The sequence below is a fragment of the Triticum aestivum genome, chromosome 1B, assembly GCF_018294505.1.
Source record: "Triticum aestivum cultivar Chinese Spring chromosome 1B, IWGSC CS RefSeq v2.1, whole genome shotgun sequence".
Lineage (NCBI taxonomy): Eukaryota > Viridiplantae > Streptophyta > Magnoliopsida > Poales > Poaceae > Triticum > Triticum aestivum.
In genome coordinates, this window is record NC_057795.1 from 307,038,827 (window position 1) to 307,110,915 (window position 72,089).

The 72,089-nt window shown below is 46.6% G+C and overlaps 1 protein-coding gene across 1 annotated transcript; it reads left to right on the forward strand.

Moving 5' to 3' along the window:
- The first annotated feature begins 46,986 nt into the window (after positions 1 to 46,986).
- Positions 46,987 to 50,273, forward strand: LOC123121063 (3-ketoacyl-CoA synthase 12). The gene is made up of 2 exons (XM_044540999.1): positions 46,987 to 47,819; positions 49,110 to 50,273. Exons 1-2 carry the CDS (start codon positions 47,248 to 47,250, stop codon positions 49,927 to 49,929), a joined length of 1,392 nt encoding a protein of 463 aa, XP_044396934.1. The 5' UTR covers positions 46,987 to 47,247; the 3' UTR covers positions 49,930 to 50,273.
- The last annotated feature ends 21,816 nt before the right edge of the window (positions 50,274 to 72,089 follow it).

The window sequence follows — 72,089 nt, forward strand, 5'->3', positions numbered from 1 at the left end:
TAGTTTGAGCTTCTGTTTGTGTTTCATCCATAGTCGGATGTTGATCTTATGTATGATGTGATGTTGTATTCGTGTGGCTTTGTATGTCTTTTGTATGTATCCCTATCTATTATGTAATCTTGATGTAATGATATCCACCTTGCAAAAGCGTTCCAATATGCGGGTCTATCCTTGGTGGGACCTTTGAGTTCCTTTTGGATAGGGTCGCATATTGGGCGTGACAGTACCATAATGAACTCATTATTTATATATATTGGTGTTAATCCTACTGTATTCCAAGTTCTCTATGGTTCATACCCTTACATACTAGCCATAGATGCATCAAAATAAGCAAACAACACACGAAAGGCAGAATCTGTCAAAAACAGAACAGTCTGTAGCAATCTGTAACTATCGAATACTTATCGAACTCTAAAAATCCTACCAAAATAGGAAGTCGGGGGAAATTTGTCTATTGATCTACAGAAAAAAGAATCAACGTAAAATCACATTTCTGTGAATTAAAAAAACTAATTTCGTGCGCACAAAGTTTCTGTTTTTCAGCAGAATCAAATTAACTATCACCATAGGTTATCCTATAGGTTCTACTTGGCACAAACACTAATTAAAACATAAAAACACATCTAAATAGAAGGTAGAAGCAAAATTTACTACTAAACATAAGCAAAAACAAAGAACACAAATAAAATTGGGTTGCCTCCCAACTAGCGCTATCGTTTAACACCCCTAACTAGGCATAAAAGCGAGGATAGATCTAAGTCGTGCCATCTTGGGCACTTGGAAAGGAAAAGAGGATTTCCTTTCTATGACATTCATTCTTCTATTTAGGGAAATCACATTGCCATTAATGGATGAAGTAAGATTAAGCACGTTACGGAAATTTGCATCTAAGCTAGCCTTCATCTCTTTGATAATTTCATTTTGATAAAAGCATTAGAGAGTGGTAGATTCAACCTTATCATTCATAGGGTGCCCAAATATAGTTTACATTTTTCCATAGGTATCTATAGCATCCCCCTTAAGAAAACCTTCTTCAAAAATAGAATCTAGAACTTGCTTGAAAGAAGCGGGTAAGCTAACATAGAAACTTTTTAGGTAAACTTCAATTTGATATCGTGGCAAATAGCTAGCCCGAATCCTTGATAGCCTATCCCAAGCATCTTTTAAAGACTCATCAAGCAAATAGCGAAAAATTCCGGGGTCATCTTCATCAAAATTATTTAAGCTCTCATTGCTGACCCTGGTGGGTCTTTCCATAGCATCATTATTTATGAGCTTAGAGAGGATAGAGGGGCTATCCACGATACTAGAACCCTGGAAAGGACCCTTAGTTCTTTTTGATTCGGCCATTGCAACGGGAAGGCAAATGGAAAAGAGAGAGGAGATTAGGAAAGAGAGGGCGAATAAAACGGCAATGGTGAAGTGGGGAGAGGAAAACGAGAGGCAAATGGAAAATAATGTAAGTGCGAGGGAGATGAGTTTGTGATGGGTACTTGGTATCTCTTGACTTGAGCGAAGACCTCCCCGGCAACGGCACCAGAAATCCTTCTTGCTATGTCTTGAGCTTGTGTTGGTTTTCCTTGAAGAGGAAAGGGTGATGCAACAATAGTAGCATAAGTATTTCCCTCAGTTTTTGAGAACCAAGGTATCAATCCAGTAGGAGGCTCCTCAAAAGTCCCACGCACCTACACAAACAAACAAGAACTCGCAACCAACACAATAAAGGGATTGTCAATCCCTTCAAGGCCACTTGCGAAAGTGAGATCTGATAGAGATAATATGATAAGATAAATATATTTTTGGTATTTTATGATATAGATAGGAAAAGCAAAGATGCAAAAAAAGTAGATTGAAAGCTTATATGATAAAAGATAGACCCGGGGGCCATAGGTTTCACTAGTGGCTTCTCTCAAGATAGCATAAGTATTACAGTGGGTGAACAAATTACTGTCCAGCAAATGATAGAAAAGCGAATAATTATGAGATTATCTAGGCATGATCATGTATATAGGCATCACGTCCGTGACAAGTAGACCGACTCCTGCCTGCATCTACTACTATAACTCCACACATCGACCGCTATCCAGCATGCATCTAGAGTATTAAGTTCATAAAGAACAAAGTAACGCATTAAGAAAGATGACATGATGTAGAGGGATAAACTCATGCAATATGATATAAACCCAATCTTTTTATCCTCGATGGCAACAATACAATATGTGCCTTGCTACCCCTGCTGTCACTAGGAAAGGACACCGCAAGATTGAACCCAAAGCTAAGCACTTCTCCCATTGCAAGAAAGATCAATCTAGTAGGCCAAACCAAACTAATAATTCAAAGAGACTTGCAAAGATAACTTAATCACAGATAAAAGAATTCAGAGGAGATTCAAATATTTCTCATAGATAAACTTGATCATAAACCCACAATTCATCGGATCTTGACTAACACACCACAAAAAGAGTTACATCGAATAGATCTCCAAGAAGATCGAGGAGAACATGGTATTGAGATTCAAAGAGAAAGAATAAGCCATCTAGCTAATAACTATGGACCCGAAGGTCTGTGGGCACTCATCGGAGAGGCTATGGTGTTGATTTAGAAGCCCTCCATGGTCGATTCCCCCTCTGGCGGAGCGCCGACGAAGGCTCCAAGATGGGATCTCGCGGATACAGAAGGTTATGACGGTGGAAATAGTTTTTTGTGGTCGCCTTTGATGTTTTCGGGGTACATGGGTATATATAGGAGGAAGAAGTAGGTCGGTGGACTCCCGAGGGGCCCATGAGATAGGGGGCACGCCTAGTAGGGGGGGCGCCCTCGACCCTCATGGCCGCCTGGTTTGTTTCTTGACTTCCACTTCAAGTCCTCTGGATCACGTTTGTTCCAAAAATCACGCTCCCGAAGGTTTCATTTCGTTTGGACTCCATTTGATATTCCTTTTCTTCGAAACACTAAAATAGGCAAAAAAACAACAATACGGGCTGGGCATCTGGTTAGTAGGTCAGAACCAAAAATGATATAAATGTGTAAAGTAAAGCCCATAAACATCCAAAACGGGTAATTTAATAGCATGGAACAATCAAAAATTATAGATACGCTGGAGACGTATCAGCGCTGCACACCCCCTTTGCTTCACTGATGAAGTAATGGAACATGAATTCCTGGAAGGGTTTAAGCCCGTGAACATCGAATCATATGAGGGGACAACAGACCCTGTAGTGTGGATTGAGGATTTCCTTCTCCATATTCATATGGCCCTCGGTGATGATCTTCATGCCATCAAATACCTCCCACTAAAACTCAAAGGACCAGCTCGGCACTGGTTGAACAATCTGCCTGAAAACTCCATTGGCAGCTAGGAAGACTTGGAAGATGCCTTCCTTGACAACTTCCAAGGTACATATGTCCGGCCTCCGGATGCCGATGACTTAAGTCACATAGTTCAACAGCCCGGAGAGTCAGCCAGGAAATTCTGGACTAGGTTCTTAACTAAAAAGAACAAGATCATCGACTGTCCGGATGTCGAAGCCCCAGCAGCCTTTAAACATAGCATCCATGATGAATGGCTCACCCGACACCTCGGCCAAGAAAAGCCGAAGTCCATGGCAGCCCTTACGACGCTTATGACCCGCTTTTGCACGGGCGAGGATAGCTGGCTAGCCCGTAGCAATAACAACGCAAGCAAACCTGACACTTTTGAAGCGAGAAACAACAACGGCAAGCCCCGACGCAACAGACACAAGCGTTGAAACAACGGTGACAATTCCGAAGACATGTTGGTCAACGCCGGATTTAGTGGCTCTAAGTCTGGTCAGCGGAAGAAGCCATATAAAAGAAACAATTCGGACCCGTCCAGTTTGGACTGCGTACTCGATCATCCATGTCAAATCTACGGCACTCCTGATAAACAAGCCAATCATACCAACAGAGAGTGTTGGGCCTTTAAACAAGCCAGCAAGTTAAATGCTGAGAATAAGGAGAAGGGGTCGCAAAGCAAGGACGATGAGGAGGAGCCCCGGACACCGAACACAGGGGGACAGAATAAGTTTCCCCCCAAATTAAAAACGGCAAACATGATATACACTACACATATCCCCAAGAGGGAGCGCAAGTGATACGTCCATTTTGCATCATGCTTTTATATCGATATTTATTGCATTATGGGTTGTTATTTCATGTTATGTCACAATACTTATGGCTATTCTCTCTTATTATACAAGGTTTATCATGAAGAGGGAGAATGCCGGCAGCTGGGATTCTGGCTGGAAAAGGAGCAAATATTGGAAACCTATTGTGCACAGCTCCAAAAATCCTAAAACTCCACGGAGGTCATTTTTGGAATTAATAAGAATTATTGAGCAAAGAAAGTACCAGAGGGGTCCCACACCCTGGCCAAGAGGGTGGGGGGGCGCCCCCCTACTAGGCGCGCCCCCTGTCTTGTGGGCCCCCTGTTGGCCCTCCGGTGCCCATCTTCTGCTATATGAAGTCTCTTACCCTGGAAAAAATCATAAGCAAGCTTACGGGACGAAATTACGCCGCCACGAGGCGGAACCTTGGAGGAACCAATCTAGGGCTCCGGCGGAGCTGTTCTGCCGGGTAAACTTCCCTCTGGGAGGGGGAAATCATCACCAACGATCCTCTCAACGCGAGGGGGTCAATCTCCATCAACATCTTCACCAACACCATCTCCTCTCAAAACACTAGTTCATCTCTTGTATCTAATCTTGTATCAAAACCACAAATTGGTACCTGTGGGTTGCTAGTAGTGTTGATTACTCCTTGTAGGTGATGCTAATTGGTTTACTCGGTGGAAGATTATATGTTCAGATCCTTAATGCATATTAATACTCCTCTGATCATGAACATGAATATGCTTTGTGAGTAGTTAGGTTTGTTCCTGAGGACATGGGTGAAGTCTTGCTATTAGTAGTCATGTGCATTTGGTATTCGTTCGATATTTTGATGAGATGTATGTTGTCACTCCTCTAGTGGTGTCATGTGAACATCGACTACATGACACTTCACCATTATTTGGGCCTAGAGGAAGGCATTGGGAAACAATAAGTAGATGATGGGTTGCTAGAGTGACAGAAGCTTAAACCCTAGTTTATCCGTTGCTTCGTAAGGGGCTGATTTGGATCCACTAGTTTCATGCTATGGTTAGGTTTACCTTAATACTTCTTTTGTAGTTGCGTATGCTTGCAATAGGGGTTAATCATAAGTGGGATGCTTGTCCAAGTAAGGGCAGTACCCAAGCACTGGTCCACCCACATATCAAATTATCAAAGTAATGAACGCGAATCATATGAGCGTGATGAAAACTAGCTTGACGATAATTCCCATGTGTCCTCGGGAGCGCTTTTCTCATTATAAGAAATTGTCCAGGCTTGTCCTTTGCTACAAAAAGGATTGGGCCACCTTGCTGCACCTTATTTACTTTCATTGCTTGTTACCCATTACAAATTAACTTATCACAAAACTATCTGTTACCTACAATTTCAGTGCTTGCAGAGAATACCTTACTGAAAACCGCTAGTCATTTCCTTCTGCTCCTCGTTGGGTTCGACACTCTTACTTATCGAAAGGACTATGATAGATCCCCTCTACTTGTGGGTCATCAAGACTCTTTTCTGGCGCCATTTCAAGGGAGTGAAGTGCCTTTGGTGAGTGGAACTTGGTAAGGAAACATTTTTGTAGTGTGCTGAAATTTTCTGTCACTTGTTACTATGGAAACTAATCCTTTGAGGGGCATGTTCGGGGCATCTTTGCCCCGACCAGTAGAGCAAAGAGTTGCTCCTCAACCTACTGAACCTACTAAAAATGTTTACTTTGAGATTCCTTCAGGTATGATAGAGAAACTGCTAGCTAATCCCTTTGTAGGAGATGGAACATTGCATCCCGATTTACACCTTATCTATGTGGATGAAGTTTGTCGATTATTTAAGCTTGTAGGTATTCCCGATGATGTTGTGAAGAGGAAGGTCTTTCCTTTATCTTTGAAGGGAGACGCATTGACATGGTATAGGCTATGTGATGATACGGGATCTTGGAACTATAAACGATTGAAGATGGAATTTCACCAAAAGTTCTATCCTATGCATCTTGTTTATCGTGATCGTAATTACATATATAATTTTTGGCCTCGCGAAGGAGAAAGCATCTCTCAAGCTTGGGGGAGGCTTAAGTCAATGTTATATTCATTCCCCAATCATGAGCTCTCAAGAGAAATGATTATTCAAAACTTTTATGCTCGTGTTTCTCTCAATGATCGCACCATGCTCGATACTTCCTGTGCTGGTTCTTATATGCTGAAGACTACTGAATTCAAGTGGGATTTATTGGAAAGAATTAAACGCAACTCTGAAGATTGGGGTTCCGACGATGGTAAGGAGTCAGGTATGACACCTAAGTTTGATTGTGTTAAATCTTTTATGGATACCGATGCTTTTCGTGGATTTAGCGCTAAATATGGACTTGACTCTGAGATAGTAGCTTCTTTCTGTGAATCTTTTGCTACTCACGTTGATCTCCCTAAGGAGAAGTGGTTTAAATATAATCCTCCCACTGAAGTAAAAGTAGTTGCACCTATTACAGTTGAAGAAAAGACTATCACTTATAATGATCCTATTGTTCCTACTACTTATGTTGAGAAACCACCTTTTCCTGTTAGGATAAAGGATCATGCTAAAGCTTCAACTGTGGTTCGTAAGAGTAATACTAGAACATATACACCTCCTGAGCAAATTAAAGTTGAACCTAGTATTGCTATGGTTAAAGATCTCTTGGTTGATAATATAGATGTGCATGTTATTTACTTCTGTGAGGAAGCTGCTAATATCGCTAAACCCGATGCTAAGATACATAGACCTGTTGTAGGCATGCCTGTTATTTCTGTTAAAATAGGAGATCATTGTTATCATGGCTTATGTGATATGGGTGCTAGTGCTAGCGCAATCCCTATTTCCTTATACAAAGAAATTATGCATGATATTACACCCGCTGAAATAGAAGATATTGATGTTACAATTAAGCTTGCCAATAGAGATACTATCACACCATTTGGGATTGTTAGAGATGTCGAAGTCTTGTGTGGGAAAGTTAAATATCCTGCTGATTTTCTTGTTCTTGGTTGCCCACAAGATAGCTTTTGTCCCATTATATTTGGTAGACCCTTCTTGAATACTGTTAATGCTAAGATTGATTGTGAAAAGGATGTTGTTACAATTGGCTTGGGGGATATGAAACATGAGTTTAATTTTGCTAAATTTCGTAGACAACCCCTTGATAAAGAATTGCCTAGCAAGGATGAAATTATTGGTCTTGCTTCTATCGCCGTGCCTCCTACTGATCCGTTAGAACAATATTTGCTAGACCATGAAAATGATATGTTTATGGATGAAAGAAGGGAGATAGATGAATTATTCCTTAAACGGGTTGCTATTCTGAAACACAACTTCCTGTTGAAATCCTAGGGGATCCTCCTCCACCCAAGGGTGATCCCGTGTTTGAGCTCAAACCTTTACCTGATAATCTTAAATATGCTTATCTTGATGAAAAGAAGATATATCCTGTTATTATTAGTGCTAACCTTTCAGAGCAAGAAGAGGAAACATTATTGAAAACTCTAAAGAAGCACCGTGCTGCTATTGGATATACTCTGGATGATCTTAAGGGCACTAGTCCCACTCTATGCCAACACAAAATTAAATTGGACGAAGGTTCCAAACCAGTTAGAGATCATCAACGACGGTTGAACCCAAAGATGAAAGAAGTGGTAAGAAAGGAGATACTAAAACTCCTTGAGGCAGGTATAATTTATACCGTTGCTGATAGTGATTGGGTAAGTTCTGTCCATTGTGTTCCTAAAAAGGGAGGTATTACTGTTGTTCCTAATGATAAAGATGAATTGATTCCGCAAAGAATTATTACAGGTTATAGGATGGTAATTGATTTCTGTAAATTAAATAAAGCTACTAAGAAAGATCATTACCCTTTACCTTTTATTGATCAAATGCTAGAAAGACTATCCAAACATACACATTTCTGCTTTCTAGATGGTTATTCTGGTTTCTCTCAAATACCTGTGTCAGCGGAGGATCAATCAAAAACTACTTTTACTTGCCCTTTCGGTACCTTTGCTTATAGACGTATGCCTTTTGGTTTATGTAATGCACCTGCTACCTTTCAAAGATGCATGATGGCTATATTCTCTGACTTTTGTGAAAAGATTTGTGAGGTATTCATGGATGACTTCTCCATTTATGGATCCTCTTTTGATGATTGCTTGAGCAACCTTGATCGAGTTTTGCAGAGATGTGAAGACACTAGTCTCGTCTTGAATTGGGAAAAGTGCCACTTTATGGTTAATGAAGGCATTGTCTTGGGGCATAAAATTTCTGAAAGAGGTATTGAAGTTGATAAAGCTAAAGTTGATGCTATTGAAAAGATGCCATGTCCCAAGGACATTAAAGGTATAAGAAGTTTCCTTGGCCATGCCGGTTTTTATAGGAGGTTCATTAAGGACTTTTCTAAAATCTCTAGGCCTCTGACTAATTTATTGCAAAAATATATTCATTTCGTCTTTGATGATGATTGTGTACAAGCATTTGAAATACTTAAGAAAGCTTTGATCACTGCACCTATTGTTCAGTCACCTGATTGGAATTTACCCTTTGAAATTATGTGTGATGCTAGCGATTATGCTGTAGGTGCTGTTCTAGGGCAAAGAGTTGATAAGAAATTAAATGTTATCCAGTATGCTAGTAAAACTCTTGATACTGCCCAGAGAAATTATGCTACCACTGAAAAAGAATTCTTAGAAGTTGTATTTGCATGTGATAAGTTCAGACCTTATATTGTTGACTCTAAAGGTACTATTCACACTGATCAGGCTGCTATTAAATATCTTATGGAAAAGAAAGATGCTAATCCTAGACTTACTAGATGGGTCCTCTTGCTCCAAGAATTTGATTTGCATATTACTGATAGAAAGGGAGCTGAGAACCCTATTGCAGACAACTTGTCTAGGTTAGAGAGTGTTCTTGATGACCCACTACCTATTGATGATAGTTTCCTGATGAACAATTGGTGGTCATTAATGCTTCTCATACTGCTCCATGGTATGCTGATTATGCTAATTACATTGTTGCTAAATTTATACCACCTAGCTTCACATACGAGCAAAAGAAGAAGTTCTTTTATGCTTTAAGACATTACTTCTGGGATGACCCACACATTTATAAAGAAGGAGTAGATGGTGTTATTAGACATTGTGTACCTGAGCATGAACAGGAACATATCCTACGCAAGTGTCACTCCGAACCATATGGAGGACACCACGCTCGAGATAGAACTGCACATAAGGTATTGCAATCCAGTTTTTATTGGCCTACTCTCTTCAAACATGCTCGTAAGTTTGTCTTGTCTTGTGATGAATGTCAAAGAATTGGTAATATTAGTAGACGTCAAGAAATGCCTATGAACTATTCTCTTGTTATTGAACCATTTGATGTTTGGGGCTTTGATTATATGGGACCTTTTCCCGCCTCTAATGGATACACACATATTTTAGTTGATGTTGATTACGTTACTAAGTGGGTAGAAACTATTCCAACTAGTAGTGCTGATCATAACACTTCTATTAAGATGCTTAAAGAAGTTATTTTTTCGAGGTTTGGAGTCCCTAGATATGTCATGACTGATGGTGGTTCACATTTTATTCATGGTGTTTTTCGTAAAATGCTTGCTAAGTATGTTGTTAATCATAGAATTGCATCTCCTTATCATCCACAGTCTAGTGGTCAAGTAGAGTTGAGCAATAGAGAGCTCAAATTAATTTTTCAAAAGACTGTTAATAGATCTAGAAAGAATTGGTCCAAGAAACTTGATGATGCATTATGGGCCTATAGAACTGCATATAAAAATCCTATGGGTATGTCTCCGTATAAGATGGTTTATGGAAAATCATGTCACTTACCTCTTGAACTTGAACATAAAGCATATTGGGCCATTAAAGAGCTCAACAATGACTTCAAACTTGCCGATGAGAATAGGCTATTTGATATTAGCTCACTCGATGAATGGAGAACCCAAGCATATGAGAATGCCAAGCTGTTAAAAGAAAAAGTTAAAAGATGGCATGACCAAAGGATACAAAAGCGTGAGTTTAACTTAGGTGACTATGTGTTGCTATTCAACTCTCGTTTAAGTTTTTTTGCAGGAAAACTTCTCTCTAAGTGGGAAGGTCCTTACGTTATCGAGGAGGTCTATCGTTCCGGTGCCATAAAAATCAACAACTTCGAAGGCACAAGTCCGAGGGTGGTGATCGGTCAAAGAATCAAACATTATATCTCAGGTAATCCTATAAATGTTGAAACTAATATTATTGAAACCGTAACCCCGGAGGAATACATAAGGGACACTTTCCAGAATGTTTCAGACTCCGAAAAGGAATAGGTAGGTGGTACGGTAAGTAAACCGACTCCAAAACAGTTCTAATGGCAATTTTTCTCTGTTTTGGAATATTTAAGAATTTTGGAAAGCAAGAAGTAATCCGGGAAGGACACAAGGCCTCCACGCGGGTGGACGGTGCACTCACCCTTACTGGGCGCGCCCCCTGTCTCGTGGGCACCTCGTGTGCCTCCTGGACTCCGTTTTCTTGCACGTTACTTCTTTTGGACGGTAAAAGTTCATTATATAATCTCCCGAAGGTTTTGACCACCGTATCATGCAAAAATCCTCTGTTTTCGTTTTGAGCTTTTTTCTGACAGATCTAGAGCACCGTGACGTCTCCAAGCGCTACCAAGGACAAGTTTTTCGAGAGGGTTATCAACCCCTATCTTGCGGAGGTGCTGCAACACCCTCAAACCATTGAGATGCATGAGGGGGTGCTGCACATCCATGATGTGGAGGGACCAAGGCGTACCGGAAGCGTGGAGACAAAGCTCGAAGCCATGGAACAACAAGTTTTCAAGTGCCATGGTGGAGCATGGACTCAACGCCAACCAGATGATGATCACGGAGTTCACCAACAACCTCAAGCTGGATGCCAAGGACATTGGGGAGACCATCTTCAAGCTTCAAGAGAAAATCGAGCACCTCCAAGCCCAGATCTATGACCTGCAAAACCAAGACTATGAGTATGAATATAGATTCAAGAGGACGAGTTTGGCTGCAGATTTGAGGATCCCGGAGACTCGATCATCCTTCTATGATGGTGAGCTTATGCCTTGGAAGATGGACGACAAGCCTACATCATCAACAACTCCTTCTTCACCACCTTCGAGGACATAATCACATGGGTATGGGCACTCCCCTTGGCAACTGCCAAGCTTGGGGGAGGTGCCCCTGTATCGTCTCACCATCACACTCCTATCTTTACCGTTTTACTTAGTTCGATCCTTTTAGTAATATCTTGATCTAGTAGAATAAAGCTTTGGTTTGAAGTAGTTTTGAGTTTTGCTTTGTGATCCTTCTATGTAATCGAGTCCGTGAGCTATATAATAAAGATTAGTGTTGAGTCAGGGGCTTTGCTATCTTGCTATGATCGTGAGAAAATAGAAAGAATAAAAAGAAATAAAAGAGTTCATATTGATCTTATGGATAGTAATGACTTCACATATAAAGAGTATGAGGCTTAAAAGTTGTTGAGAGTGGACAAATATAGTTTTGGTCATCGTTGCAATTAATAGGAAGTAATAAAGAAAGAGAGGTCTTTACATATAAATATACTATCTTGGACATCTTTTATAATTGTGAGCACTCATTAAAGTATGACATGCTAAAGAGTTGATGTTGGACAAGGAAGACAACGTAATGGGTTATGTTTTCTCACATATCAGTTAAAGTATATTGTCATGGATCGTCCAACATGTTGAGCTTGCCTTTCGCCCTCATGCTAGCCAAATTACTTGCACCAAGTAGAGATACTACTTGTGCTTCCAAATATCCTTAAACCTAGTTTTGCCATGAGAGTCCACCATAACTACCTATGGATTGAGTAAGATCCTTCAAGTAAGTTGTCATGATTTCAAGCAATAAAAATTGATCTCTAAATATGTATGACTTATTAGTGCAGAGAAAATAAGCTTTATACGATCGTGTGATATGGAAGTAATAAAAGCGACGGACTGCATAATAAAGGTTCATATCACAAGTGGCAATATAAAGTAACATTCTTTTGAATTAAGATTTTGTGCATCCAACCCTAAAAGCACATGACAACCTATGCTTCCCTCTACGAAGGGCCTATCCTTTACTTTATGTCTTTTACTTTATGCAAGAGTCAAGGTGATTTTTCACATTACCCTTTTTCATTTTATCCTTTGGCAAGCACCTCGTGTTGGGAAGATCCTGATATATATATCCAACTGGATGTAAGTTAGCATGAACTATTATTGTTGACATCACCCAAAGATGAATACGTTGGGAGGCGAAATTATAAGCCCCTATCTTTCTCAGTGTCCGATTAAAACTCCATAACCATAAGTATTGCGTGAGTGTTAGCAATTGTAGAAGAATATATGATAGTTGAGTATGTGGACTTGCTGAAAAGCTCTATTCTTGACTCTTTCTGGTGTTATGATAAATTGCAATTGCTTCAATGACTGAGATTATAGTTTGCTAGTTCTCAATGAAGTTTTTGAACCATACTTGACATTGTGAATAGATTGTTACTTGAGCATAAGAAATCATATGACAAAATCTATATATGTTGTTGTTATAAGAATTATCATGATGCCCTCATGTCCGTATTTTATTTTTATTGACACCTCTATCTCTGAACATTTGGACATATTTTTCGATATCGGCTTCCGCTTGAGGACAAGCAAGGTCTAAGCTTGGGGGAGTTGATACGTCCATTTTGCATCATACTTTTATATTGATATTTATTGCATTATGGGCTATTATTTCATGTTATGTCACAATACTTATGGCTATTCTTTCTTATTTTACAAGGTTTATCATGAAGAGGGAGAATGTCGGCAGCTGGGATTTTGGCTGGAAAAGGAGCAAATATTGGAAACCTATTCTGCACAGCTCCAAAAATCATGAAACTGCAAGGAGGTCATTTTTGGAATTAATAAGAATTATTGAGCAAAGAAAGTACCAGAGGGGGCCCACACCCTGGCCACGAGGGTGGGCCCCCCCCCCCTACTGGGCGCGCCCCCTGTCTCGTGGGCCCCCTGTTGGCCCTCCGGTGCCCATCTTCTGCTATATGAAGTCTCTTACCCTAGAAAAAATCATAAGCAAGCTTACGGGACGAAACTCCACCGCTACGAGGCGGAACCTTGGCGGAACCAATCTAGGGCTCCGGCGGAGCTGTTCTGTCGGGGAAACTTCCCTCCGGGAGGGGGAAATCATCACCATCATCATCACCAACGATCCACTCATCGGGAGGGGGTCAATCTCCATCAACATCTTCACCAGCACCATCTCCTTTCAAAACCCTAGTCCATATCTTGTATCCAATCTCGTATCAAAACCACAAATTGGTACCTGTGGGTTGCTAGTAGTGTTGATTACTCCTTGTAGTTGATGCTAATTGGTTTACTTGGTGGAAGATCATATGTTCAGATCCTTAATGCATATTAATGCTCCTCTGATCATTAACATGAATATGCTTTCTGATTAGTTACGTTTGTTGCTGAGGACATGGTGAAGTCTTGCTATTAGTAGTCATGTGAATTTGGTATTCGTTCGATATTTTGATGAGATGTATGTTGTCTCTCCTCTAGTGGTGTCTTGTGAACGTCGACTACATGAAACTTCACCATTATTTGGGCCTAGAGGAAGGCATTGGGAAGTAATAAGTAGATGATGGGTTGCTAGAGTGACAGAGGCTTAAACCCTAGTTTATGCGTCGCTTCGTAAGGGGTTGATTTGGATCCACTTGTTTCATGCTATGGTTAGGTTTACCTTAATACTTCTTTTGTAGTTGCGGATGCTTGCAATAGGGGTTAATCATAAGTGGGATGCTTGTCCAAGAAAGGGCAATACCCAAGCACCGGTCCACCCACATATCAAATTATCAAAGTAACGAACACGAATCATATGAGCGTGATGAGAACTAGCTTGACGATAATTCCCATGTGTCCTTGCGAGCGATTTTCTCATTATAAGAAATTTTCCAGGCTTGTCCTTTGCTACAAAAAGGATTGGCCACCTTGCTGCGCCTTATTTACTTTCACTGCTTGTTACCCGTTACAAATTATCTTATCACAAAACTATCTGTTACCTACAATTTCAGTGCTTGCAGAGAATATCTTACTGAAAACCGCTTGTCATTTCCTTCTGCTCCTCGTTGGGTTCAACACTCTTACTTATCGAAAGGACTATGATAGATCCCCTGTACTTGTGGGTCATCAGCAAGCGCGCACTCATGGACGTCTACGCGATGGAGCCAGTCGCCCCAAAGTTCAACCAATGGTCGTCCTACCCGATCACCTTTGATCGTAGGGACCATCCGACCAGTATCCATCATGGCAGTTCAACCACACTGGTCCTTGACCCAATCATTGACGGATTCCACCTTACGTGGTAGCAGCTTGTCATTTCCTTCTGCTCCTCATGGACGGTGGTAGCAGCCTGAACCTACTCTATCAGGATACAATGCGCAAAATGGGTATCGATCCCTCAAGGATCAAGCCCACCAAAACTACCTTCAAAGGTGTCATACCAGGTGTAGAGGCCTGCTGTACGGGCTCAACCACACTCAAAGTGGTCTTCGGATCCCCGGACAATTTCCGAAGTGAATAATTGATATTCGACATCGTCCCTAAGGGAGTCCTGGACTAGGGGGTGTCCGGATAGCCGAACTATCATCGTCGGCGGACTCCAAGACTATGAAGATACAAGATTGAAGACTTTGTCCCGTGTCCGGATGGGACTTTCCTTGGCGTGGAAGGCAAGCTTGGCGATACGGATATGTAGATCTCCTACCATTGTAACCGACTCTGTGTAACCCTAGCCCTCTCTGGTGTCTATATAAACCGGACGGGTTTAGTCCGTAGGACACAACAACCATAACAACAATCATACCATAGGCTAGCTTCTAGGGTTTAGCCTCCTTGATCTCATGGTAGATCCACTCTTATACTACCCATATCATCAATATCAATCAAGCAGGAGTAGGGTTTTACCTCCATCGAGAGGGCCCGAACCTGGGTAAAAACATCGTGTCCCTTGTCTCTTGTTACCATCCGCCTAGACGCACAGTTCGGGACCCCCTACCCGAGATCCGCCGGTTTTGACACCGACATTGGTGCTTTCATTGAGAGTTCCTCTGTGTCGTCCTCAATAGGCTCGATGGCTCCTTCGATCATCAACAACGACACAGTCCAGGGTGAGACTTTTCTCCCCAGACAGATCTTCGTATTCGGCGGCTTTGCATTGCGGGCCAATTTGCTTGGCCATCTGGAGCAGATCGAGAGCTACACCCCTGGCCGTCAGGTCAGATTTGGAAGTCTAAACTTCACGGCTGACATCCGCGGAGACTTGATCTTCGATGGATTCGAGACACAGCCAAGCGCACCACACTGTCACGATGGGCACAATTTAGCTCTGCTGCCGGACAGTGTCCTAGAGGCCGCACACGAGTCCGCTCTGATCCTCAATTCGGAGCCGGCTGCGCAGATCGAGGACGGGTGGCTAGACACCACCTCGAGGGTTGCAGCATCTACGGCGATGGAGCCGAATACTGACCTTGTCCCCTGTGAGGCTCGTGACTCCGAGGTGCCGGACTCCTCGCCGGACTCCGAACCTCCCGCACCCCCTCCAATCGAATCCGATTGGGCGCCGATCATGGAGTTCGCCGCTGCGGACATCTTTCAACATTCACCTTTTGGCGACATCCTGAATTCGCTGAAATATATCTCGTTATCACGAGAGCCTTGGCCGGATTGCGGTCAGGACGGTTGGGATGCGGACGACGAAGAAATTCAAACCCCGCCCACCACCCACTTTGTAGCCACTGTCGACGATCTAACCGACATGCTAAACTTCGACTCCGAAGACATTGACGGTATGGACGATGATGCCGGAGACGACCAAGAACCAGCGCCTACTGGGCACTTGAAAGCCACCTCAACTCACGACGTATATATGGTGGATACACCTAAAGGAAGCGATAACGAGGAACAACGGGATGTGGCGAAGGATAATTCCCCCGAAAAACAAGCAAAACAACAACGCAAGCGCCGCCCGAAGTCCCGCCTCGATAACAACAGCACCCATACTGACCCAGCCGTAGAGCATGGCGAACCAGTGGACGACAAACACGCCACCAAGCACCATCCGAACAGGATGAATTGGACGAGCAACCCATCCCCGGCGAAAACAACAGTCCAGACGATCTCACGCCGGACACATCACCGGAGCATAAGAACCTTCACAAAAGGCTCGTCGCCACTCCAAGAAGTTTGAAGAAGCAGAAACGGAAGCTCAAAACAGCGGAAGACATACTTAGAATGAGATGGAGCAAAGTACTCAAGACCGCAGATAAATACGGTGATGGTCACCAAGCAAAGAGCTACCCGAAGCGCAAGCTGTTACCCGAATTTGATGAGGAGGCCGTAGAGCCCCCACAGTCAAAAAACGAAGAGGCCGCCTGGCCGGATGGACGACCAGATGACAGGCTAAGAGCGGCAAGCGGCGCCGCACACAAGCCGGCACACGATCCACGTAAGGATCCTCGCAAAAAGGACGACCTGGTCAGGTCCATCTATGGGCCAAAAAAGAAGGCTCCAGGAAGCAACACAACACGTCGAGTGTTCAAAGACAACGGCACACCTAAATACAGGGGCGCCGCACACCCACTATGTTTCACTGATGAGGTACTGGATCATGAGTTTCCAGCGGGATTCAAGCCCGTAAACATAGAGGCATACGACGGAACAACATACCCCAGAGTCTGGATTGAGGATTACATCCTACACATACACATGGCTAGAGGAGACGACCTCCACGCCATAAAATACCTACCCCTCAAGCTCAAGGGGCCGGCTCGGCATTGGCTCAAAAGCCTCCCAAAAAATACTATCGGAAGTTGGGAAGGGCTCGAGAACGCGTTCCGAGCAAATTTTCAGGGGATTTATGTCCGCCCTCCGGATGCAGACGATTTAAGCCATATAACCCAACAGCCCGGAGAGTCAGCACGCAAATTCTGGAACAGGTTCCTCACCAAAAAGAACGAAATAGTCGACTGTCCGGACGCTGAAGCCTTAGCAGCCTTCAAACATAACGTCCGAGACGAATGGCTTACCAGACACCTCGGCCAAGAAAAACCAAGAACAATGGCCGCACTGACAAGCCTCATGACCCGCTTTTGCGCGGGGGAAGATAGCTGGCTGGCAAGATGCAGCACCAGCGACCCAAGTACATCCAAGGTCAGAGATGGAAATGGGAAATCACGACGCAGAAAAGATCAGCGCCGGAATAAAGAAAATGGCCCAAAGAGCACGGCGGTCAACGTCGGGTTCAAAAGCTCTCGGCTGAACAACAAAACACTGCCTCTTAAGGACAATAGTGACGAGCTATCCAACCTAAACAAAATTTTGGATAGGATATGTCAAATCCACAGTACCCCCGGGAAGCCTGCAAACCATACCCACCGAGATTGTTGGGTCTTCAAACAGTCCGGCCAACTTAACGCCGAACACAAGGGGCTCGACGCACCAAGCGAAGACGACGAACCCCACAAGCAGAGCACCGGAAAACAAAAGACTTTCCCACAAGAAGTCAAAACAGTGAACTCACTTCATGTGATAACATGGAACAATAGTGCGGCACCTGCTAAAGTACGCGTTGCACGATCCACCCCAGCTGAATCCCGAGATTGGATGTCAAAACCAATTACCTTCGACCATTTGGACTACTCCAGAAGTATTCGAAACGCAGGATGGACTGCCTTGATATTGTATCCTATAATCGACGGACTACAATTTACACAAGTCCTAATGGACGACGGCAGTGATATAAACCTGCTATACCAGGACACCATCCGCAGAATGGGGATAGACCCTACCAAAATTCGCCATAGCCGCACTTCCTTCAAGGGAGTGACGCCAGGCCTTTATGCCAATTGTATATGCTCTGTGCTACTAGAGGTTGCGTTCGGATCATCTGACAACTTCCGTCGTGAAAGGCTAATCTTCCATATCGCCCCATTTAAAAGTAGCCATCAAGCACTACTGGGACGCGAAGCTTTCGCCCGCTTTAACGCAATACCGCGTTACGCGTCTCTTACACTTAAAATGCTCGGTCCACGCGGCATAATCTCATTAAAGGGTAACTTCGAGTGTTCCTCGACCACGGAAAACGTGAGACTGCTTTGACAGCCACACAATAACCCGGCCTTGCTGATCAAAGCCCCTAAAAACATGTCATTTAGACCTCGGACATGGTTAGGCGAGTCTGGTATAAATAAACAAGGGGCTTCCTAGCCGCATACCTCTTCACAAGGGGCCGCATGCATGAACAATGAGAGCCAATAAAGCTCAACTCTTTCTTCCGAATCACACTCTGGTTTTAATACATTTTTTGCACGATACTCTTTCAAAACTAAGTTCTTCTCTTTTACAGATGAACCACGTGCTACACCCGTCCAGGATACAGCACAACGGAGACACAGGCGCAGACGTGCAGCAGGGACCCGTCATAAGGATTCTTTTTAGATTAAGACCCTGCGTAAACCTTTTTTACTGTCTCTTGTTGATACACATCCCCTGGTTTTTCTACCATAACCGAGGAGGAAGCTGGCGTTTTGGCATCGGCCGCGTCAGAAGTTCTCGCCCGTACCTGGACACTAGGGGCTTAGGGCATTGTTCTGCCCGCTATCATCAAGTCCGAATACCTCAGGGAGTGTTCGGCGTCTCGAGTTAGGCCTTATATGCATCAGCTCCGAATCATGTCTTTGGTCAAATGTTGGGTTTGCCCGGCTCCTGTGTTTTGCTGCCTTACGTTCCGTATCATCGGCTAACGCGGCACCAGGAGAACTACTGCGATTGTGCCCCGGTTCGGCCGGGCGAGCACCTCAGTAGAGAAAGCCGAAAACTGACTGTCATGATATAGCGAGAGACTGGTCAACCACTCGATCGACTTCTGGAATGTTTAGAATTCCTCCGCTTTGACGAAGGACCGCTTCCCGGTCAGGCACACACGCGCCCTGAATTCGGAGAGCGCGGTGCCCCTAGGGGCTATATCGTAGCCCCACCTTCGAACTCCTATGGCTAAGTGAAAGTGATAAAGCATTATAGTCCGGTTGCCTAGTTTGCTACGCTACCACCTCCTTCACAGGACCAAGACGTTGGATTAAGTGTGAAAATGCGCTCCTTTGCAAACACCCCCGCACTATGTGCGTGGGGGCTGAAGCCGAAGACTGCCATCTTTCAGGTTATATACACATATACATTAACGGCCGCACAGGAGAAGTTTCAATACTTGAACGCACAAGTATAAAAAGCCCTTATATTATAAATACGGTTTTACAAATCATACATGTCATTTGAACATAACGTTTTTCAAGCACTGCGACTCTATTAGACGAGCGCCCTGCAGGACTTCCTCAAAATAGTGCTCGGCGGGCAATCGGCTTTTGTCCGAACCCCGGGATGCAACATCGGTGGCATCCATCTCCGCCCAGTATGTTTTGACACGGGCGAGAGCCATCCATGCACCCTCTATGCATGCCGACCGCTTCATCGCCTTGATATGCGGCACCGCCCCAAGGAATTGCTACAATAAGCCAAAATAACTCTTCGGCTTGGGCCTTTCCGGCCACAGATGAGCCACCACATCCGTCATGGCTAATTCGGACAATCTATTCAGCTCAGCCCATTCAGCCAACTGGTCGGTCAGGGAAAGAGGACGCTCCGGACTATGGAATTGAGACCAAAAAAGTGCTTCCATTTCATTATCCTTTTGGCTTCGGAGGTGCACGACTGCGTCCGCCGCACTCGCCGCCAAATCTAGATAAGGATCCTCCGCACCCCACAGCTGGCCCAACTGAGCATACTTTTGATCCGTGAACTTCCTGCGCAGCAGAAAGGGCTTTCCAGCCACAATGTCCCCGGCCTGAGGCAGCTCCTCCTTTATAGCCCTCATTGCAGAACGGGCATCCTTGGCTTCGGCGGTGGCCTTCTTCAGGTCCTCTTGCTCCGCTTGGCGTTCTCTTTCAAGAACCTCATAGCGGTCGGTAACATCTTTTAGCTTCACGGCCACTCCGGCCATCTCCTCCCTGCTTCGGCAGTGAGCAGCCTTTTTCGGCTTTTAGATCTTCAGCTGCCTTCGAGGTAGCCGCATCACTCCTTCTGGCTTGCTCCTTGGCTCGAGCAAGCTCTGCCCGAAGGCCCTCCATAGCAGCGGCGCCATCTGCATCAAGCATACATGTTGTAAGGCGTGGGCATAAGCTCCCTTACCAGGTGACCGCGGAGAAACCACCCACCTTGTGACTCGTCAAGTCGCTTATTGACCAGCGCGATGTCCGCATCTGCAACGTCCAGTTGCCGCTTCAGTTCGGCAACTCTATCAGTCCGGCTAGCCACCGAACGCTCCGCCCCCTGAATAGGAACGGCGACATATTAACACTGAGATTATGATCCTCGGCACGCCGTCACTTCTGACAACGCACCGAGTCTCAGGGGCTACTATCTATACAGGGCGCACTCTACGTGCAAAACTGTCAAAAGGAATGTCATTTTTACATACCTCAAACCCCGCCAGTAAACTTCTGACGGCATCATGCATCCCGCTCTCAGCGGATGAAATTCTTTCAATCACCGTACTCATTAATGTACGGTGATCTTCTGAGATAGACGCCCTCTCGAGCAGATCCTTCAGCTCCCCGGCCGTACGCCAGTTGGTGCCGAACTCTCCGGCCCTGCCGGACTTGGGGAGACCCTCCGTGACGACACCTCAGGGTCGTCCACCCCGCTTGACGGTGCGGCAGATGGAGGCGTCTCGCTCTCCATCATCTCCGGACAAAGGTCCCCCGAAGATGAGCTCAGCTGAGAAGGGCGGAGGTCCGAACTACAAGGTAAAAACTTCGGTTATCCTCAGAAGCAAAAATAGGGATGTCCCTTATTACAAAACTCCCATTTTTTTCTACTTACGGCTCGCTGGAGGGCTGATTCCTTTGGGGAGATAGTGCGGCCGGGCCTCTCCTGGCGCAGGACCCTCTGGTGAAGATTTCTTCCCCCGCTTTGAGGCCTTAGCCTCCGGATCTCCGGAAGCGGTCCTCTTCTCCCCCTGGAAGGAGGGATTCTCGATCCCCCCTTTTTTGAAAGCCTCCTTAGTGCAGGCGGTAGTTTCTCTGTTTTCCCCTTCGCCCTCTTCTGAAGGCGCAACCGCCAGCATCTTGACCAAAATGGGATCCGGCGTGGTCTCAGGGAGGGGGGGCCGGACACCATATCAGTTTTGGTTGCGCTATCCACTCTTGTTCAAGGGATAGCTGGTTAAAAGGCAAATCCATAATAAATAAATGGACGATATGTCCGGACACAGGGCTACTTACTTGAGTATCTGGGCGATTGCAGCTTAGGCCGGCGTCCTCGGTCAAGTCCGGACACATCTCTTGTGATCCAAAGAACAGTTTGTACATCTCCACGGGTGTCGTACCCATGAAGTGTTGGAGAGCTCGTGGTCCCTCCGGATTGAATTCCCACAGGCGGAGGGGGCGACGTTTGCAGGGTAGAAGACGCCAAATCAGCATAACCCGCGTCACCACGACCAGATTGATCTCCCTCTCTTGGAGGTCTCGAATCCGGCCCTGCAGTAGGGGTACGTCCTTGGACGGCCCCCAGTCAAGCCCTTTGCTGACCCATGACGTCAGCCGTCGTGGAGGACCCGAGCGAAAGGCGGGCGGCGGCCTCTGCCTGCTGCCCCTAGGAGCGGTGATATAGAACCACTCCTGTTGCCACAAGCTGAGCCTCCTGAAAAGTGCCCTCGGGCCATGGAGCGTCGGCCCTCTTGCTTATGACCGCCCCGTCGCACTCTGCCTGACGCCCCTCAATCATCTTCGGCTCCACGTCGAAGGTTTTGAGCCACAAACCAAAGTGAGGGGTAGTGCGGAGGAAGGCTTCGCAGACGACAATGAAGGATGAGATGTGGAGGATGGACTCCAGAGCCAAGTCGTGGAATTCCAGCCCATAATAAAACATGAGCCTCCTCACGAAGGGATCCATCGGGAAGCCTAAACCCCGACGGAGGTGAGACATGAACACGACACTCTCGCCAGGCTCGGGAGTGGGAATGACTTGCCCTTAGGCAGGCAACCTATGCGAAATCTCATAGGTTAGGTACCTGGCTTCCCTCAGCTTCAGCACGTCCTCTTCCGTGACAGAGGAGGGCATCCACCGGCCCTCTAGGTCGGAGCCGGACATTGTCGAAGGTTTGAAGTGCCCGAATCTGGAGCTCTGGGTGTTGGAACTCAGGGCGAGGGGCGGATTCGATTGAGGATTGAAGGACAAGAACGGGCCTTGGTCTCATTATAAAGAGGAAGAATACTAAGAGCCGTCCCCGTCACCGTTTGGAACTCGCCTTCGATAGAGGGGGCGTGGCAGCGGGCGCGGTTGGGTTACCCATGTCCGTATTGATGGGAATCCCAGAATAAGGGGAACACGATCTCTGCTTCGACAAGACGTGCCAAGGAAATTGCTTCGCTAAATGCGCTGAGGTGGTATAATAAAAAAAATTCGAGTAAAGGTTTGGTCGTGGTGTGACGTCACGCCACAAAATATGTCAATAGATTGAACTTGTGTAAATAATATTCTCTCTACGGTGGCATGTGGAATTTATTTTGCAGAGCTGGACACTATCCAGGTGTTCACAATCTTCTATGAATTATTCGGAGGAGGAACCCGCCTTGCAATGCCAAAGACAATATGCGTGCCGGACTCGTCGTCATTGAAGCCTGGTTCAGGGGCTACTGAGGGAGTCCTGGACTAGGGGCTGTCCGGATAGCCGAACTATCATCGTCGGCCGGACTCCAAGACTATGAAGATACAAGATTGAAGACTTCGTCCCGTGTCCGGATGGGACTTTCCTTGGCGTGGAAGGCAAGCTTGGCGATACGGATATGTAGATCTCCTACCATTGTAACCGACTCTGTGTAACCCTAGCCCTCTCCGATGTCTATATAAACCGGAGGGGTTTAGTCCGTAGGACACAACAACCATAACAACAATCATACCATAGGCTAGCTTCTAGGGTTTAGCCTCCTTGATCTCGTGGTAGATCCACTCTTCTACTACCCATATCATCAATATCAATCAAGCAGGAGTAGGGTTTTACCTCCATCGAGAGGGCCCGAACCTGGGTAAAAAATCGTGTCCCTTGTCTCCTGTTACCATCCGCCTAGACGCACAGTTCGGGACCCCCTACCCGAGATCTGCCGGTTTTGACACCGATAGTCCCCTTCCAAAGTGGCTATCACGCACTGCTCGGACGAACCGCATTCGCTCAATTCAATGCGGTGCCGCACTACGCTTATCTCAAGCTCAAAATGCCTGAACCACGCGGTGTCATAATAGTCAATGGAAACACAGAACACTCCCTCTGTACCAAGGAGCACACCGCGGCCCTTGCAGCAGAAGTACAGAGTGGACTTTTCAGGCCGAACATTAATTCGGCGGCCAAGCTCCCGGACACTGTTAAACGAGTCCAAACTACCCTGCAGCAAGACAGTCCAGCTCGTCAAGAGATTGACTAGCAACCCAGCCTCCGTACCAGTCCCGACCAAGCGGCGACATTCGTACCGCGTGTACATAACTACGCACTTAAAATACCATGGGCATGGACAGAAGCACAGCTAGATCGTGGTCCATAGTACGGCTCAACCGCTCCTGGACCCGCATACCTTTACTTTTTATTTGTCTTTTCAGGTCTCTTTTCTTTCCCCGGTCCTTCCTGGTGACCTGATCGACGGACCTATAGAGGGACGGATACACCAAGACGGCAAGAAGCATCGACGTATGGGGGAATTTCCAGGTGGTCTCTTTAAACGATCGCTATACCTGGTTTTGAGGACCCGCACACAACTCTCCCTTGGTTGTGGCATGTTAAATAGCCCTGTTGCTTATTGCACTACTTGTATGAAATACACTTTGACGTATTAATCAAACTACAATGAAAAAATAGCTTGCGGCCCATTTTTTGCAGCATTAGCCTATTATTTCATTTTTCATTTTCTTGATATTTTTATCAAATGGCGCCTATACATTCTGGTACGACTTAATTCGCCAAGGGCTTCATTACGCTCCATAATATGGCAACAAAGTCCGAGCAATTTTTTACAGTGTAGTTCGGCACTCTAAACTTATATCATTATATGCATCGTCTCTGAATCATGTCTTTGGTCAATAGTTGGGTAGCCCGGCTCCTGTGCTTGCTACCTTACGTTCCGCTATATCGGCTAGGGTAGTAAAGGGAGAACTACTGCGATTGTGTCCTGGTTCATCCGGATGAGCACCTCAGTAGAGAAAGCCGAAAACTGATTGCCATGATGCGGCTTGAGCCGGTCAGCTGTTTGAGAGGTTACAAATCTTTAGCGATTTTTTCTGCATTATACGATGAATCGGTTTTTATCCGATCAGGTGTTTATAGCATCCCAAGTTCGGACTTACGAACACTAGGGGTTGCGCCTAAACTTCTATTGTCGAACTCCTATGGCTAAGTGAGGCTGATAAAGCCACATAGTCCGATTTCCTTGTTTGTTGCGCTAAACACCTCCTTTAAGGACCAAACTTTAGAGTAAAGAGTGTTTAGATTTACCCCGAACACCCCCGTACTATGTACGTGGGGGCGGAAGCCGACGACTGCTCAGATTTCACAATACGGCCGCACAGGAGGTAAAATGTTAAATAACAAGCATTAATTACATAACGATCTTGTTTCATAATACAGGAAAGGATAACATAAATGTATTCATGGAAACATAACATCCTTTGCACATTGCTCCGCCACAATGCGGGACCCCTCCATGACATTGTCAAAATACAGCTCGGGGTGCGGTGCTCCTTACCCATGGGAGGTCCCTCGGTCGCAACCTTCACGGCGTCCATTTCCCCCCCATTGCATCTTGACTAGGGCAAAGGCCATGCACGCGCCTTCAATACAGACCGACCGCTTGATGGCATCCAGCCAAGGGCAGACATTAACCAGCTGCTTCACGATACCGAAGTAACTGATGGGGATGGCTTCGGCAGGCCATAGCCGGATTATTAAATCCTTCATGGCTTGTTCGGCCGCCTTGTGCAGTTCGACCAGCTGTTTTAGTTGATCGCTCAACAGCACTGGATATTCTGGCGCAAGGTATTGCGACCAAAATAGCTTCTCCATAGAGCTCCCCTCTTCGGCTAGGAAACATTCCGCAGCATGTGAAACGTTGCGCGGTAGATCCGCAAACGCCCCTGGAGAACTCCAAATCCGGGTCAGTAATAGGAAAATTTTCTTCACATATTTGCTCTGCATAATAAAGGCCTTACTTGCCGCGATTTTTATGGCCTCCTGGATCTCCTAGAGGGCACCTTGGGCTTCACCCCGTGCATCGTGTGTGTTTTGGCGAGCCTTGTTGAGTTCGGATTCTTGATCCGTAAGGTTGCGCTCCAAGAACTCGCACTTCTTGACGGCGTCCTGGAGCTCCTCCAGGACCTCAATGACCCTGGCTTCGTGCATTTCATGGGCGGCCTTTTCCTTGGCCGCTTTCTCCTCGGCCTCGACCAGCGCCTTCTTGAGGTCTCCACCTTAGTCGCTGCCCCTAGCAAATCAAATGGCACTTTAGTCAGCACAAATCATTAATCCTTCCTGAATATATACAAGGTTATTGCATACCTTGATTATCTTACAGCTGCTTTTTAATGCGGCCGAGCTCCTCCTCGGTCCGCTCCAGACTCTGCTTCAGTCCGGAGACTTCAGCAGTGTGAGAGGTCGCAGCCAGTAGCGATGCCTGTTTGTTCACATAGACATGTTAGGTTAGTCTTCTGCAAAAATTATTTGATCCTCTGTTCCGCTTTTCTTTTCGAACACTGGATAGAGTATCAGGGGCTACTGTCTATACTATGCCATTCTTTTTATAATTACGTCACTTACCTCAAAGCCTGTTAGAAGGCTTGTGCAGGCTTCGGTCAGTCCGCTCTTCACGGATTGAATCCTCTCAATCACCGTACCCATAAGGGTACGGTGTTCCTCAACAATGGAAGCACCTCGCAGTGCTTGCAACAAATTATCCAGTGCCTCTGGATGGACAGAGGTCACTGGTGGAACATGCACACCTCCTTCTTTCGAAAGAGGCAGCTGGCCTGATTCCGGAGCCATATGGGTCTCCGGAACTGTATTCGGATGGGGGCCGAATTGGATGTGGTCCCCATCGTCAGTATCCATGGGGGTCTGCTCCCCCATGTGTCCGGTAGCCAAGGCTTCACCATCCGGCGCACCCTGATGGCCTCTTGAATCTCTCACGGGCCCGGGATCCTTCGGAACGATGCCTCGGCACCATCCATGTCCTTGGGAGAGGAGGCCGCTGGGAGGGTCCCGCTGTCCATCGCCTCCGGCTCTAGCGAATCCTCCGAAGATAAGTATCGCTCGAGGTTGGACCGAGCCGAACTGCAAACACATGATTCAACATGTTAAAACAATAAAGTAGAGGGGCCGGATACATGAATGTGTCCAGATACTCATGATTTGGCCAGGGGCTTCTCCCTGGGCTGCCACTCCGAGCTGCTCTCGTTGGCCGTGGTGGAGCTGTCCGGAAGGGAAGCTTTCCCCTTCTTGGAGGCCTCGGCCTCCAAACGAGTGGAGGCCATCCTTTTCTTTCTTCCCCTCCCCTAGGAGGGGGAATGGCTTTCTTCTTCTTCCTACTCTTCCTTGTCTTCCTCGGCAGTGGAGGAGTGAGTCTTGGCGTCTTCGGACGCGAAGCGCCTTTGCAACAGAGGCCACCTCTGGCCCCCTTGGTCTTCTTCTTGGCCTTCTTCTCCGGCGCTTTACAGGGCGCCGGAACCATCATATTCATTAGAAGCAGGATTTCTGGGTCTTCAGGCAGCGGAGCCGGACACTGGGTCCGCTCCACCTTCTTTGTCCAGGCCTGAAAGAATCAATAGGGAGGCTTAGACGCCTTCCTCGAGTATGCAAGTAAAGGGTACACCTTGAAAACATGAAAAAACTTACCGGACTAGTAGGGTGGGTTAAGTCGTGCCCGCGATCCTCGGTCGTGGACAGGCGCACCTCGTTGGCCTTGAAGAGCACCTTCCAGATGTCTTTGTGGGTAGTGCCGAAGAGCTCCAATAGGGTCTGGTGCTTTGCCGGATCGAACTCCCATAGATGGCAAGTCCGGCGTTGGCACGGAAGGATCCGGCGAATAAGCATCACCTAGATCACATTGACGAGCTTGATTTTCTTGTTTATCATGTTTTGGACGTGCGTTTGGAGCGCCGTCAGCTCGTCCGGAGAAGAATGGGTTAGGCATTTCTATTGCCAGGAGGTGAGCCGCATCGGGACTTCGGACCGGAATGCGGGAGCCGCGGCCCAGTTGGTGTCGCACGGCTCTGTGATGTAGAACCACTTCGACTGCCACCCTTTGACAGTCTTCACGAAGGAGCCTTCGGGCCATGTAACATTGGGCATCTTTCCCACCATGGCGCCTCCACACTCTGCTTGTTGATCGCTCACCACCTTCGGCTTCACATTGAAGGTTTTTAGCCATTTTCCGTAGTGAGGTGGGATGCGGAGGAAGGCCTCACACATGACAATAAATGCCGAGATGTTGAGGATGGAGTTGGGGGCCAGGTCGTGGAAGTCCAGCCCGTAGTAGAACATGAGTCCGCAGACAAACGGGTGGAGAGGAAATCCTAGCCCGCAGACGAAGTGGGAGATGAACACCACCCTCTCATGGGGCTCCGGAGTGGGTACGATCTGTCCTTCGGCCGGAAGCCGGTGGGCTATCTCCTGAGCCAAGTACCCGGCCTCCTGGAGCTTCGTAATGTCCTTCTCCTTAACGGAGGAGGCTATCCACTTGCCCTGCGCTCTGGATCCGGACATGGCTGGAGTGCTTTCTGGGGGCGGAGAAGATAAGAACTTGGGCACTAGAGCTCGAGAATGGGATGGGCAGAGAGGGAGAGAAGGCGTGGGTGAAAAAGGGTGAATCCTTATCCCTTTATAAAGGCAGTGAATATCATGCGCCTCCCCACCCGCCTTAAAACTCGCCTATTCCCCAAGGGCCGTGTGAATGGCACGGTTGGGTTACCCATGCCCGTATTGATGAGAATCCCGCAATAAGGGGACACGATCTCTGCTTTGACAAGACGTGCCAATGAAACCGCACCTCAAAATATGGAGCAACAGGCTAAAAACGGTTTGAATAATGGCCGGGCGGTGGCGTGATGTCATGCTACAAAAAGTTGTCAGCGGATTGGACTCGTGAAATATTATACTCTCTACGGTTGTGTGTGGTATTTTTTTTGCAGAGCCGGACACGTTTTCCATGTCCAAAGACTATTGTGGAGTATTCGGAAAAGGAACCCGTCTTGCAATGCCGAAGACAATCTGCGCGCTGGACTCATCGTCGTTGAAGCTTGGTTCAGGGGCTACTAAGGGAGTCCTGGATTAAGGGGTCCTCGAACGGCCGGACTATTAACATGGGCCGGACTATTGGGCTATGAAAATACAAGACAGAAGACTTCTTCCCGTGTCCAGATGGGACTCTCCTTTGCGTGGAAGGCAAGCTTAGTGATTCGGATATGTAGATTCCTTTCTCTGTAACCGACTTTGTACAACCCTAGTCCCCTCCGGTGTCTATATAAACTGGAGGGTTTAGTCCATAGGGGAGAATCATAATCATATAGGCTAGACTTCTAGGGTTTAGCCATTACAACCTCGTGGTAGATCAACTCTTGTAATACTCATATTCATCAAGATCAATCAAGCAGGAAGTATGGTATTACCTCCATAGAGAGGGCCCGAACCTGGGTAAACATCGTGTCCCCCGCCTCCTGTTACCATCAGCCTTAGACACACAGTTCGGGACCCCCTACCCGAGATCCGCCGGTTTTGACACTGACAGAGCTGCCTTGTTACGCCCACCTGCAGGGTCGTGAGACTGTTTGGATCGGTGTTTTGTGCAAGGTGGTGAGTCGAACCCTTCACCATCGTCCGACTCATCACTCTCCTCCTCATCACTGTCATCGGGGGATTGCCAGTCGGCAGTATCGTCCGCGTTCTCCGCTCCCTCCTGGACTTGCTCCCCGTTTGGCATCGAGTACATCTCAGTATAAATCTACAAGGCAAGAAGTTAACCAAGCAACAATCAAAGTCAAAGATACTTGCAAATTAGAATGAAAATACACTCGGTAATAAGGATCAAACCTTGTCCGGCTCATTTTCGGCGTTGAATGGTGCAACTCTTCTGGACCCCCTGGGGTTATCTTTGTTTCCAGTAATGCTCTTCAGCCACTGTGCCACCGTCACATCAGCGACCTCCTCTTGGTGGACTCGAGCGGTGTCATTGGTGCCCAAGTACATCCACATTGGATGATCGCGAGCTTTGAGGTGCTGGATGCATCGACTGAGAAACACCTCCAACAAATCCAGGTCAGTCACACCGTCATGGACCAATTGGACTACCCACTCGACTAGCATGGACACCTCTGCTTTCTCTGTTGAAGTCACGATCAACGAAGAGGGTTGCTGGACTTGATCCATGGTGAAGGAAGGAAGACTGGTCGACTGACCGGGAGTCGGAATATCTTGGCGGTATGTAGCGACCAGACCTCAAACAATCTGATCTCTGTGCATCAGTGTCATCCTTGGACCAGTAATGCTGACACGCACAGTACTCGAAGGATTTATAACAGAGTAGCAATCACACACTTATTACATCGAATGTCTGAAAAGAGAACTTATTACAATTAGTATGGTTTAAGGCCATCTAATCAAGATAACAGCGGAAGGCTTGGAAGATAAGTGAGTCCATCAACTCCAACAGCATCACTGAGTATAAGATCACGACCTAAGGCACCTTACTCGTCGTCTGAAAAGTCTGCAAGATGAACGTTGCAGCCCGAAAACGGGTCAGCACATGGAATATGCTGGCAATGTAACACATAGAGAGTAATGAACAGAATAATGTTATACTACATGCATATATGGCTGGTGGAAAGCTCTATGGTTACGGTTTTGCATAAAGCCAATTTTTCCCTACAACAAAGGAATAAATTTTATTTAACTACCATGGTGGTTGTTAAACATTGAGAAGGTCCACCCAACTCAATCCCAATTAAGCATCATCATTAAACCCAACAAATTAGATTAAGTAACATGATGAGATTCACATGATAATCCAGGTACTAGATACTCAAAACGTCCATAACCAGGGACACGGCTAACCATGATTAGTTTATACACTCTGCAGAGGTTTGCGCACTTTTCCCCGCAAGACTCGATCTCCTCCGTTTGATTTCTCGCACTACATGGTGTTTGAGAAACGGATGACCGAGACACAGTCTTTCAGAAGCATTAACTCTTTACTCTGGGTAGACAGTACCAACCTACATCCCCTACATCTGCTAGTCTACCACTAAAAGAGGTCACACAACATACTCAACTATGCTAGAGCCCATAGTAGCTTGCGGCTTCACACGGAAGTTTCTAGCATGAATAGTCTCATGATCCCTTTGAGTCTGGGTGGCGGTCCATAGGAGAATCACACGGTACCCTGAGATTTCCAAAAATACAGGCAACAGTGGGTTCCCCAGGTGCCTCAATCCACCCAGATGTGAATTTAAGTTGCCACCTTAAGTAAACCATTAATTAAACAATCTCACATCTTTCATGGATACACTCACCCAATCCATGTCTACTAGCATAGCATAGCAATATAAGCAACCTAGAAGTAACTCCCAAAGGTTTGATAATAAAACAGGTAATAGGTACTACCTCATCTACTTCCCAAAACCCACATATTAATCAGGTCCTAATCATGCAATTGTTTGAGGATTAATCTAGTGCAATAAAACTGGGTAGTAAAGAGGTATGGTCAAAGTGTTACTTGCCTTGCTGATGATCCGTGAAACCTAGAGACTCGTAGTAGCAAGCGGCGCACTCCGGGTACTCTATCGCAAACAAACAAGCATACAATAAGCACTCATCTAATGCACGGGCAAAACTCAAATAAAAGATCTAACCAGAAAGTTCAGCTTAAGAACTCCGGTTTGCAAAAAGAATCAAATCAAACGAAGCAACGAATGTCAAAACGGCGAAAGAAACAAGCTTCGTTTACTAATCTGAACCTAAGTCAAATTTTACAGCAGCAAACACTTATTTGAGTTGGTTAAACGGAAAGAGTGTTTCGAGACGAAACTCTAGGTGCTTGAATCGCCTGATTCCTATAAACGAGCGAAAAGTTATACTAGAACGAAAATCGGATCAGAAATCGCGATCGTAAATAATCGCGAAAAATCCAGGAAAAAGAAAAACGGACGAACAAGCTAACGAACGAACGTTCGCTGTCTGTGGCTAAACGACGAAAACCGTTCATTAAAATGAACGTATGGACGAACGTCCGCAAAATAAATAAACCAGAAAAAACTAAATCGATCTATTAAAAAAATAAACCGCGGTTTTTTTAAAAAACCGGGCGGCTTTTTGAAGAAAACCGCCGACGGCGGCAACTCCGGCGGCTACCTCGACGGCGGCGGCGGCGGGTGGCAGCTCCGGCGGCGAGGGGATCCGGCGGCGGGGCGGCGGAACGGGGCGGCGGCAGCTCTGGCGCGGGGCTCCGGCGGCGGGGCGGCGGGAATCGGCGGCGGCGGCGGCTCGCGGCGGTGCGGGCGGCGGCTAGTGGCGGCGGCGGCGGCGGATCGGGGCTAGGGTTTCAGGGGCGGGCGGCTGGGCTGGCGGGGCGGCCTCCCGGCTTATAAGGGTCGGCCGGGCTAGGTGTCCGGGACGAACACGGCCCGGTAGGTCGGTTCGTGTTTTTTAAATAATTCGCGCAGAAAAACAAATAAAAGAAGGGATAATCGGTTTTATACCGTTAGCTGGGTACCACTCATCAGGATTGCCCCTACTTTTGGAAAACACGCGGTCTTGCCCAACTCAGTTTGCTTGTCTTGTACTTTTGCCCTTCCGGCACGGCTCCGTCCAGTCAGCGCCGTTCGACCGTAAGCGGCGCTAGATTTTGGACATTTTTGCCCCTGTCGGTGCTACACTTAGTACCCTTTCGTCCATAGTGAGCTCGCGCTGAAGAAAATAGAGGAGCAGAGCTGGCGACTCGAGGCCCGACGAGCAAGAAGATGGAGCGGCACAGCACGGCGAGCTCGGGCTCGTCCAACTACTCGCAGACGGCCGGTGAGGTAAGTGAACATGAGCTCGTGCGGCTCCTCCACCCCCAATTTGTTCTAGGGTTTCTAGGGTTTGTGAGATTTGGGGGAAATTTTGACCTTCCTTCCCTTCCATTTGGTTTAGGTTGATGGGGTCGGGGTTGTGCAGCTCGTCTCCGAGTTCTATCTTCCCTATGACACCTACTGTGGATTGGAGTATCGTTCAAAGCATCGTTGCCCTGGTCACGGCGTTGTTCCAGCCCGCCGTGTTTCCTGGGGAGGGGCAAGCACTGGCCGCCGGTTTTTAGGGTGTCCTTTAAACGTAAGAGATTGTGAATTTGAGCATGTTTTAGTTCTTCTTTATGAAAAATCTAATTTTTGGTAAATGTGATGTGCAATCAGTTACCACAGGAGTGTGAGTGGGTGGTGTGGGTTGATCCTCCTCCTCCATTGCGTGTTGCCTTGGCTTTTGAAGACCTGCACGCAGAGGTAGAACCAAGCTGGATCAAAAGTCACAAGTTGAAGAAGGAAAAGATGGAGCTGTCAAGAAAGAATCATGTTTTGAAGAAGAAGCTGAGAGGAAGAGATGAGATGTTGCTTCTTTTAGCATTGTTGTTTGTAGGAATTTGTGTTGTAATGTTGTTCGTGCTGTAGTTGTATCAGTTTGTGCTTGTTGACCAAATGGTACAACCTAGTGTGATGTATCTGAAGACGATGATGCACTGTTGTGGTCAATATGAACATGCTATTTTGTCTATGCAAACTAGATGGATGGATGGATGCAAAGCAGATGTTGCTTCAGATGTATGCCAAAGTAGATGTAGGTTTTTTCATTGACGACGTCGATGACAGAACTATGCAAAGGTAGATGTAGGTTTTGTCGTCGACGACGTCGATGACAAAACTAGAAAAAGGTAGATGTAGGTTTTGTCGTCGACGACATCGATGACAAAACTATGCCAAAGGTAGATGTAGGTTTTGTTGTCAACGACGTCGATGACAAAACTATGCCAAAGTAGATCAACAACAATCCCAACTTATTAAACACCACAGTGAGCGCAAAGAATTAAGAATAAGAAGTTGATCATCACACATGTACCAAACACTAGGCATAACTAGTGCATAAAGCATTAAGAAGTTGATCATCACAGTGCATAGACAACAACATCAAGAGCATAAAGCACTAACAACATAAAAGTACTGGTATCACAGTGCACATAGTAACAACATCAAGTGCATAAAAGTTTCAAACATAAAACTGAAGTAATAGGACTAAAACTGAAGTTTCTTGCTCCTGGTGTTCTTGGCTGGGTTTGGAGCCAGCTTTGCCTTGCTTCTAGTGTTCTTAGCTGGATTGGGGGCAGTGGGTGGGGCTTCAATTGTTGTTGCTGCTTTTTTGGCTGGAGAGACACCCTTGTTGTCAACACTGCTTCCAGTAACTGAGCAAAATGTAGTTGTTGGTCCATTTTCTTCTGCTTGCAACACGTTGGAGAAGCTCCCCTCTCAGCTCCTCTTTTATAATTCTTTCTAGGACTAAAACAAGTTCAAACATAACACAATTTTTAAGATATGAACTAATGAAAACTGAAACAAGGGCAATATAAAACTGAAACAAGTTGCTGGCACACACCTCACTACACTAGCTTGTGTAGATGCCTCATGTGAGGTTTCCTTTGGTGGTGGCATCTGCTACTGAAGAACATCAACTTCTGGCTCTTCATCCTCCTCCTCATCTTGTACTTCTGCTTCTGCTGGCTCATTAGCTGTTGGATGATCATCTGCATTATCTGCTCCCCAATGTTCTTCTTCTCCAAAGGCTGGATCAACAGATTCTTTGCAGCCTTTGGTTTTGTGTCCACATCTTCCACATCTCTTGCACTTATACTTCCTAGGACCAAGACCCTTTCCTTCACTAGTAGATCTTATCCTCTGCTTTCTTGGTCTTCCTGGTGGTCTGTTCTGAACAGGAGCACACAGCTTGAATCCTGGATCTACATAGTCCCACTGTTGTTTGCCTTCTAGAGCTGGTAGATTGTCAGCATAAGTTTCTCTAAACATATCAACTGAGTAATATTTGTGGACATACTGATCTATTCCACTAGCTTCACCTCTTAGAGCAGTGATGAAAAAAGGGCATGGATGCAGGGTTTACCAGTGATCTGCCACTGCCTACAACTGCAAGACCACTTCTCTGTGTCAACAGGGTACCTCCATTCTCTTTTCTCTCTATCAGTAGCAGTCACCTTAGCCTCTGTTGGGCTTCTCCTAACTATACTCATCTCCAAACCTTTTGTCTTCTCCATCAAAACCTTCATTATTGCTGGTATGATGTTGTGCCCAATGAAATGGCCAATGGCAATTCTGTTTCTTAAGTCAAATTTCTCCATGATGTATTGCCTAATCTTGTCTAGCAGGTCAACTATGTGAAGACTCTTGTATTTACTGATTCTTGAGTTGAATGATTCAGCAAGGTTGTTGTTCACATAGTCAACCTTGCACATCTCATTGAACTCTGCTCTTGCCCAGATTTTTGTGTGGTGCTCCTCCAGATATTCCTTAACTTTGGGTTTGCTTTTGAGCTGGTTCAGATGATAATTATGCTTCTTGATACTGTAGGTTAGTGAAAAAGGCCATAAGTTATCATCAAAGAACTTTCCCTTAAATTTCTTACTGAAATTCCGAGTCAAGTGTCTCATACACTCTCTATGTTCCACCCCAGGGTACACATCATCAACTGCTGTTTCCAATCCCTTGCAAGCATCAATATGTATCACTAAACCTTCTGGATGACCTACCATTTTCTTCAGGTTTGTGAAAAACCATGTCCAACTCTCAGTAGACTCCACTTCTAGAACACCATAAGCAACTGGAAACAACCAGTTGTAGCCATCCAGTGCACAAGCTGCCCTCTAAACCTGCCATTCATGCTGTAGTATCTATAGCTAGGTATGGCCTGCAGCCCTCCATAAAACCCTTCTGACAAGCTTTGAAGCAAACAAACACTCTTCTAAAACACTCCTTGTAATACTTCTCGCCTTTAATCTGATACTCAACTGTGTGCCTGTCATTTTGTACTAAACTGCCTGGTGATGCCCTCTCCACTTCAGCTTTGAAAGAATAAAGAAGTTGGAAACTATCACTATACTTGCCATATATTTTGTCCGGTGCCATCTCTTTGCCATTGTAGCACCTGTCATATGGCACCTCCACACCATACTTCTCTAGCAACTTCATCTGAATTTCCTTAGGACCAATAGATGGATTTTGTCTGATCCAGGGCATAAATGCATCTGCAATCCACCTCCTTTTTGTAGCTCTCAATCTCTGAGATCTGTTGACACTAGGATAAGTATGCTGGTGTTGGTTCACTTTAATCTGAAACAAAATAGCACAACAAATAATAAGTACATATAACAGTAGTGAGTGCAGAAAATATAACACATTACAGAGATCACAACATTTAATACCTGAAACATTGTGCTCCTCCTCATTAAAGAGGCATGTAGCCTCCATTTACACCTGTCATAAGAAAATTTGACAGTAAACCTAGTTGGGTCACTTTTCAGAATGGAGAACTCAGTTTCAGCTTTGATTGAGTAGGTTGCAACTTCATTTCTGTAATCAACTGCAGAAGGGAAGACCACACCTTCATCAATAGATGGATTTTCCCTGTCATACATCATGACAGGTCTGTCCTCATCTGCATCTTCAAAAGCTCCCATTTCATGATCCTCTTGCATCTCATCAGCATCTGTATCTGAAAATTTTACAGGGATATAGTCTTTGTCTGCCTTTTCTTCTTCATTGTTGTGTTGAACATACCCAGGATAAAGTATCTCATCCTCCAGACCTGGTGCATCAGGCAATGCCTCCTACACAACTGGATCACCTTTTTTGTTTGCTTGTTCCTAACTTTCATTAACGCTTGGAGTTCCAGGAGCAGTAGAGGTGTCACTTGCTGCCCTACTTCTACTGCTAGCCCTAGTTCTAGCCCTTGTCCCTCCAGCAGTGGGATTAAAACAAGATGGCCTAGATGCAGAGGGCCTAGAAGTTGATGGGTTTTCAAACCTTTGTGCTCTAGTTCTCTGTATCACTATGATTTCCAAGTTGCATGACATAGTTTGTGCATTACTTGCAAACATCACACCTAACTCTGAATCACACTATACAGGGACCCAACAAAGGTTACTACTATCCCAATATCTCATATCAACAACATCAAACAATCCCCATGGATACTTAGCACAAATGGAAGCCCTAAAATCCTGGTATGAAGTAGTGTTGTCCACAAACAATGGAAAAGTGAAGCCACAATCTTTTCCTTTAGTACCCGGAGAAACAAGAACAGTGGTCTCTACTCTAATAGATAGATAGAACACGGTCGCTGGATTCATCCTACGATAAAAAACATACCATCTCTCATGAAAAAACGAACAAAACCTAGCCTAAAGCATCGTTGAATCAACCCTACAGCAGTAAACACGAGCAAATCTAGGTCTAATACTTACCCCGCAGGAATTTCCCGTGCAGATCCGTTGCCCTTGTCGCCGCTGGCGCCGCTGGCATCGCCATGTCCGCGCTCCCGTGCAGATCCACTGCCCTTGTCATCGTGGGCGCCGCCAGCATCGCCTTGTACACCCCCCCCCCCCCCCCCCCCCCGTGCAGATCCGCTGCCCTTGTCGCCGTGGGGGCCGCTGGCGTCGCCTTGTACATGCTCCCGTGTAGATCCGCTGCCCTTGTCGCCGTGGGTGCCGCCAGCGTTGCCTCCTACGCTCTCCCATGCAGATCCGTGCCCTTGTCGCCATTGGCTCCAGCAGCACCGCCGCCTCCACGCTGAAGTGAGGATGTGGTGTCCCTACGGCGGCGGCCGCGTCCGCCGACGCTTTCTCCGGTCTCCCCCGTCGCCTGCCAATGGATCTGGTGGTGCGGGTTTTGCCGCCGCCGAGCGAGCTAGGGTTGGTGAGAGAGAAAGAGAGACAGTGGGGAACGAGAGAGTGTGAGCTGGTTAGGTCGACCGGGGGGCAAGACTTCTCCAAAATCTAGCGCCGCTTACGGTCAAACGACGCTGACTGGACGGAGCTGTGCCGGAAGGGCAAAAACACAAAGCAAGCTAACTGAGTTGGGCAAGACCGCGTGTTTTACAAAACTAGGGGTATTCCTGTCAAGGGTGACACAACTAAGGGCTCAAATACAATTATCCCATAAAAGAAATACTAAACGGACTCCAAAAATCCCGAAATAAATTTTCCCCGTCCTCTAAAAATAAGCCGGACAAGATGAACATTTATTTGGGCCCTAAATGCAATTTTGAAAAACGCGCATTTTTCCTAATTCAAATAAAATAGCGATAAAACTCCGACATAAAATCTTATTTGATTTTATTATTAAATCTCAAATATTTCTTTATTTTGGGAAAGTCATTTTATTCCCTCTCTCTCATTTTTATAATTGAAATATTTGAAGATGAAATAATTAAAATCAAATGATCCTATTTTCAAAAATTTGAGAAAACTCAAACATGAAAATAACGAAATCCCCAACTCTCTCTGTGGGTCCTTGAGTTGCGTAGAATTTCTAGGATCAAGCCAAAATGCAATAAAAGATGATGTGCAATGATGATCTAATGTATAACATTCCAAATTGAAAATTTGGGATGTTACACGGTAGAACCAGGTCGACTGCCATCCCTAACCGACTCGGGAAGTGTCATAGGGGGGAAAGTACTCCTAACCCTCATCTGAATCCCTAAACCCCCACCAATTTAGATCACGTGCTTCCTCTCGTCAGTCGGATTCGCCTTCTTCATAGATTGGTAACGGCAGGTAAAGATGTGTTTGAATAGACCCCAATGCGTTCTACAACCCAAGAAGTTTTCACACAGAGAAACATATGCAGCAAGGTATGTGATAGTGTTGGGAGAAAAATGGTGAAGTTGGGCACCAAAAATGTTTAGGAAACCCCAGAAGAAGGGATGCGGAGGCAGAGAGAAACCACGGTCGACATGAGATGCGAGGAGGACGCACTCACCCTCCTGTGGCTGGGGTTCGATCTCGTTCCCTGGCAGCCTCCAAGACCCGTCAGCGATCAAGCCCGCGGCGGCCAGATCCTCCAGATCTTCTTTCTGGATCGTGGATCAAATCCAGCCCCCCTGGATCCAACCAGGAGGCAATCCGGACCTCGACGACGATCCCCGACTCGTTTTCTTGCCCTTCACCATCGCTGTCGCTTTCTTCGCGCGCTCCAGGGCCGTCGTCTTGTCCTTAACCATGAAAAAGAACTGTGCACGGGTAGGGCGGCGACATCGAGAGTGGAGGAGAACGCAGTGGTGAAGCAGAGGAAGAAGAAGGGGAATGGGGCGCACTGTGCAAACGCATCGGCCTCGACGCCTTTTATGGGCCTGCTTTCGAGTGGCTGACGCGTGGGCCCGAGAAATCCTGTCAAATCCCGCGACAGTCACGCGCCCGATACGTGGCGAAAAAGGTGGCGTGCAAATCGAGGCACCCCTGTCTATCCACCCCGTTTACTGCGGTGCGCTCCGTCCCGCGCGCTTCCCCAAAGTTTCGAATCCCGCGAGATCCGGAAACCGCAGAGTAACCAATCACACCGAAGATTTCGTACCATATCAACACTCTAAGATGGCCCAGTATGGTTCACTCGACGACCTCTGAATCGATCAAGCCGACTGAAATAAAGTTGAAGTTTCAGCATGATTCCCAGACGCAATAAGAATGCCTACGAAGCATAAAAATCAGGTCGGGATCAACTTCAACTCTCTTTTCGTTCAGACCTCAATCCATTCGGGGGCTAATGACGATGCCATGGACCTAGGGTAGGGTCATAGGCCTAGCCTAGACACCCTACCCAGGGTCACTACCCTAGAATCAAGGACATTCAAAGTGTAACAAGAGATAACGATTGAAGTAACCTTGGAGTGCAATCCACTCGACCAGTTACCCCACTCGGATACCCCAATTCCATTCGACCAAGATGAAGTCACTTGACCATACAAGAAACCACTCGGAGTGCAGAAGACCTAGCGTCACTCAGGATAGCAACGGTCAGGCGTTCACTCCGTAGTCTTAAAGATCATTAATAGCTCTTTATAGCTAGCGTTATCAGTAACGCCCTGCCTTAATGTACATTGAACCCTGTAATGGGGGATGCCTGGGGTCCTGGCGCACTCTATATAAGCCATCCCCTCCTCTGGCACAAGGGTTCGCACCCCCTGTAACACACACACACACACACCATATTCCAGTCGACCGCCTCACGGCACCGAGACGTAGGGCTTTTACCTCCTCCGAGAGGGGCCTGAACTCGTAAACTCGTGTGTACAACCTCGCTGTAGCTAGGGCTTTGCCTCCTCATACGTACCCCATACTCAGACTTGGTACCACGACACACGGAGCACTTCGAAATTGACCGTTGCTTTGCTTTCGTGGGGTACCCCTCAATTAGTTTCAATTAGTTGCTCCCGAATAAGAAATGAGCATAAGAAAATTAATTATTCTTGTCACGAGAAACTTAAATATCCTGGTCTTAGAAAAGAGTTTTTGGTTCAATTGATACATACTCAACATCTACTCCCTCCATTCCAAATTACTCGTCGTGATTTTAGTTCAAAGGAACGGTGGGAGTATGTGTTAGCCGTCTTATATAATCCCTCCATTCTAAAATATAGTGTTTTTTTAAGAGTCAAACCTCACAAATTTTGACCAAGTTTGGGAAGAAAAACATTTACATTTAGAGTGCCAACATATATCATTAGATTCATCATAAGATGTAGTTTCATGTTTTATATTTTTGATATTGTAGATATAAATAGTTTTTCTATAAATTTAGCCAAAATTTGAAAATTTTGACTTTTTAAAAAAATCTATACGCACTGCTACAGTAGAACGGAATGAGTAATGATTATCTCCACTTACCATGCAAAAAATGATTATCTCCACCTTGGCAAATCTCTACTGGAGTTGGTCTGAAGACCAAAAAATAAGCAGTCTTTCGCTCGGCCGTCTATCCATTCCGCTCCCCTCCTGCTCCCCTCACACCGCCCGTCGTGAGCCACTCCGGCGCCGGCGTCCACCACCTCCCGTCGACGGTCTCTTCGACCCTGGCAGCCACCTCCCCTCCCCTTGTGTGACGGTTCTGCGGGGTCATGGCTGACAGCCCAGCCTCGGTCTCGTCGGTGTTCCCTAGGAGCTCGGAGTGGCCGGTGGTCTCTGGCCTCGGGCTCTCTGTGAGCTCGGGCGCGGCCGCCTCCGCTGGGGCGGCGTCCGTGGAGGCGGAGGGCGCTCCTTGTCTGGAGGCGCTGTTCATCCTGCCAAGGCCTTCAAGGCGTGAGCTTTGGCGTCGGCGGCAAGTTGAGAGAGAGGGCGCTTCTCCTGGCGTTCCGGCTCCTGCGCGGCGGGAGATCTCGCCGGAAATGGATGGCAAGTGCTTCCGGTGCCTCAAGGAGGGGCACTTCAGGAACGACTGCACCAACCCCATGGTCTGCTTCAGGTGCGGTCAAGAGGGGCACCCATCCAACGAGTGCAAGCGGCCGCGTAGCCCCTCGTCAGAGGACGAGCTGCGGCGGCAGGCTTTGGCCAAGGTGGTGCATCTTGAGCAGCTCGCGCTGAGATAAAGGGCCTCGCTCGGCAGATCCCAGACTCCTCCGCCACCGCCACTCTGATCCGGCAGGGAAAGCGCACCGGTGTGGCCTCGCCTTTCGCCGCCCAGCAGAGAAAGCATGCCGGGGTTGCCTCACCTCTCACCGTCCGGTACCCAGCGGGATGCTGTTCTGGAGGAGGGGCCGGACCCGGGGGAGCTCTGTGTGGTTAGGTGTGGCCGGTCGATGGCGGATCTGGAGCAGAGGCTAAGATTCGCCATGGTGGCCTATGTGGCCGGAGCACGCCATGACGTTGGGCCGGAGTTCGTGCTTCGGGCCCTGGAGGAGAAGCTCGACATTTAGCCACAGTGGGTCTCAATTCATCACTTTCGGCCTGAAGATTTCCTTGTCGTCTTCGCCACCGCTGAGATTAGGAACAGAGTGAGCTCTAGGCCACCGCTCGAGCACCGTGGGGTCAAGCTGTTCTTCAGGTAGTGGACGCGACAAGTGCAGGCCGTGCACTCCATCCTTAGCCAGAGAGTGTCATCTTTCTGCATTCAGACTCACTGCTTGGACGGCGAGCTACGACAGCATTTTGACGCTCCGTTGGCTGGCGGTTCCTAAGCCAGGTCTGGTGGCGCCATTGTTCGAGCCCACAATGCTGCAATACAAGGTGTTGATACACATTGACGAGGTCAGGGGTTTTGGATAGTTCATGCAGCCGCCATGGACTATGGCGGTGTCCTCCGACAGCGGGCAGAGTGGCCTCCCCAATCTCGATGGCAGCGGCGGTGGTAGTGGCGTGGGAGGCATGCCCTTCCGTCCCCGCTAGCAGTTCGGCGCCAGGGATCTGCGTGGTGGTGCCGCTGCCGATTCCTCTCAGAGTCGCGGTGGCGCGGGGGAGTCCCCGGCAGCGGCGCCGGCGACCGCGGCATGGGCACTGCCGTCCATGGAGCCCGGATCGTGGATTGCATCAGCTGGCCAGCCACAACCTGTAAAAGAGAGAATCGCAGTCCGGCACTCCACTTTTGACCGCTTCACCATGCCATCTGGACCAACGGAAGGATCGAGAGAGGGTATTTCAAATCGAGAGGCGACTACACCTATGTTGGCAATGATTGGGACGCCGGGTGGGACGCAATCAGAGAGTCTATGGGTGGGCCAGGACGTGGGGGCCCTGCCACGCAGTCTAATAATCATGCGGAGACCGGAGGGGCCACTCCTTCCTCGGGTTTCCCCCACGCGCAGTCACAAGGTATCAAGGGAGCACGAGGATGTTGGGGCCCCGCCTAGCGGATCTGATCCCACCACTGCGTTGCTGTCTTCCGGGCCCACGAGTCATGTCGTGGCGGACGACGTGCCAGCGGCCACGGGGACACAGACTGGTGGGGAGGCACCACTTCTGGACTGCGCCCTGGCAGCCTCGGATCAAGTGCCTGTCCCGCCCAACCAGCCCGAGATTGCCAATCATTGCGAGACCAACACGGAGCCCGAGGTCCAGAGAGATGATTCCGCGCCAATCACAACTGATAGGAGCCATGCAACTCCTGTTCACGTGGAGGAGACTACGTGCATGCCTTGCACAAATATAATTGAGGTTAATGGAGGCATGCAAGGAGGGTCGGTTGCCGCGATGTGTTCTGATCCGCCTAATGATGATTCCACTGCCCTGGAGGGAATGACACCTCCGGAAGCAATCGCATACTCCAAGCTCAAGGCATTCTGTGTCAACATTGTCAAGAAGATGGCCCCTTCCCTGCTTAAGGAGGTGCAAGCCTTCACACTTCGACCAGACACAGAGCCGTTCACACCGAGGCGCGCCACTAGAGCCACCAAAAGGGTTGGGGAGCGGGCTCGTCGAAGGCCACCCCAGCAGAGAATGTTCTACTTCGCGCGCTCGGCTTGGCGCCACACGACTTACAGGTAGATGAGCAGATGGTGGAGGATCTTAAAGGGTTATTCGACTCGCCACTTAGAGAGCAGCACATCCGAGTCATAGCCTCACTCTTTGGGAAGGCCATGCCAATTGGTGGAGACCTTGGAGGGGCAAGCTCGATGGTCTTGGGAGTTCATTAGTGTTGTGCTACGGCCAGAGCGAGCTGTTGCTAATTTTTACATGGATTTTAGCCCGTCGATCTTGTGTTGGAATGTGAGAGGGTTAAACAACCCAGCGAAGAGAGATGCCATAAGGGCGTTTGTCACCACTGTGAGAGTGAATGTAGTTTGCATGCAAGAAACTAAGATGGAAGTCATTGACCGCTACACCGTGCTTCAATGCCTCGGGTCGTCCTTTGATGGCTTCGCTTTCTTGCCTGCCGTAGATACGAGAGGTGGAGTTCTCATCGCATGGGATTCGACCTGTATTGACATCGACCACTTTCAGGCGAATACGGATTTCATCTCGGGGCGAGTTCATATGAGACAAGGTCCTGGTGGATCTCCGCGGTCTACGGACCGCAAGGAAACACCCGGAAAACTGCGTTCCTGGAGGGCTCCACGTAGCTCGTGTGCTCTGGCCAGGGTCGTGGATGATCCTTGGCGATTTTAACATGATATTACGTGCCTCCGAGAAGAGCAACTCGAATCTGAACAGGAACATGATGAACAAGTTCTGCAGTTTTATAGACAACAATGAGCTCAAAGAGGTCTACATGCATGGGAGGAGATTCACTTGGTCGAACAAGAGAGATGCCCCCACCCTAACCAAGATTGATCGGGTCCTGGTTTCTGTGGATTAGGACTTGGAGTATCCAGACTCTCTCTTGCAAGTGTTATCCTCGGGCGTATCTGACCACGCTCCACTTCACCTGAACACGGGAGCATTTTGCTGTCCCAAGAAGAGATTTCGCTTTGAGAATTACTGGCTCAAGCTCGAAGGGTTTGAGGATGCGATAAGAGAGGCATGGGTCTGTAGCAATTCGATTGTGGACCCCTTCAAGCGACTCGACGCGCTCTTTAGAAATACTGCAGAGTCCTTACAATCATGGCGACAGAGAACGACCGGGAACATCAAGTTACTCATGGCAGTGGCAACCTACGTGATTTGCAGATTCGACAGGGCTCAGGAAGATCGCATTCTCACTCACCAAGAGCTTTGGTTACGTTGTACTCTCAAACTGGCGTTGTTGGGCATGGCTTCTCTTGAGCGGACCATTGAACGCCAGTGCTCCAGAATGAGATGGGTCAAGGAAGGTGATGCTAACACGAAGTTGTTCCAAGCTTTTGCTAACGGTAGGAGAACTAAAAACTTCATTCCGCGAATCAAGGCAGGAGACGAGGTGCACACTGATCAAGCCTGTATAGCGGATGAATCCACTTCTTCCTTTGAGGATCTTTTGGGGAGAGATTAGGCACGCGATTTCACGCTTGACCTAGAAGCCTTGGTATGCACACTATTGATCTTCAGGAGCTCGAGGAAATCTTCACCGAAGAAGAGGTGTGGAAGGTGATTAAGGAGCTGCCGCCGGACCGAGCGATGGGCCCGGATGGATTCAATGGAGCCTTCTACCAAAGGGCCTGGCCCACCATCAAGGGCGACATCATGGCCGGCATCCTGAAGCTGTTCATGGGAGATGGTCGGGGCTCCACGAAATTAAACAAAGCTCTGATGGTGCTCATCCCAAAGCATAGCGACGCAGAGGAAGTGGGCGATTATCGCCCGATCAGTCTGCCCCATAGCTTCGGCAAGCTCTTTTCCAAAATGATGGCCAACAAAACGAGAAGAAGACTACCTGAGCTTGTCAATGCGAACCAGTCCGCTTTCATACGTGGGAGAAGCTTACAAGACAACTTCCTCTTGGTCAAGCAAATGGCAAGGAAGATGCATGCCCGCAAGACGCCATCTGTCTTTCTGAAGCTTGATATATCGCGGGCGTTCGACACCATTTCTTGGCCTTTCTTGTTTGAAGTTCTGAGAGCTAAGGGGTTTGGCAACAACTTCAGAAAGTGGGTTGCGATCTTGCTGCAGTCCGTGTCATCAAGAGTCATTGTCAACGGGAACCAAGGTTTGCGGTTTGACCATGCTCGCGGGTTGCGCCAGGGAGACCCCAGCTCCCCGCTCCTCTTTGTCATGGTGATGGATGTCCTCTCGGCCCTAATCTGCAAGGCTGCTGGAGTGGGGGTCTTGTCCTCCTTCAACGTTGTGATGGCAAGCCAGAGGCTCTCTCTCTCTCTTCGCCGACGACGTCGCTCTTTTCGTGCGCCCCACGGAGCCGGATCTCATCTGCATCAAAGAAGTTTTACATCTCTTTGGACACGCTTCTGGCCTTCGAGTGAATTATCGCAAAACATCAACAACTTTGATCCAGGGACAGCAAGGGGATCCGGAGAGAGTGCAACAGTTGTTCAACTGCCAAATTGGGCAGTTCCCATGCAAATACTTAGGGCTGCAACTCAGCATTCACAAGCTCTCCAAAGTTCAATGGTAGCCAATGCTTGATCAGGTCAAAAACTTCATCCCCGCTTGGCAACGTGGCATGATTCAGTGACCCGAGAGACTTGTGCTCGTTAACAGCGTCATCGCGGCCCGTCCCATACACCATTTGCTCGTCATGAAAGTGCCACAATGGGTTCTAGAAGAAGTGGACAAATGGATATGTGCTTTTTTCTGGGCCGGGAAAGAGGAGGTCAACGGCGGGCAGTGCCTGGTTGCCTGGCACACCATCTGCAGGCCAAAGCTTTTCGGTGGTTTGGGAGTCAAGAATCTGAGGACCCAAGGCCTGGCCATGCGCGTTCGCTGGGAGTGGCTCAGGAGGACAGAGCCCTCCCGGCCTTGGCAAGGGTTGCACTTCATGGTGGAAAAGGAGGCCAAGGCGGTGTTCGACAGTCTGGTTCACATCAAGGTTGGAGAGGGCAGCAAAGTTTTCTTCTGGACTAACAGATGGATTCACGGGTTTGCGGCGAAAGATATCGCCCCTTTGCTCGCCAGCATGGTGGACAAGCACACAAAGAGAAAGAGAACGGTTTGGGATGCGCTTTTCGAGTGCTCTTGGGTCAATGACATCACGGGTGAGCTATCCTTCACGGCCCACCTGCAACTCATACACTTGCAACATGCCTTGGCGACGATCCAAAGGAATGTATCGGAGGATGATTCTTCTACTGGCCCTGGAGTGTCTCGGGTTCATATAGCGCAAAATCCACCTACATTATGCTATGCCAGGGCATGACTCGGTTCGCCGCCGCTCAATGCATCTGGAGCAGTTGGGCGCCTCTCAAGTGCAAAATTTTTGCGTGGCTTGCCTCTCAATACCGGCTATGGACTTCGTACCGACCTGTGAGGCATGGTCTCCAAGATACGACTTCGGCATGCTACACTTGCTGCCAACAGGAGGACACAACAGACCATATCCTCGCTAGATGCGTTTACGCGAGGCAAGTTTGGAGTGGTTGCTTCCAGTTGCTTCAAATCAACATCCAAATCCCAAGCCCCGAGGATACATTCATGGTGTGGTGGGACAAGGCGCGGAAGTCCTTCCATGGAAAGCTCAAGAGAGGGTTCGATTCGCTCGTCATCTTGACCGTGTGGCATCTATGGAAGCAGAGGAACGCTCGGGTGTTCAACCGCAATGACCAAGTGCGCTCGGACACTAACCTTGTTCAGCTCATCCACGAGGAGATCAAGCTTTGGAAGAAGGCGGGTCTAGGAGTTGAGGGTTTAGATCCTTTCGTGAGAGAGTAGGCTTTTGTTTCTTTTCGGAGTCGGAGTTTCCGTGTAGGTTTTCTAGTCTCACCGCAGTCTTGTACAACATTTTCTCCCCTTCTATGAAAATACGGTACGCCTTTGGCGTACTCTCGAAAAAAAAAACAAATCTCTGCTCTCAGAGACATTGATAGCTCTATCATTTGATAAAACCGATACAAATGACGTAAAAGGTTTACGTTCCGCTTTATATTATATCAATAGAAATCATACCCCAAAACACACTGGAGCTACAAATCCTCTGAATCGCCATAATTGGAAAAGCACGCCACGTTGCCCTGCTTAAACACCATTTGTCGAACGCAGGTGAAAATAAAAAACGAAGAAAAATATAAGCGGGAAATCTGAAGAAGCTTCTCATGAGCCCCCTCCCGCTATAAAACCTCCGCTCCTCCTTCTACTTCCTCAAAACCTTTCCATTAATCTCCCATCCACACCAACCCGGCAACCCCACTCCACACTATCTATAGCTTGTTACTCCATTAGAGTAGGAGGTCCATAGGTCTAAGCTCGCCGGCTCTCCCAGCTCTCGCCTCCATCTCCATGAGCGGGAACCACGCACATTGCGCATTGGCAACTCCGTCGCCATACATCTAGGTTGGCTAGCTAGCAATCCCGGCCCGCCTCGATCGATAGATCTCTCCTCGCTGGTAAACATGGAGCTGGCGACGATGGTGACGCTGACGCTGTTGGCCCTCTCGGCGGCGACGCTGGCGCGGCTGCTGGTGGAGCGGGCGCGGAGGCGGCGGTGCTATCTGCTGGACTACGTGTGCTACAAGGGGACGGACGACCGCAAGCTCCCCACGGATCTGTGCGGCGAGATCATCCAGCGGAACAAGCTGCTGGGGCTGGAGGAGTACAAGTTCCTGCTCAAGGTCATCGTCAACTCCGGCATCGGCGAGGACACGTACGGCCCGCGCAACATCATCGCGGGGGGCGACGCGAGCCCCGACCGCGTCGCCGAGGGCATGGAGGAGATGGACGAGACGTTCCACGCCGTGCTCGACGAGCTGTTCGCCAGGTCGGCCGCGCCGGGCGGGCTGGGCCTGCGCCCCGCCGACGTGGACCTGCTCGTCGTCAACGTGTCCATGTTCTCCCCGGCGCCGTCCCTGTCGGCGAGGGTGGTGCGCCGCTACGGCCTCCGGGAGGACGTGAAGGTGTTCAACCTCACCGGCATGGGCTGCAGCGCCACCCTCATCGCCCTCGACCTCGCCAACAACTTCTTCAGGTACCCTTGTTTTCTCCCCCATCATCAATAAGCGGCGCTCTCCAACTATCATTATCTTCTCTGTTGCGCAGCTAATACAACGGCTAGTGTCCAATGATTCAACGGCCTGGATTCAACTAACACTAACAATTGTACGCTCGGATCTCGCTCAATCCGGGTCCGAGCGTAGTAGTATGACAAGCGCACAGTCGGTGAGAGTTTGAGACGCCCGAATAGTGTATTGCGTCAGTAAATAACGTTGTGGAAGGCAAAAGCCTAAAGTTGGGCCGCAGTGGCCCCTAGCAATTTATTTGCTGTGCCTTTCCTGTATCTGTATGCTGGTGAGCCATTCTGATCCTGATCAGACCATTTATCTTCTCTACTGTAGAGTAGTCGATTACAGCTTGCTGCTAGATGAGCTAGATGGCACGAGGTAGATGATCTTTCTCGTACCATTTCCGTTGTCACTCGTGAGAAGAAAAACCTCACCGTGAAATGTATATGGCCGTCACGTGCCCAGGACAAGGACTCCCCATCAAGATGTACGTATTTTCCCATCCGTAAACTTTGAAGCTCACATAGAAAGTAGACACAACCGCAGTACAGTACACTTTGCAGTACACCGAGTGGTACATTGCTATTTTTAATAGCAATAAGAACCATAAATTCCAACTCGAAAATAAAAATAAAAACCATAAATTCAATGCCCACTCACCTGCCTCCCAAAACGAGCGGATCCATCTTAGCCTGTACTAGTTCCATATGACCATATCCATCATGTGACGCTAGATCAAGTCATGTGATGAAGGGCCAAGATGGACGCAGAATAAATGTTAGTAACAGCGAGGTGGTGAAGTTACCTGTCCCCGCCTGCATCGTGCAGTGTAGGCACCAGCTCTGCATGTTAGCCAACTGCCCTACCACTATTAGTAGTAGTAGTACAGTACTGTGTAGTTTGTCCTGCATCGCTTCAATGCCGGCTCGCGAAGTTTGGTCCGCTTTTAGTAGCTGCAGAGCAGCAGCAGTAGCAGATGGGTGCACGGAGACGGTGGGTGAATATGTTGACGTGGACGGTGGACGGACCTCCTCTGCTTCCTCTTTGTTTCTTGCGCCATAGTGAAGAGCAGAGCAATGGCGTCCAGCATGGCAGACTGGACTGCGGCTCCGGCCATCTGCGTCCATGCCAAATTGCCACTGTACTGTTCCATTGGCCATGTCTTGTTTTTCGCTTTGCGAATCTGTAGTACTTTCTAGTCTAGGGGTAAAAATTGATCTGTGTTTACAATGTGCATGGTAAAAATTGATGTGCAGAACGCACGCGAACAAGGTGGCACTGGTGATGACGTCGGAGTCGATCGCGCCCAACTGGTACCCGGGGAACAGGCGCTCCTTCATGCTGGGGAACTGCCTCTTCCGCTCCGGCGGCTGCGCCTACTTCCTCACCAACTCGCCGCGGCTGCGCCCCCACGCCAAGCTGCGGCTCCGCCACGTCGTGCGCACGCACACGGGCGCCTCCGACGAGGCCTACAACTGCGCGCTCCAGATGGAGGACGACGCCGGCCGCCCCGGCTTCCACCTCGGGAAGGAACTCCCCCGCGCCGCCGTGCACGCCTTCGTCAAGAACCTCCGCGTGCTGTCGCCCCGCGTGCTCCCGCTCCCGGAGCTCCTCCGCCTCGCCTACGCCACGCTCTCGGCGCGCTTCCTCACGCGCACCAACAAGAAGAAGCCGTCCTCGGCGCTCACCATCCGGATGAAGGCCGGGGTGGACCACTTCTGCGTGCACACCGGCGGCGCCGCCGTCATCGACGGCGTCGGCAAGGGGCTCACCCTCACGGAGCACGACATCGAGCCGTCGCGCATGACGCTGCACCGCTTCGGCAACACCTCGGCCAGCAGCGTCTGGTACGTGCTGTCCTACATGGAGGCCAAGAAGCGGCTCAACAAGGGCGACCGCGTGCTCATGCTCACCTTCGGCGCCGGGTTCAAGTGCAACAGCTGCGTCTGGACGGTGGAGAGGCCCTCCGCCGACGCCGGCGTGTGGGCGGACTGCATCCACGAGTACCCGCCCAAGGAGATCAGGAACCCATTCATGGAGAAGTACGGCTTCGTCAAGGACATGAGCGCCTTGTGATCCGGCCCAGCAACTTCACGTACATGATCATCACTTAATTTCTACGTATACTCCGTTGATTTTTAAGATGAAATAGTACAAGAAGGACAAGACGAGGAACAAATAGAGTTAAGCTAAGGATTCATTTGCAGGTATACATCTATAGCTTATGATTCTTTTTTATGGTGGCCGTGACGGAGGAGCGGTGCATTATTGTACACTTCTGTGGGCCGCGGGGGATGTGTTGTTTTGTTTAAAGTTTTCGTGACCATGTTACCTTTTTTCTGAAGAATTGGTTGTGTTGTTTTGTCTGTGTCGATGGATCTGATTGTCCGGTTAATTAATCAATGGAGTATTTTTTGTAACTATGTTTTCCAGTGAAGGTCATACATATATAGTATATACTGCGAAATCTACCCGTACTCAATCATGATTGGTGGTATATTGGTCTTGCGGATATACCTTGTCTTTCATTTTCTTCTTTTTGTTGTTGCCAACCGACACAATGACATACGGGCAAGGGCGTCCCTAACGGCAACCTGTAAATTTTCTCCGTATTTGTCCACGGTCAAGGGGATCAGTTCACGGATATGGATGCGGGAGTTGATCATCCAACGCTGTCCGCATACATCCTGATAACAATTCAAACTAATTCGACGAAATTCTTTTAAACCGGACGGATTTCATGGAAGTTCGTACATAATTTACATAAAAGGTTACTATTTCGACCATTTAACAAAAGAAAAACTACAAAGACTTGAACCCTATACCGGACGCCGCCGCCTTGCCCTACTGCATCGTCGTCTCAGTCGGTGCCATCGTCGTCGTCGTGGTCCCTTTAGCGACGGAACGGCGCTGGAGGGCCGCAACAGCCTTGCTGCTCGTGGAGGAGCCAATCTGCCTCCTTCTGCGCGGTGCGGAGTGCCGCCGCGGCCACTGCCGACGTGACCTTCGGAGCCCTGCCGGCTGCCTTGCCGCGACCGGTGTTGGTGGAGCATTTTGCAGATCTTGGCGAACTCGCCGTCAAGGTGGTGGCGGCGCCCGGCGGCCATCTCCATGGTGGTCACAGAGCGGTCGAGCGCCCACATGGCGGCGAGGTCAGGGTCGATGCGGACCCAGTCCAGCGCCATGTCGCTCTTGGCGAACGCCGAGCTGCGACCAACATTGCGCCAGTAGTACCTCGCCGCGTGCTCCTCCGCGGAGACGACGGCTCTCGAGCCCGAGGCACCATCGTAACTGCCTCCTCTAGGGTAGTGGAGGTGGCGGCCCCACGCCTTCTTGATGGCGGACGACAACTCCTCCTTGATGGCGAGGTGGTGCAGGCGCGGCGACGACGTTTGGCGCGTCCATGCGGCCGTACCGGCTGCGTAGCGGGGACGCCGGCTCCTCCTTGACCCAGCTTACGATATGGACGCCCCAATGTTGGTGCAAGGGCAAGGTCAGCTCCTTATTCACGTGTCGTCCGATCTAGACGCTGCGGTGCTGCTGGGGTGAGGACAGCTCCTCTTTCACAGGCCGGAGCAGGGACGCCATCTCGCGCTGGCGCGCTGGGATGCCGGCTCCTCCTTGATGCGAGTCGGCGATGGAAGCGACGGGCCCATGTAACGGAGTGCTACATCTTGAGCTTGCGTTGGTTTTCCTCGAAGAGGAAAGGGTGATGCAGCAAAGTGTAGCGTAAGTATTTCCCTTAGTTTTGAGAACCAAGTTATCAATCCAGTAGGAGGCTCCTCAAAAGTCCCACGCACCTACACAAACAAACTGAGAACTCGCAACCAACGCAATAAAGGGGTTGTCAATCCCTTCACGGCCACTTGCGAAATTGAGATCTAATAAAGATAGTATGATAAGATAAATATATTTTTGGTATTTTATAATATAGATGCAAAAAGTAAAGATGCAAATAAAGTGATTGAAAGTAAATATGATAAGAGATAGACCCGGGGGCCGTAGGTTTCACTAGAGGCTTCTCTCAAGATAGCATAAGTATTACGGTGGGTGAACAAATTACTGTCAAGCAATTGATAGAAAAGCGCATAGTTATGAGATTATCTAGGCATGATCATGTATATAGGCATCACGTCCATAACAAGTAGACCGACTCCTGCCTGCATCTACTACTATTACTCCACACATCGACCGACTCCTGCCTACATCTAGAGTATTAAGTTCATAAGAACAGAGTAACGCATTAAGCAAGATGACATGATGTAGAGGGATAAACACATGCAATATGATATAAACCCCATCTTGTTATCCTCGATGGCAACAATACAATACGTGTCTTGCAACCCTTTCTGTCACTGGGTAAGAACACCGCAAGATTGAACCCAAAGCTAAGCACTTCTCCCATGGCAAGAAACACCAATCTAGTAGGCCAAACCAAACTGATAATTCGAAGAGACTTGCAAAGATAACTCAACCATACATAAAAGAATTCAGAGAAGATTCAAATATTATTCATAGATAAACTTGATCATAAACCCACAATTCATCGGATCTCGACAAACACACCGCAAAAAGAGTTTACATTGAATAGATCTCCACAAGAGAGGGGGAGAACATTGTATTGAGATCCAAAAAAGAGAGAAGAATCCATCTAGCTAAAAACTATGGATCCGTAGGTCTGTGGTAAACTACTCACAACTCATCGGAGGGGCAAGAATGTTTTTGTAGAGGCCCTCCGTGGTTGATTCCCCCTCCGGCAGAGTGCCGGCGAAGGCTCCAAGATGGGATCTCGCGGATACAGAAGGTTACGGCGGTGGAAATTGTGTTTCTTGGTGCTCCTGGATGTTTTCGGGGTACGTAGGTATATATAGGAGGAAGAAGTACGTCGGTGGCTGCCCGAGGGGCCCACGAGACAGGGGGGCATGCCCTACAGGGGGGCGCGGCCCCCTATCTCGTGGGGCCCTCGGGAGCTTCTTGACTTGCACTCCAAGCTCTCTGGATCATGTTCATTCCAAAAATCACGCTCCCGAAGGTTTCATTCCGTTTGGACTCCGTTTGATATTCCTTTTCTTCGAAATACTGAAATAGGCAAAAAAACAGCAATATGGGCTGGGCCTCCGGTTAGTAGGTTAGTCCCAAAAATGATATAAATGTGTAAAATAAAGCCCATAAACATCCAAAAGGGGTAATATAATAGCATGGAACAATCAAAAATTATAGATACGTTGGAGACGTATCACGGAGCGACTGCTTCGTCATTATCTAGATCTGACGGACGAAATCTTCGTCCGTGAGATTGGCCTCCTTGAGGAGTCGGGGCGGCTGCTGCGGCGGCGTCTGATCCTCCTCGTCACTGGAGGAGATGGAGATCTCCTCCTTGGTGGAGGAGCCGTCCGCCGTGGATGCCGAAGGGCGCGGAGAGCGATGACGGCGGCACCAAGAACCACCGAAGGAAGAGCTTCCGCCGACGCCGCATGTCGGCACGAAGCAGCATGACTCCAACATCGGCTCTGCAATCGAAGAGGAGGACGGGCCTGACGAGGTGGGTGACGAGGAGGCGCAGTGGGGCAGTGCTTGAGGAGGGGGATTGCAGCTCTGTGCTTCGCCGGACCACGTCTTATATAGCCCAGGCCAAGCCAGGCGAAGGGACGGTCAGCACCTTCAACACGGCGCAGCGGCCGGAGTTGGTTCCTCGGGAAGCTGGGTCCGCATAGAAGCGGAGGTTGCTGAGAGGTCGCATTGGTCAGCACCGCCCTCCGCCCGTTCACATCGCGCAACATCAATGTCGGCCGCTCCATGCTCTAGGGCGGCATGAATGCGGCGCGGGAAGCCACGCGTGCATCAAAAGGAAAGCGCGGGAGGGGTGGGTGGGGGTTTGGGTGGGCCAAGGTGGTCAGAACCAGCTGTGGGAACGGTCCGAACCCTCGCAAAAGCCCCCCACATTTGTCTCCAGTTTGCGGGAGAAAGTACGTTCGGACCGCGCCGCGAACCGATATAGGACCGCGTTGGATGGCTTCTGCGGTCCAGACAGATGCGTGAGGTTTGAGGGTCGATGTTGGAGATGCCCTAATAGGTTCAACTTTGCATAATTGGGATTTTAGTTCTTTGCTTAGTGTTTAGGTGCTGTAATTTTATAAGGGTTTACACAAAATTTCATTGGGTTCAACACCAATGAGGTGGCTTTGCCCCGTGAAGGTATTTACTGAAAACCATCACATTTCAGGCTAGGTAATAACTTAGTACCACATTTAAGCCAGGGCATAAGGAACCACCAACTTTACATCTAACAACTAAAGCGGGGCATTGATTGTGAAATTTGTTCGCGAAAACAGGGAACCGACAGGTAGGCTCCACCTGTCGGGCTGACATGGCGCCCAGTGACAAACGTCACTAGACAGCAGTAGACAACCGTCTTGGAGTGTTGCATGGACGGTTATGAAGGGTGGGCTTGTGAATATTGTTCTAGCCCGACCACAGCTGTCCGCCATAGCTCACTCTTGCTGTCTCGCGTTCGACCGCCGACAACTCGCCATTCACCGCCGCGGACGCCACAGTCTTGTAGAATGACCTCTGAAGTCGTTCATCTTTTAATGACGACTCCTTCAGCAGCCAGGTAGGCCTCTCTGTTATCTCTCACTGGCCTAGCGTTAGGGTTAGGGCTTGGGAATTGGGGATTTTAATCTGGCGGACGATTTTAGCCATTTCTTCCTCTTGTAGCTCCATAGGACCATCAGTTGCAAGGGAAGGAGTGGGGTAGCTGAACATCTGCTTGCTCATTGTCAGTAATGATCCCCTTACTTGAAGCTAGTGGTATTTAAATCTGTAGACAGTGGGAAAAAGTTTCTGGCATGTCAAAGAAGGTTAGCCCCAAATTTGTTGTTATAAATAATTTGTTAGTGATGTTAGACAGTAGGCAACATTGCTCTGCTAATTATAAAATTTGTGCTACATTATTTTGGATGTGATTCACATTATGCAACTATATAAATATAAACATGTTAGAATTAATTTAATGTAGGGTTTAATAGCTAATTTGTTATCATACATGAATAAGAAATTGTAGTGATGTTGCAGTTAAATTTAGCATGTGTTGTCCCTGAAATTATATTGAAATTAAAACTCTTGTATCACTATTATGTGCATTTAATTCGGTTGTGTCTCACTGAAATTAGATTGAAATTACACATTTGTTATAACATAGAAATTATACAATTGAAACCACACAACAATCAACCACTATAGTGCTATAACATAGAATTTTTTATCTAAATAAGAGAAGTTAATTTAAATTGTATAGGAGATATGTGATAATTGGTTTGTTTGTTCAGGTTTACAATAAGTTATCTGTGGTGATTATATTTAGGTTGCTAGAAACCAATTTTTTCCTATAGTTTTAATCTGATTTAGTTTTAAAACTTATAGGAAGAAGTAAAGTGTAGTTACCTGGAGTTGGCTGACCCTGAGTGGCCAGAGTCTGTGAAGATCTGCCTAGCAAAGCTATAGAGCGTGTACGGGGAAGAGAAAAAGATAGGCTTAGAGGAAATGTTTTCAACGCTGGAGAAAATTTTAAAATACTGGGAGAAAAGAGGAAGATGGAGAATTAGCTCATTTTTTGTAACTAGACTTTGTTAAAATGGTGGCTGGGAAGGAGGAGGCAGTTCCCAGTTAGGAAACGCATAATTGGCTCTTAGTGATGTGAAATCACAGCTAGAGAAGAAGAATTTGGCTAACCATGCATCCACAAACATTCATCAACTGCTTAGGGAAAAGGCAGAGAAAGAGAGGGACAAACTGAAGAAGAGAAGAAGAAAGAAGCTGAAATTCACGACTGCATATTTTGTCATAGAGGAACCACCAAGGGGAAGATCAATAAGCTTAAGGAGATTTGTCACGCACCAGATTGATTCATAATTTGTTGGAACCTTAAGTATGTATGGTGGGGTAGCACTGCTTTGCCACACCATATTTTTGTAATATTGTGCTCAGCAACTTTTGTTGTACTGAATGTATGCTTGTTGAATTTGCATGACTTTATTACCGTAATCACTGAATTTGCAGTGATTTGTTTAGTCAATTGAACATGTTGTCATTTCTAAGTGAAGGTGAGTTTCATTTGTTGTCATTTCTAAGTGAATTTATGGTGAAGGTGCATACTGAATGTATGATCAGTGGATTTGCAATTCTTTGATGTAAATTAGTGAATTGTCACTCCATTTAATCTCCTGTCATTTCTAGGTTTGTTTAGATAATTTATAGTGAATTAAAAATGACTTGATTTTCTGTTTAAAAATCCTTTTAAAATTACAGCAAAACTGGTGCAAGGTACTATCTTTGTAACCCGTACAAGGTGCAAACAAAATTTGCACTACATCATTTCAATTTCAGCAAATGTAATGGCACATACAGAGGCCTCACAATCACACATTGTGCACAACAAATATCTTAGTTCAATATGTTATTCACTAACTTAGATGAATAAGTTCAACATGACTGATATAAATAAGTTCAACTTGCCACTCACTTAGTAGCACACATAAGTTTCAAACTAATGCCACACAACTTGATGACAAAAAAATAGGTTGTATTGGATTGTTTAGCACATCCACACAATCATCACATCAGAAGTTCACACTGGCTACAAAGTACCCCCATCATCCTAGTGCTTGCATATTTCTTTCTCTTTGGTATGTCCTATGGGGCCTAGCTAGTGGAAGCTTTTGCAAAATTACTTGGAGGATTGAAATGAGCACTTGCAGAAGATCTTGCACTAGAAACTGGCCTTGTAGCAGCTGGTGCCCTTTGACCAGCATGAGCGCTTGTAGCAGAAGCAGCTGGTGTCCTTTGAGTAGCGTGATCCCTTGTAGCAGCAGCTACTGGTGTCCTTTGAGCAACATGATCCCAGGGTCTTGCATCAGTAGTTTGAGTATTTTGAGCAGCACATGATGAAGAACCTGCACCACATTTTAGAATTGGTGTAGCAGATGAAGTAGAGCTTGCAACACTTCCTCATATGGAAGATTCTGGAGGATGCTTCCATGTAGGCCTACTTATATTTTCCTAGAATCGTCAAGTGCATACAAATTAAAGTAAATCATGGAGAGAAATAATTGTAGAAAGAGAACCCCTTTACCGCATACTTGTTCTTCCTCATTTGCAAATCAGGCCTCGAAAGCTTTGCACAACTTGTATACTTGCGGCCTTGCAGTTTGTAGTTTACACAAGTAATTGTAGCCATCCTAGATGTTTGCTTAGCATGTGGTGCTTCGAACTTTCACTTCTTCCTTTTCTCCTCTGCTAACCCCTTCTTATCATCATAGAACTATGGTGGGTCTATGTTAGGAGTGTTTGTTTTGATCAAGCATCAATACCTGGAAAATGGTAACTTAGTGGCTTGTAAGACTCCAGTTACATACTCCCTCTGATCCAAAGTAAGTGTCGTGGTTGCAATTCAGATCTAAACTAAAACCACGACACTTATTTTGGATCAGAGGGAGTAGCTTTTTTGAAAAAAAACTAACATGGTCCTCTGATTGATGTTTTGCCCTGTAAATGGCAGCACATGCATGGTTGCAAGGAACCCCATTAATGTCCCGACTTGGTGAATCCTAGACTAACACAACCTATGTCTCGACAAGTTACATTACAACTCGAAGCCTATGACAAAATGCATATAGATGAACAACAAACATAATAAACAAACTTAACCAATAGCAGGCACATGAACCATAACAAATGAACAACAAACGTAATAAACAAACTAAACCATCAACAAGCATATGAAGCAATATAGATGAGCAATAAACAAAATAATCAAGATTGACTAACCATTTGTTTGTCAGACATGAAGGTACTTTCCAAACTTACCCTCTTCCGTTCCACAAGGGTATACTTCAGCTGGGTTAGGAGCTAAGACCAACTTGGGGGTATCCTCCACTCAAACAACTCCAAATGCAATGGGCTAAATATTATTGTTTGCGTATTTTTCCAGTTGTTGCAAGTATTTGTTCCCCATTTGTGCCCCAATGTCAAGTATCTCTTCCTTCGACCATGAGATCGAGTAACTCCCGGATACCGTAGGAGTGCTTTGGGTGTATCAAACGTCACAACGTAACTGGGTGATTATAAAGGTACACTACAGGTATCTCCGAAAGTGTCTGTTGGGTTGACACGGATCGAGACTGGGATTTGTCACTCCGTATGACGGAGAGGTATCTCTGGGCCCACTCGGTAATGCATCATCATAATGAGCTCAAAGTGACCAAGTGGTTGATCACGGGATCATGCATTACGGTACGAGTAAAGTGACTTGCCGGTAACGAGACTGAACAAGGTATTGGGATACCGACGATCGGGTCTCGGGCAAGTAACGTACCGATTGACAAAGGGAATTGTATACGGGGTTTGATCGAATCCTCGACATCGTGGTTCATCCAATGACATCATCGAGGAGCATGTGGGAGCCAACATGGGTATCCAGATCCCGCTGTTGGTTATTGACCGGAGAGTCTCGGTCATGTCTGCATGTCTCCCGAACCCGTAGGGTCTACACACTTAAGGTTCGGTGACGCTAGGGTTATCAGGAAGACAAGTATGTGATTACTGAATGTTGTTCGGAGTCCCGGATGAGATCCCGGACGTCACGATGAGTTCCGGAATGATCCGGAGGTGAAGTTTTATATATGGGAAGTTGTTAAACGGACACCGGAAAGTTTCGGGGTCATACCGGTATTATACCGGGACCACCGGAGAGGTTCCGGGAGTCCACCGGGAGGGGCCACCCCTCCCGGGGGGCCACTTGGGCTGCGTAGGGATAGCAGCCAGCCCCTGGTGGGCTTGGCGCCCCCCCCCCCTTGGGCCATGCGCCTAGGGTTGGGGGGGAAACCCTAAAGGGGGCGCACCCCCTTGCTTGGGGGGCAAGCCCCCCACCCTTTGGCCGCCGCCCCCCTCTAGGGTTTCCCCTAGAGGGCCGGCCCCCTTGCCCCTTCCCCTATATATAGAAGGGTGAGGGGAGGGCTGCAATACACACAATTGAAGGCGCAGCCCCTCCCCTCCCCAACACCTCTCCTCCTTCGTACGTGCTTGGCGAAGCCCTGTCGGAGTACTGCTGCACCAACTACACCATGCCGTCGTGCTGCTGTTGGAGCTGCCTTCCTCAACCTCTCCTTCCTCCTTGCTGGATCAAGATGGAGGAGACGTCGTCCGTCCCGTACGTGTGTTGAACGCGGAGGTGCTGTCCGTTCAGCACTTGGTCATCGGTGATCCGAATCACGACGAGTACGACTCCATCATCACCATCCCCTTGCAAGCTTCCGCTCGTGATCTACAAGTGGTATGTAGATGCAAACTCTTCCCCTTGACTCGTTGCTTAGATGAACTCATAGATGGATCTTGGTGAAACCGTAGGAAAAATTTTAATTTTCTGCAACGTTCCCCAAAAGTGGCATCATGAGCTAGGTCTATGCGTAGTTCTCTTTGCACGAGTAGAACACAATTTTGTTGTGGGCGTGGATCTTGTGAACTTGCTTGCCACTACTAGTCTTTTCTTGCTTCAACGGTATTGTGGGATGAAGCGGCCCGGACCAACCTTACACGTACGCTTACGTGAGACCGGTTCCACCGATTGACATGCACTAGTTGCATAAGGTGGCTGGCGGGTGTCTGTCTCTCCCACTTTAGTTGGAGCGGATTTGATGAAAAGGGTCCTTATGAAGGGTAAATAGAAGTTGACAAAATCACGTTGTGGTTATTCGTAGGTAAGAAAACGTTCTTGCTAGAACCCAATTGCAGCCACGTAAAAGATGCAACAACAATTAGAGGACGTCTAACTTGTTTTTGCAGCGATTGATCATGTGATGTGATATGGCCAGAAGTTGTGATGAATGATGAATTGTGATGTATGAGATCATGTTCTTTGTAATAGGATTCACGACTTGCATGTCGATGAGTATGACAACCGGCAGGAGCCATAGGAGTTGTCTTTATTTTGTATGACCTGCGTGTCATTGAAGAACGCCATGTAACTTACTTTACTTTATTGCTAAACGCGATAGTCATAGAAGTAGAAGTAGTCGTTGGCGTGACAACTTCATGAAGACACGATGATGGAGATCATGGTGTCATGCCGGTGACAAGATGATCATGGAGCCCCGAAGATGAAGATCAAAGGAGCTATATGATATTGGCCATATCATGTCACTACTTTATATAATTGCATGTGATGTTTATTATGTTTATGCATCTTGTTTACTTAGGATGACGGTAGGAAATAAGATGATCCCTTAAAAAAATTCAAGAAGTGTTCTCCCCTAACTGTGCACCGTTGCTACAGTTCGTCGCTTCTAAGCACCACGTGATGATCGGGTGTGATGGATTCTTACGTTCACATACAACGGGTGTAAGACAGTTTTACACAGCAAAACACTTAGGGTTAACTTGACGAGCCTAGCATGTACAGACATGGCCTCGGAACACGGAGACCGAAAGGTCGAACACGAGTCGTATGGAAGATACGATCAACATGAGAATGTTCACCGACGATGACTAGTCCGTCTCACGTGATGATCGGACACGGGCTAGTCGACTCGGATCGTGTAACACTTAGATGACTAGAGGGATGTCTAATCTGAGTGGGAGTTCATAATTTGATTAGAACTTAATTATCATGAACTTAGTCTAAAACCTTTGCAAATATGTCTTGTAGATCAAATGGCCAACGCTCATGTCAACATGAACTTCAACGCGTTCCTAGAGAAAACCAAGCTGAAAGATGATGGCAGCAACTATACAGACTGGGTCCGGAACCTGAGGATCATCCTCATAGCTGCCAGAAAACAATATGTCCTAGAAGGACCGCTAGGTGACGCTCCCGTCCCAGAGAACCAAGACATTATGAATGCTTGGCAGTCTCGTGCTGATGATTACTCCCTCGTTCAGTGCGGCATGCTTTACAGCTTAGAACCGGGGCTCCAAAAGCGTTTTGAGCATCACGGAGCATATGAGATGTTCGAGGAGCTGAAACTAGTTTTCCAAGCTCACGCCCGGGTCGAGAGATATGACATCTCCGACAAGTTCTATAGTTGTAAGATGGAGGAAAATAGTTCTGTCAGTGAACACATACTCAAGATGTCTGGGTTGCACAATCGTATGACCCAGCTGAATATTAACCTCCCTGATGAGGCAGTCATTGACAGAATCCTTCAGTCGCTCCCACCAAGCTACAAGAGCTTTGTGATGAACTACAACATGCAGGGGATGGAAAAGACCATTCCTGAAGTGTTCTCTATGCTAAAGTCAGCAGAGGCTGAAATCAAGAAAGAACATCAAGTGTTGATGGTCAATAAGACCACTAAGTTCAAGAAGGGCAAGGGCAAGAAGAACTTCAAGAAGGACGGCAAAGAGGTTGCCGCGCCCGGTAAGCCAGTTGCCGGGAAGAAGTCAAAGAATGGACCCAAGCCTGAGACTGAGTGCTTTTATTGCAAGGGGAAGGGTCACTGGAAACGGAACTGCCCCAAATACTTAGCGGATAAGAAGGCCGGCAACACTAAAGGAGCTGCGGAATAAGCGGAGACTGGCGAAGGACGAGGTGATGAAGCGCGTCGGGAATGGTTCCAGAGTCGATGTGATCGCCGTCGGCACGATGCCTCTACATTTACCCACGTGATTAGTTTTGAACCTTAATAATTGTTATTTAGTGCCAAGTTTGAGCATGAACGTTGTATTTGGATCTCGTTTAGTGCGAGATGGCTACTCATTTAAGTCCGAGAATAATGGTTGTTCAATTTATATGAGAGATATGTTTTATGGTCATGCTCCGATGGTCAATGGTTTATTCTTAATGAATCTCGAGCGTAATATTACACATGTTCATAGTGTGGATGCTAAAAGATGTAAAGTTGATAACGATAGTCCCACATACTTGTGGCACTGCCGCCTTGGTCACATTGGTGTCAAGCGCATGAAGAAGCTCCATGCTGATGGACTTTTAGAGTCTCTTGATTATGAATCATTTGACACATGCGAACCATGCCTCATGGGCAAGATGACCAAGACTCCGTTCTCAGGAACAATGGAGCGAGCAACCAACTTGTTGGAAATCATACATACCGATGTGTGCGGTCCAATGAGCGTTGAGGCTCGCGGAGGATATCGTTATGTTCTCACTCTCACTGATGACTTGAGTAGATATGGGTATGTCTACTTAATGAAACACAAGTCTGAGACCTTCAAAAAGTTCAAGGAATTTCAGAATGAGGTAGAGAATCAACGTGACCGAAAGATAAAGTTCCTACGATCAGATCGTGGAGGAGAATACTTAAGTCACGAATTTGGTACACACTTAAAGAAATGTGGAATCGTTTCACAACTCATGCCGCCTGGAACACCTCAGCGAAACGGTGTGTCTGAACACCGTAAACGCACTCTATTGGATATGGTGCGGTCTATGATGTCTCTTACCGATTTACCGCTATCATTTTGGGGATACGCTCTAGAGACAGCTACGTTCACTTTAAATAGGGCACCGTCTAAATCCGTTGAGACGACACCGTATGAATTATGGTTTGGGAAGAAACCTAAGCTGTCGTTTCTAAAAGTTTGGGCATGCGATGCTTATGTCAAGAAACTTCAACCTGAAAAGCTCGAACCCAAGTCGAACAAATGCGTCTTCATAGGATACCCTAAGGAAACTGTGGGGTATACCTTCTACTTAAGATCCGAGGGCAAGATCTTTGTTGCCAAGAACGGATGCTTTCTGGAAAAAGAGTTTCTCTCGAAAGAAGTAAGTGGGAGGAAAGTAGAACTCGATGAAGTACTACCTCTCGAACGGGAAAGTGGTGCAGCTCAGGAAAATGTTCCTGTGATGCCCACACCAACTGAAGAGGAAACCAATGATGATGATCAAGGTACTTCGGATCAAGTTGCTACTGAACTTCGTAGGTCCACAAGGACACGTTCCGCACCAGAGTGGTATGGCAACCCTGTCCTAGAAATCATGTTGTTAGACAACGGTGAACCTTCGAACTATGAAGAAGCGATGGCGGGCCCAGATTCCAACAAATGGCTAGAAGCCATGAAATCCGAGATAGAATCCATGTATGAAAACAAAGTATGGACTTTGACAGACTTGCCCGATGATCGGCGAGCGATAGAAAACAAATGGATCTTTAAGAAGAAGATGGACGCGGATGGTAATGTCACCATCTATAAAGCTCGACTTGTCGCTAAGGGTTATCGGCAAGTTCAAGGGATTGACTACGATGAGACTTTCTCTCCTGTAGCGAAGCTTAAGTCCGTCCGAATCATGTTAGCAATTGCCGCATACTATGATTATGAGATATGGCAGATGGACGTCAAAACGGCATTCCTTAACGGGCATCTTAAGGAAGAGCTGTATATGATGCAACCGGAAGGTTTTGTCGATCCTAAGAACGCTAACAAAGTATGCAAGCTCCAGCGATCCATTTATGGGCTGGTGCAAGCATCTCTGAGTTGGAATATTCGCTTTGATGAGATGATCAAAGCGTTTGGGTTTATGCAGACTTATGGAGAAGCCTGCGTTTACAAGAAAGTGAGTGGGAGCTCTGTAGCATTTCTCATATTATATGTAGATGACATACTCCTGATGGGAAATGATATAGAATTCTTGGATAGCATTAAGGCCTACTTGAATAAGTGTTTTTCAATGAAGGACCTTGGAGAAGCTGCTTATATATTAGGCATCAAGATCTATAGAGATAGATCAAGACGCCTCATAGGTCTTTCACAAAGCACATACCTTGATAAGATTTTGAAAAGGTTCAAAATGGATTAGTCCAAGAAAGGGTTCTTGCCTATGTTACAAGGTGTGAGATTGAGCTCGGCTCAGTCACCGACCACGGCAAAAGATAAAGAAGAGATGAGTCTCATCCCCTATGCTTCAGCCATAGGATCTATTATGTATGCCATGCTGTGTACCAGACCTGATGTAAACCTTGCCGCGAGTTTGGTAGCAAGATACCAAGGTAATCTCGGCAAGGAACACTGGACAGCAGTCAAGAATATCCTGAAGTACCTGAAAAGGACAAAGGACATGTTTCTCGTTTATGGAGGAGATGAAGAGCTCGTCATAAAGGGTTACATCGACGCTAGCTTCGACTCAGATCCGGATGACTCTAAGTCACAAACCGGATACGTGTATATGTTGAATGGTGGAGCAGTAAGCTGGTGCAGCTGCAAGCAGAGCGTCGTGGTGGGATCTACATGTGAAGCGGAGTACATGGCAGCCTCGGAGGCAGCGCATGAAGCGATTTGGGTGAAGGAGTTCATCACCGACCTAGGAGTCATACCCAATGCGTCGGGGCCAATCAAACTCTTCTGTGACAACACTGGAGCTATTGCCCTTGCCAAGGAGCCCAGGTTTCACAAGAAGACCAGGCACATCAAGCGCCGTTTCAACTCCATCCGTGAAAATGTTCAAGATGGAGACATAGAAATTTCCAAAGTACATACGGATCTGAATGTCGCAGATCCATTGACTAAACCTCTCTCGCGAGCAAAACATGATCAACACCAGAACTCTATGGGTGTTCGATTCATCACAATGTAACTAGATTGGTGACTCTGGTGCAAGTGGGAGACTGTTGGAAATATGCCCTAGAGGCAATAATAAAAGTATTATTATATTTCATTGTTCATGATAATTGTCTTTTATTCATGCTATAACTGTATTATACGGAAATCATAATACACGTGTGAATACATAGACCTCAATATGTCCCTAGTGAGCCTCTAGTTGACTAGCTCGTTGTGATCAACAGATAGTCATGATTTTCTGGCTATGGACATTGGATGCCGTTGATAATGGGATCACATCATTAGGAGAATGATGTGATGGACAAGACCCAATCCTAAGCATAGCACAAAGGTCGGTTAGTTCGTTTGCTAGAACTTTTCCAATGTTAAGTATCTCTTCCTTCGACCATGAGATCGAGTAACTCCCGGATACCGTAGGAGTGCTTTGGGTGTATCAAACGTCACAACGTAACTGGGTGATTATAAAGGTACACTACAGGTATCTCCGAAAGTGTCTGTTGGGTTGACACGGATCGAGACTGGGATTTGTCACTCCGTATGACGGAGAGGTATCTCTGGGCCCACTCGGTAATGCATCATCATAATGAGCTCAAAGTGACCAAGTGGTTGATCACGAGATCATGCATTACGGTACGAGTAAAGTGACTTGCCGGTAACGAGACTGAACAAGGTATTGGGATACCGACGATCGGGTCTCGCGCAAGTAACGTACCGATTGACAAAGGGAATTGTATATGGGGTTTGATCGAATCCTCGACATCGTGGTTCATCCGATGACATCATCGAGGAGCATGTGGGAGCCAACATGGGTATCCAGATCCCGCTATTGGTTATTGACCGGAGAGTCTCGGTCATGTCTGCATGTCTCCCGAACCCGTAGGGTCTACACACTTAAGGTTCGGTGACGCTAGGGTTATCAGGAAGACAAGTATGTGATTACCGAATGTTGTTCGGAGTCCCGGATGAGATCCCGGACGTCACGATGAGTTCCGGAATGATCCGGAGGTGAAGTTTTATATATGGGAAGTTGTTAAACGGACACCGGAAAGTTTCGGGGTCATACCGGTATTATACCGGGACCACCGGAGAGGTTCCAGGAGTCCATCGGGAGGGGCCACCCCTCCCGGGGGGCCACTTGGGCTGCGTAGGGATAGCAGCCAGCCCCTGGTGGGCTTGGCGCCCCCCCCCTTGGGCCATGCGCCTAGGGTTGGGGGGGAAACCCTAAAGGTGGTGCACCCCCTTGCTTGGGGGGCAAGCCCCCCACCCTTTGGCCGCCGCCCCCCTCTAGGGTTTCCCCTAGAGGGCCGGCCCCCTTGCCCCTTCCCCTATATATAGAAGGGTGAGGGGAGGGCTGCAATACACACAATTGAAGGCGCATCCCCTCCCCTCCCCAACACCTCTCCTCCTCCGTACGTGCTTGGCGAAGCCCTGTCGGAGTACTGCTGCACCAACTACACCACGCCGTCGTGCTGCTGTTGGAGCTGCCTTCCTCAACCTCTCCTTCCTCCTTGCTGGATCAAGACGGAGGAGACGTCGTCCGTCCCGTACGTGTGTTGAACGCGGAGGTGCTGTCCGTTCAGCACTTGGTCATCGGTGATCTGAATCACGACGAGTACGACTCCATCATCACCATCCCCTTGCAAGCTTCCGCTCGTGATCTACAAGTGGTATGTAGATGCAAACTCTTCCCCTTGACTCGTTGCTTAGATGAACTCATAGATGGATCTTGGTGAAACCGTAGGAAAATTTTTAATTTTCTGCAACGTTCCCCAACACCATGCAACACCATGTAAACAGCTCCTGCACACAAAGAACAAATACTTGCAACCCGACGTGTTAAAGGGGTTGTCAGTCCCTTTCGGGTAACGGCGCCAGAAATTGGCACGTGGACGGGAGAAAGTTGTAATTGATTGAATAATTAGATCGCAAATAAATAAAGTGCAGCAAAGTATTTTTGTGTTTTTGGATTAATAGATCTGAAAATAAAAGCAAATAAAAATAGATCTCGAAGGCAAATATAATAAAGAAGAGACCCGGGGGCCGTAGAATTCACTAGTGGCTTCTCTCGAGAAAAATAGCATATGGTGGGTAAACAAATACCGTTGGGAAATTGATAGAACTTCAAATAATCATGACGATATCCAGGCAATGATCATTATATAGGCATCACGTCCAAGATTAGTAGACCGACTCCTGCCTGCATCTACTACTATTACTCCACACATCGACCGCTATCCAGCATGCATCTAGTGTATTAAGTTCATGGAAAAAGGAGTAATGCAATAAGAACGATGACATGATGTAGACAAGATCTATTTATGTACAAATAGACCCCATCTTGTTATCCTTAATGGCAACGATACATACATGTCGGTTTCCCTTCTGTCACTGGGATCAATTAGCCCCATAAGATCGAACCCATCACAAAGCACTTCTTCCCATGGCAAGAATAATCGATCTAGTTGGCCTAACTAAACCAAAGATTCGAAGAAGAAATACAAGGCTATAAGTAATCACGCATATAAGAGATCAAAAGACTGAAATAACTTTCATGGATAAAAAAAATAGATCTGATCATAAACTCAAAGTTCATCGGATCCCACCAAACACACCGCAAAAAGAATTACATCAAATAGATCTCCAAGAGACCATTGTATTGAGAATCATAAGAGAGAGAGGAAGCCATCTAGCTACTAACTACGGACCCGTAGGTCTACAATGAACTACTCACGCATCATCGGAGAGGCACCAATGAGGATGATGAACCCCTCCGTGATGGTGTCTAGATTGGATCTGGTGGTTCTAGAACTTGCGGCGGTTGGAATTAATTTTCATCGACTCCCCTAGGGTTTCTAAAATATTGGGGTATTTATAGAGCAAAGAGACGGTGCAGGAGGCCACCGAGGTGGGCACAACCCACCTAGGCGCGCCCTGGTGGGTTGTGTTCCCCTCAGAGCTCCCCTCAGGTACTTTCTTGGCCCAACAAGTGTCTTCTGGTCCATAAAAAAATCCACAAAAAGTTTCACTGCATTTGGACTCTGTTTGATATTGATTTCCTGCGATGTAAAAAACAAGCAAAAGACAACAACTGGCACTGGGCACTATGTCAATAGGTTAGTCCCAAAAAATGATATAAAATGGTTGTAAAACATCCAAGAATTATAATATAACAGCATGGAACAACCAAAAATTATAGATACGTTGGAGACGTATCAGCATCCCTAAGCTTAATTCATGCTTGTCCTCGAGTAGGTAAATGATAAAAACAAAATTTTTGATGTGGAATGTTGCCTAACATGTTCATCACATATTCTTTTGTTTGTAGCATGGACATTAGGACTTTTATATGGTTCAAAGCAATAGTCTAGTTTTGACATGAGGACTTTAATACTCAAGTATATCAACAAACAACCATGTCTTTCGAAATATCAACACTAAAGCAAGTTATCCCTAGCCCATTATGCTCAATCATTGATCCATTCATGAAACACACTCACATATTAGCTACACCCAATGCTCAAGTATGATCATAGTGCCCCTTAGTTAGTGCTTTATAAGAGAAGATGGAGACTCAAGTAAAAATAAAAATTGCATAAAGTAAATAGAAAGGCCCTTCCGGAGGGAAGTATGGATTTGTAGAGGTGCCAGAGCTCAAAGCGAAAAAGATAGATATAAAACATTTTGGGTGGCATGCTTTTCCTGTCAACGAAATCGATCAAGTAGTTTCCAATACTTTCCATGCTAGATATATCATAGGCGGTTCCCAAACAGAAAATAAATTTTATTCCTTTTTCCACCATACTTTCACTTTCCATGGCTAACCGTATCCACGGGTGCCTTCCATACCAACACTTTCCAAGGAATCTATTATTTGACAACATAAAGTAAATTCATTTTTTTTCATTTCGAGACTAGGCATCCCTAATACCTTTGCCGTACTCTCGTGCAATGACAAGTGAATAAACACTCATCTTGAGAATAACACATCTAGCATGGAAATATATCAGCCACCCCTACCGTTTCATGAGCGGTACGAGCACACAAGAGAGAAATTTATTTTAAAAATTAGAGATGGCACATACAAATTTGCTTAGAACGGTAAAATAATACCGCATATAGGCAGGTATAGTGGACTCATGTGGCAAAAACTGGTTTAAAGGATTTTGGATGCACAAGTAGTGATCATACTTAGTGCAAATGAAGGCTAGCAAAAGATTGAGAAGCATCCAACCAAGAAACGAAAAATCTCATAAGCGAGCATTAAGCATAACTAACACCGAATAATGCACCATAAGTAGGATGTAATTTCATTGCATAACTATTGACTTTCATGCTTGCATAGGGAATCACAAACCTTAACACCAATATTCTTTCTAAAACATAATTATTCATCAACATGACTCGCATATCACTATCATCATATCTCAAAACTATTACAAAGAATCAAGTTTATTTTGTCCAATGATCTTCATGAAAGTTTTTATTATATCCTCCTTGGATATCTATCACTTTGGAACTAGTTTTATATGTTGCTTTTAATAAGCTCAAACAAATATAAGTGAAGAACATGAGCATCATATTTATTTCTCTCAAATTGATCTAAGTGAAGCATGAGAGAATTTCTTCAAAGATAACAAAGCACACCGTGCTCAAAAAGGTATAAGTGAAGCACTAGAGCAATTCCAAGGCTTTGAAAATTTAAGTGAAGCATAGGAGCAAACATAGCATAATTTGGCTCTCCAAAATAGGTGTGTTCAGCAAGGATACTTATTAAAAATTAAAAAAACAAAGACTCATATCATACAAGACGCTCCAAGCAAAACTCATAATATGTGACGAATAAAAATATAGTTCCAAGTAAAATACCGATGGTTGTTAGAAGAAATAGGGGATGCTACTGGGGGCATCCCCAAGGTTAGTTGCTTGATACTTCTTGAATATTACCTTGTGGTGCCTTGGGCATACCCAAGCTTAGACTTTTGCTAGTCCCTATTCCTTAATCCATCGCGAGCTCACCCAAAACTTGAAAACTTCAATCACACAAAAATCAACAAAACCTTCGTGAGATCCGTTAGTATAAGAAAACAAATCACTACTTTCAGTACTGTTGCAAACCCATTCATATTTTATTTTTGCATTATATCTGCTGTATTCCAAATTTTCTATGGCAAAAACCCTTCACAGGAAACCATAGAATCATCAAAACAAGCACACTACGCAAAGAAAACAGAATCTGTCAAAAACAAAACAGTCTGTAGTAATCAGGGAACTTCGTATACTTCTGTAACTCCAAAAATTCTGAAAAATTAAGACAACATGGGCAATTTATATATAAATATTTTTTAAAAAATTCAGAGCAAAATCACGTTTCTGTGATTTATGCAAATTATTTTTCTGAGTGCAAAAGTTTTTGTTTTTCAGCAAGATCAAATCAACTATCACCCAACATGATCCCAAAGGCTTTTCTTGGCACAAACACTAATTAAAACATGAAAAACACAATCATAACAGTAGCATGATTGTGCGAACACTCAAGGACAGAAAGAAAAAGACAAGAATAAATTTTATCCATTGGGTTGCCTCCCAACAAGCGCTATCAGTTTGCGCCCCTAGCTAGGCATACTTTTATTGATGCTCACATGAAAGATAATAATTGAAATGCAAAGAGAGCATCATAAAACATGTGACAAACACATTTAAGTCTAACATACTTCCTATGCATAGGAATTTTATAAGCAAACAAATTATCAAGATAAGAAATATCTAGCATATGCAAAGGAAAGGAATAAAACATTGACAATCTCAACATAATCAGAGGTAATTTAGTAACATGAAAATTTCTACAACCATATTTTCCTTTCTCATAATAATTCCATGTAGGGTCATAATAAAATTCAACAATATAACCATCACATAAAATATTCTCTTCATGATCCAAATGCATGCAAAGTTGACACTTAGGGATGAAAATGGAGTGGAATCTTTCTGTTTTTCCGGAGGAGAAATGGAAACAGAGAGGAAATATGAAAATGGAAATGGAAATTTGCAAAATGGAAGTGGAAGTGAAGTTTTTTATGCAGAAATGGAAACAAAAATGGAACGGTGTTTTCTGGTGGAATAGGCATGGAAACGGAACTTTCTGTTTCCGTGAATAGGGAATTTCCATTTTTATTATAGACCTATGGCTCCTTTGTAGTCTAACCACCAAACAACATACAATTATACAATGAGTAGAATGGATCATTTGAGCCCAACTTCTACTACCACACATGTAGTCAGCTTGACCCTATACGCAATTGTCCACTACTACTACAATGCTAAGCTAAGTTGCTAACATAATTATATTATTTTGTAGCCATGTTAAAAATTCATTAAATTTGTGTTTTGTGTGTATTTCTCTATGATTCAAGGTTTTTTAGGTTCTGGTCAATGTCCACTTATGTTTCCGTCTCTGCTTTGTATTTGCTCCATGTCTGTTTCTGGTAGCATCTATTTCCATATTCATTTTCGGGGTTTTTGTATTTGCTTCCGCTTCTGCAAAAAATATATGAAAGCAAATGTGGTAGCACTCAGTTCCGTCCATTCCCGCTCCGTTTTCATCCCTATTGACACTCTTCCAAAATTGTGGGATTATCATCAAATAAAGTCATGACCTCTCCAAGCCCACTTTTATCAAAAATTTCACAAGATTGAACACTCTCCAAATATGTGGGATTATTTTTACCTAAAGTTGGCACTCTTTGAAACCCACTTTCAATACTATTGCAAAAATTATTATCAATAGCATATTCATCATGAGGCTCAAATAAAATTTCAAGATCATAAGAATCATTATCACCCCAGTCATGATCATTGCAATAAGTAGTGGGCATATCATAACAAGCATCCCCAAGCTTGGGGTTTTGCATATCACTAACACAATTGACATTAATAGAATTTATAATAACATCATCACAATCATGCTTTTCATTCAAGGAGCTATCATGATTCACTTTATAAATTCCTTGGTTTAACACTTCATCACAATTTTCAGATTCATAAATCTCAAGCAAAACTTTATAAATATAATCTAGTGAACTCAATTCACTAGCGATTGGTTCACCAAAATTGGAACTTTTGAAAAGATTAGCAAGTGGATGAGGATCCATATCAATAGATCTTTAGCAAACGAAGATGCAAGCAAATAGAAGGCACATGGTAACACAATTAGAGATAGCAAACAAGAGATCTGACGAGAAAAAGGCAAACAAAAAAGAGGGCGAATAAAACAGAAAAAACTTGTGAAGTGGGGAGATGAAAACGAGAGGCAATTGCAAATAATGTAAATTGCAAGGAGATGAGATTCGTGATTAGGAACCCGATAGGTGTTGATGATGTCACCCCGGGAACGACGCCAGAAACTCCTTTTGATATTGGCTTGAACTACGTCGGTATTTCCCCAAAGAGGAAGGGATGATGCAGCACATCAACGGTAGGTATTCCCCTCAGAGATGAGACCAAGGTTATCGAACCACTAGGAGAACCACGAAACACCACGTAAACAGCTCCTGCACACAAAGAACAAATACTTGCAACCCGACGTGTTAAAGGGGTTGTCAGTCCCCTTCTGGTAACGGCGCCAGAAATTGGCACGTGGACGGGAGAAAGTTGTAATAGATTGAATAAAC

Excerpts from the sequence above, each read along its gene's own strand:
- LOC123121063 (XM_044540999.1), top strand. The coding sequence starts at position 47,248 with ATGGAGCTGGCGACGATGGTGACGCTGACGCTGTTGGCCCTCTCGGCG. Across the intron at positions 47,820-49,109 it reads CTCGCCAACAACTTCTTCAG|AACGCACGCGAACAAGGTGG; the intron begins GTACCCTTGTTT and ends ATTGATGTGCAG.